The sequence below is a fragment of the Eublepharis macularius genome, chromosome 3 (assembly GCF_028583425.1).
Source record: "Eublepharis macularius isolate TG4126 chromosome 3, MPM_Emac_v1.0, whole genome shotgun sequence".
Lineage (NCBI taxonomy): Eukaryota > Metazoa > Chordata > Lepidosauria > Squamata > Eublepharidae > Eublepharis > Eublepharis macularius.
In genome coordinates, this window is record NC_072792.1 from 163720279 (window position 1) to 163781226 (window position 60948).

Genomic DNA, 60948 nt, shown 5'->3' on the forward strand with positions numbered 1-60948 from the left:
GGCACTTGCAATGGTAGATTGCACTTGAACGCTACGTCAGCAGCACCCTGGCAATGAAAAGAGGTGAGCCCAGAATTGTGGCCATTAATTACACCATTGGCATGAACTGCACAGGCAGCTTCCCAGCCAGGCACAAGCAAGGCAGGCTGGAACTGAGGGCTGGTTGAACTCCTCCGGCTGGAATTGAAGTGAGATTGTGGGGAGACAGACGAACTCTCCCGTGGGCCTTCTTCACACCAGCACACCCATGTGTTTAATGTGACCATCATCTGCATATGGAAGAGGTGGTAGAACAGAGGATCCAGCGGAGGTTCCTCCCTTGGATTGTCTGTATGCTAAAGACAGACACACAAAGCCAGTGTTTTGCAGCAAGAGCCAGTGTGGTGCAGCAGTGCAGGATTAGGATCTTGGGGATCCAGGTTCAAATCTCCACTCCGCCATGGAAGCTCGCTGGGTGGCCTTGGACCAGTCACACACCCTCAGCCTAACCTACCTGACAGGGTTGTTGTAATGGAGGAGAATGGTGTAAGCCACCTTGAGTCCCCATTGGGGAGAAAGGCAGGGTACCAGGGAAGTAAATAAAATTAAGTAAGTCCCTGCATGTAGGAAACCAGTACAAGAAGCAAAAGAGAAGCAATGAGAATTGCCTTGCTGCTGGTTTCCAGAGAGCTGTCGGTTTTGAAAGTGAAGGAACATCGTCCCCTTGGAGCAGGGCTCCCATTCTTCCTCTTGCTGCCATCCTCAGCCACCTCCTTCCCTTGCAGGGGACTGCTTTTGCGTGACCCACTTCCAAGTTGGCTGCATTCACTTGTGCTGAGTAATGCCCTATCAATCCACCTTCAATGTTCTTCACAACCTGGTAAAGGTCGCTGAGGTAGCTATGCTCCTACTGGGTAGTTCAAGGGTGCTAAAGATATCCTGTCAATTATTTATGGTTTAATTCTGAAAGGTTTTACCTATGTGTTCAACTTAGGGTTGCCAGCTCCATGTTGGGAAATTCCTGGAGATCTGGGGGGTGAAACCTGGAGAAAGTGGGGTTTACGGAGGGAAAGGACCTTGGCATGGCATAATTCCAGAGTCCACCCCCCAAAGTAGCCATTTTCTCCAGGTGAACTGATCTCTGTGGCCTGGAGAACAACTGTAATTCCCGGAGATCTCCAGCCACTACCTGGAGGCTGGCAACGCTAGTTAAACTTTATGCTACTTTTCAATTTTGCAGCTAGCGTACCTGTTTTCATTTAATCTGTTTTCATTGAATGTCCTAATTGTTGATCATGTTGTATTTTTGTTCTGTGAATGTCCTAGCTATTAATTATATTGCATTCACCTGCAGTATTTAATCCACCTTGGATCTCAGTGAGAAAGGAGGACTCTAAGGAAACAATAATCATAACAATAACTGGATTTTAGTGTGCAAAATGCCCACTTTATCATGTTGTAGTTTTGCTCTGTGAACGTCCTAGCTACTGTAGTCACTTGCAGCACGTAATCCGCCTTGGATCTATTTATCCGCCTTGGATAAATAATAACAATAACAGTAACTGGAGTTTAGTGTGCAAAATGTCCTGTTGATCACGTTGTAATTTTGCTCCGTGAACTAGCGATTATACTCTAGTTGCTAGTAGCATGTCATCCGCCTTGAATCTCAGTGAGAAAGGCGGACGGTCAATAAACAATAATAACAGTCTCTGGATTTTAGTGTGCAAAATGGTGAGCTCCACCGGCTGTCGCTCGCGCAAGCGCGTTGCAAGCGGGCTGCGCCGGCAACAGTCCGCACGTGTGAAAGCGGCAAGCGCTCCCGCCCCGCCCGCGTCTCTCTTTCAGCCCCGCCTTCTCTCCTCTCGGAGGGGAAAACAAGGCGGGGAGAAGCGCGCAGCCGCTTCCCGAGGCCGAGGGCCAATGGCGAGGCTCCGCACCGGACGCCCCTCCCTCGCCCTCCCCTCAGCAGCCTGACTCGGCTCCGTCACGTGGGAAGAGCGCCCCGGGCTCCTCGGGGGAGCTGAGCCACTTCCTCGCTGAGAATCGCGGCGGCGGTGGCGGCGGGTGATTTTGGCGGGGCTCCTCCCGCTTGCTGCGCTTTTCCTCTCTGCCTGCCGGGACGGTGTGGCTTGGCCAGGTCGGCCCTCCTTCAGCCATGAGGCTCCAGGCTGGGCTTTTGTACTCGGGGCTGCTGCTGGCGCTTCTGCCGTGCTGCTTTCTCGTGCGCTCGGGTAAGTCAGCTTGGGGCACACCCCTCGACCGCGCAGACGACAAGCAGAAAGTTTGGACTGCCATTCGCCTTCCCTTCCCATCGTCGTCTTAGGCTGTTGCTTTTGCGAATGGGTCACATCCACTGCAGCTAACTGCTTCTGGTGGGTGGTTTGTGTGGGTCTGCAGGACAGGAGTAGGGTTGCCAGCCTCCAGGTAGTGGCTGGAGATCTCCCGGAATTACAGCTGGTCTCCAGGCCACAGAGATCAGTTCACCTGGAGAAAATGGCTACTTTTGGGGGTGGACTCTATTGAATTATGCCATGCCAAGGTCTTTTCCCTCCCCAAATCCCACTTTCTCCAGGTTTCACTCCCCAGATCTCCTGGAATTTCCCAACTTGGAGCTGGCAAACCTAGAGAGGATGAAAGTTCGGGTCCAGTAGTGGCTTAAAAACCACACGAGATTTCCAGGCTATGAGCTTTGACTCCCAAAAGCTCATGCCCTGGAAATCTGGTGGTCTTTAAGCAAATAACTGATGCGTTGCCTGTGTGGCTACCATACGCCACCAGAAGTGGCTGGCCAAGTTTTGAGTCTTGCCCTGGGGAAGGGAGCTTGGATTCACAAAAGCTTATGCTGAAATACGTTTTGGAAATGTTCTAAAGGTGCCTCCTGGGCTCATGTTTAATTTTGGTTTTCAAGGGTGCTTTAAAACCCCTGGCTAATGTTGTGGTTCTGTTGTACACAAGAGAACAAGCACAAAATGTCTGAGATGCTCTTAATTTGAAATAATATTATTGTTCACATATCAATCTCAATATCCTTGTTATGCTATGTAATGGTTGTGTGAATGTGGTTTGGAACGAGTGTTTTTGAGGGCTGTTTCATTGCAAATAGATTGAGAGTAGACTGCGTGCACTGAGGTTTTTGTTCACTGCTGTGGTGTCTTTGATTTATTACCGTGTTTCTAAGCAGAATATCTGCAGCCCCCTTTTATTATTTTTAAGGGACTAAAATAAGACTAGAGAGTTGTTGCATTCTGGGCCTTAGAGGCCTCTTGGGAGAAAGCCTGATTTGGCAAACCCAGAGAGCAATCTCTGTAAAATCAAAGCACGGGCCAGATTATGTAAACAATGCTTGTCATCCTGAGACAAAAACATTTACTTGGAAGTAAGTCCTATTGCTTCATAGGGCCAACTCAGTCTATAATCTTAAATCCCACTGAACTCTAGCCTGGTTTCTTTAAACTTTTCCTGTTTAAGATCTCCCAATGAGACATGACATGAAAAAGATTGCCTTCTAGGTCAATACAGGGCCTCCAAGGCCTGCTAAGTTTTAATCAAGGTTCTGCTTTTGGGGGAAAGAATTATTATTTATTTGACATAACAACATGTATATGTCACTTGCACCGTCATATAAGGAAAAGGTCCCTGCCTGGAGTAGGTTACAGTCCAGTTTTTTAGGAAAGCTGAAAAAGGAAGTCCAGGATGATAAGAATATTAGCAGGTTCCACATACATGTGTTCAAGTTGATCTGTTTCTCTTTTTTTATCTTTCCTCAGGAATTTAGAGTAATATATATAGTTGTCCATTTTTATCCTTCATCAAAGCCTACAAGATAGGTTAGGCTGAGAGCGGAACTACAAGTGACAAAAGGCACAGATTGGACACTTGTCAGCTTCCCTCAAGTTTTGATGGGAAATGTAGGCAGCTTGGCGGAATGTTGGACAAGTGACAGTTGAAAAGTCCATTGGACAGCAGTCAGAGAGCCAAGCTGCAAGACTAGGATGTCTACATTTCCCATCAAAACTTGAGCGAAGCTGACAAGTGTCCAATCTGTGCCTTTTGTCACTTGTAGTTCCGCTCTGAGAGACAGTGACAGGCCCAAGGTCACCCACACTCTGTGGTAGCTGAATGGGGCTTTCAGCCCCAGATCTCTTCAGTCCTACCTCACCACGCAAACCACTGCACCATGCAGGCTCTTCTACTAGCCAAGCTACAAGTGACGCCTGACACAGGTTGGACACTTGTCAGCTTCCCTCAAGTTTTGATGGGAAATGTAGACCTCCTGGTCTTGCAGCTGTAATGGAGAGCCAAGCTGTAAAACCAGGACGCCTACATTTCCCATCAAAACTTGAGGGAAGCTGACAAGTGTCCAACCTGTGTAAGGCATCACTTGTAGCTTGGCTCTAAGTTCAGTCGGAGAGACAATAGATCTGTCTGTGTTGCAAAAGACAAGACAAGAAGCTGCTACCAGTGGTTGAAGGGGCCTCCTGGGAAGCATATGCAGCCCTTGTCACCCTATCTGACATCCTCAGACTGAAGTTATGTGCTCTGTGCCTCTCAAGTGTTTGTTACTGGAGGTAGCTGTTGTAAAACGTCTGTTAGACTGTTGGGCAGTCAAGGCCTTGGATTAAGCAGGGGCACCCTCGGCAATGCAAAAGTTGACTTTCTCTGTTCATGATGGGTTTTTTACTCAGATAGGAAGGCAGTGGTCTAAAAGTGCATCTGTAAAGAGATAGGGACCATAGACTTTACTAGTATGTGCGATGTGCTGTTTCTTTAAGTGCGATCCTACTGGATAGTTCCATGTTGTTTAATGTGTCAGTCTCTAGGAATTGCTAATGGTCTGTTTCAACATTCCTTCAGCTCAGTGTATTGGATTTCTGCTGGTTTAAAATCTTTGCACATTTGAATTTATAGAGGCTATTACATTGTTTATTGAGAGGTCCGTGAAATTGACTGTACTGACTCGCACTGTGTAATCTGCCTTCAGTGTAGGTGAGAAGGGTGGCCGATAAATGACACAAATAAAAATAAACAAATAAGATAAGACAGGGCAATAAATACCCTTTAAATTAAATGAATCCGAAGCTGTTTCAAGCTTTGTTATCTCTCCCTGAACTATAAATCTGCCTTTGTTACCTTTTGGGAAAAGGCCAGGCAAACTGTTAAAAGTTTATTGAAGAATGAACAGTTGAGGCTTTGTAAGCCAGGTAGCACCATCCCCCTTAAGATCGCTTCCGTAACAATTCTGGACTTACTTGGAACATTTTACATGGATGTACCGGAGCTGATTTATGGCCTTCTCTCAAGGGTCAACTAGATGCAGGGTAAACACATGGTTGTTGCCAAAAACAGCCCCCACAAGTTCTCTGCTTTCTGTAAAGTCTACACATCATTGGATATTGTACTATTATAAGCATTGATCTTCTGGGCTGTGCTTCAGAAGTAGAGCATCTGCTTGGCGTGCAGAAGGTCCCGTGTTCAATCCTTGGCACTTCCAGTTAAAAGGACAAATAGTAAGTGAGGTGAAGGATCTTTTATCCAGGTAGAGTAGAAGACTGATCTTGATAGAGTAGAAGACTGATCTTGATAGATCAATGGTCTGATTCTGAAGAAGGCAACTTCATGTGTACGGTAGCACAATATTCAGTATTCAGTAACATTGAGATACGGTCATGTCTAGTGAAACTTGCCTAGCATTGTGACGTACCGATATACAGTGTTGCCCACCAACCCACCTCCCTACTATTGGCAACGGGGTGGGAGAATGTAAACTACTACGATGTGATAAGAGGACAGCATTTTAGTAGGAAGACCGTGGGGCATGCAGCCACCATGAGGGGGGAGCAGGTCCCCATTCATCATATAACATCTACCCAAACATCAGTTGTTTCAAACAATATAGAGATTCTCAGCTTTTGTTCAGGAAAAGAGCGTGCAAGTCCTGGTAGCGGGTAAAAGATAAACCAAAGTTTAAATATGTTTAGACAGATTTAAAAATAGAATAAAGCCTCCAATGTCACTGCTAGTTTCCCATCCTTCTGACCTCCCATGCCAGTCCTAAACTTCCCATCTATTTTCTTGTTGTCCCAAGCCTCCTTCCCAAGCCCTGAGATCAAAATTGATCTGTCTTAACCAAAATACATACTTGCATTGTGGCCTTGCATTCTCTCAGGAAGTTATTAAGCCAACTTTTAAAAAAGATTATGTTGTAATTCTTTTTCTTGTTCTTGCATGCTAATGTGCACATCTCAGGGGAAATGCATATATAGCTTTTTTAAAAGAATAATGTTTTTTAAGCTCCAAAGATCTTTCTAGAGTGACAGAAACAGTGGAGGAGAAAGTTCCTGGACCATGGGGCATGCCAAGCTGCACTTGCCAAAAACTTTCCTTTTTTTTTTGCACATCTATTTATTTATTAAAATATTTATACCCTAAACAGTTAAGGCAACATTTTCTAGGGCATTTAATGGGGTGCATTCTTTTATTTGTTTATTTAGAATGTTTTTTGCCTGCCTTTCTACCCAAATAAGGACCCCAAGGCAGCAAATATCAAAATATTTTAACATTAAAACATCCAAAATAAAGTATATATATATATATAAAATAATTCAATTATAAGCATACAAACTCATTTACCAAAATCAGAGAGGGGGGCCAGTAACAGTTATTGGGGTATGCCAAGCAAAACAAATCAGTCTTCATCATTGGTGGAAGACAATAATGGAGACAGATGATTCTTCCTGAGGAGGGAGTTACAAAGTTTTGGTGCCACGACCAAGAAGGCCCTTTCTTGCATTGTCACACATTTAGCCTCAGATGGTGGGAGCCCATAAAGCAGGGCCACCAAACATGACCAGAGTGGATGGTTAGGTTTGTATGGGAGAAGGTGCTCCCTATGGTATGCTGTCCCCAAGCGGTATAGGGCTTTAAAGGTATATAGCAGAACCTCGAATTGGGCCTGGAAGCAAATTGGAAGCCAGTGTAAATGGAACAAGGCTGGAGTGATAAGGGTCCCTGTGAGCCACTCCAATCAACATTTTTGCCAACATCAGCATTATGTACTGACTGTAGCTTCTGGTCAGTCTTCAAGGGGAGCACCTTGTGGGGTGCCTTGCAGTAATCTAATCTAGATGTTTCCAGGGCATGCACCAGAGAGGCAAGATCTTTCCCACCTAGGAACGGCTTACCAGCAGTAACTGGGGAAAGGTGCCTCTGGCCACTGCTGCTGCCTGTTCATTGAACAGGAGGATAGCATCCAGGAGCTATGAACCTGGTCATTTAGAGGGATCGCAACACCATTCAGAACAGGGGCTATCCCAATTCCTGGCTCAGACCCTCCCCCCACCAGATTGAAACAGATCCAAACAATCCACTTAATTCAGGAATCCCTGAAGTTGCCCATTTTGTAGAGGGGTGGGATATTTAAAGTAATATTGTATTGCATATGTTTTAAATCTGAATTTGTAACCAGCTATGGGAAAGGCAGGGTATAAATATTTTAATAAATAACAGTTGTTATAAAAAATTTAAGCAGTGGGGCCAAATTTAACTTTAAAAGGCCTTTCCAAATAAAAAGTTTTTTTTTTATTCCACCAGAAGGAACTGTCCATAGTGTAAGGGTAAAGAAATCCCAAATAGCAGGGGCAACTGCTAATGAAGCGCTTGTGTTGGTTTCCACCAAGAAGTGAGCTTTGAATCATAAAAGCTTGTGCTGGAATACATTTTGTTAGTTGTTACAGTGTTGTTGAACTCTTGTTTTATGTTGCTGCAACAGACTAACATGGCTACTATTGTAGTAAATTAAAACTGCATCCTACACATTTTTTGGAACACTGTTGAACTAGTAAACTAAAGTTCAGTAAGGCTTCATGGGTCTTAGAGATTTGTTCTCTGCTTCTGGTCGTACTAAATTCAGGCTCTCTTCTCCCTTGTCCTAAAGAACTTTTCAAGAATGATTGTTCCTTGCTTTGTATTTTCCATCTTTAGAAAAAGAAATTGGTGACACATTTCCGATCTCTTGCTTCTTTCAGCAAAACCCATAGCTTTCACTTCCTGTGTAGATATGTTTTTATGCTCTTGTTATCTCTTCAACCCCTGGATGCTCTCAGAAATAAAATTAGCATCAGAGTGGATTTGATTTAGTTAGGAAAACTTGATTCAGTCGTGGTTTTCTATGCAGAAGTCTATTCTTACTGGTTGTTAGAATCTTAATACATATTCACAATTCAGAGATAGATGCAGGTTTCATTTTTAGAAGGTACATAATATAAATTTTTATGTAGTAATTTATTTTGAAACTTTTCAAGTTAGTTTTACAGCCATATCAGAAAATGTAGACACAAACACACTGTTTAAGAATTGCAAAATTAACGGTGCAGTCCTATGGAGAGTTACTCCAGTCTAAGCCTATTGAAGTCAATTGTCTTAGACTGGATTAACTCTATAGGATTGCACTGTAAGTATCTCTGATGTTATCTTCTAAACTGAATGCTAAGTCCTGTTGGATAGTTAAGAAAAGTTTCATGTAAGTGATCTTTACAGAAGCCTTTGGGACAACTTGGAATTGGGCCCCAGTCCATGAAATACTGGAACTCATTCACAAAACTTCCTTAAACATTACATGAATATAGTTTTTCATATATAGTTGTATGCAAATTTCAGACACGTGGGGAAAACATCTGTAGGCTTCCTGTGCATTACAACATAGTGGGGAGGCTTTTGAGTTCCATATAACCAGGGCTTTTTTTTCTGGGAAAAGAGGTGGTGGAACTCAGTGGGTTGCCCTCGGAGAAAATGGTCACACGGCTGGTGGCCCCGCCCCCTGATCTCCAGATAGAGGGGAGTTTAGATTGCCCTCCGTGCCATGGTGCAGAGGGCAATCTAGACTCCCCTCTGTCTGGAGATCAGGGGGCGGGGCCACCAGCCGTGTGACCATTTTCAAGAGGTTCCAGAACTCCATTCCACCACGTTCCAGCTGGGAAAAAAAGCCCTGCATAAAACTCTTTATAATGTTGGATGTTCACTAGAAAATAGGTGAGGCAGAAGAAAAGCCATTTCCAGGTCTGGTAGAAAAGCGCCTCATCTGCAATTTGTAGGGTCTTGAAATCAAATTCTAATTGGATTAAATGGTGCTGGGCACAAAACAGGTGCTGAGGCGAACCCAAAGCTACTGGGATAGAGAAGCAACAAAATGGCCACTCTCCTTTTGAGACAATGAAAGCCCTACTCTTAACCAGATTGCTCCATTGCATATTAGTGCTTCCGAGGCAATGGGAGGTTGCAGAACTGCAGCTGGCCCCATAGCAATACTAAGAATGTAAAAGGGCTCAGACCTGCTGAGCCTCTCTCCCTGTCCCATCACTCTTAATGTCAAAGGAGGTTACAAAATAGAACCTGTGTTGGCAAAAAAACACCCTGAGGGCCCTTTTTAATATTGAAGATTCCTTAGTGGAAGCCAGCGAAGCAGTGAGGGTGGAGTGGGGGGGGGGAGACAAATTTTCCAAATGCCAAACATGTTTCCCAAGAATCTTTGAGATATTTCTAAAGAGTGCACTAGAAATTGCGTTTAAGGCCCCACAATTTCCACGCGCCCTGCAGCAGCTGGCCACTAATCTCTCACCATGTCCCTGGGGTAAAAGCACACTATCGCAGCATGCTATTAAAGCAAGAAGGCATTGTGTCTATGCAATGCATTATAGAAAGGAGGAGGGCAAAGCTGTGTCTGTTGTAGTGCAGGGGAGGGGAAGGTCAGTCACATTCCCCAAGACAAACAAATAACTGGAGATGCTGTCCCAGCTTCACATTTAAAGCATGAATGCAGCAGTTTATTGGTCTGTTTGGGATATGGGGGGGGCAGCTGCAAAGAAAACTAGGTCTTTTGCATGTCTGATTAGAGTTGCTAGGGGTGGGGGGATCAATCAGCCAGGGCTTGAGCTTCAGAAATCAGAAGGTAAAAAGTTTTGTCGTAGCCTGGAGCTTCCCTGCTAATTGTTGTGGCTCAAGCCACTGTTAAAGGGAGAGATGATGGGAAAGTTAGCTCCTGTAGTCATTAACTGGCAGAGGGGGAGGCAGATTCACCAGGTGTAGCTGTCCTCAACAGGAAGTTTCTGAGATGGGGGAAGTCATGCCTGTTGAATGTCTGCTTGTCATTCAAAGTGTTAAAGGCGTAAACTCTAGTGAGGCTGTGAGTACGGAAGCTATGGACAAATTGGGGTTGGGGGGGGGGAGTTGCTTCTTTGGTAGAAGGCCAGCCAGCAAGCAGGGTTCAGGGACAACATTTATTTTAAAATCTGCCTTCTTGTGCAAGGGTTGTATATCTCTTTTTCTTATCTGCAGCGTTTCCTCTTTTCTTTGTCTGCTTTATCACATTGGCACAGAGTATGCCCACTCATCTTGGCAAACATCCAGTTTAGAAAAACCCGCAAAGGTACTATGTGCAGAAGATGCACACTGCTGGCCCCTTAATGCTAGAGAAGAGATGCAGACAGATCGCAAACATGGTCCCCTCTTGTTGGAAGCTGTTGGCTGTATTCAGAGGAGTAAACTGTAGTTTGTGTAAGGAACACGCACTGATTCTGCCTGATATCAGTAACAAATCCTGTTTGTCCTCATCTACCCCTCCCCCAATCTCTTAGCTGGAAGGACATCTTTACTCTGCAATCAACTGTGATTTGTGAGATCGGATGGCAAGGCACCACATTTAGTACAAGCCTTGGTTTACAAACAACTACAAATTCCAGTTTGAAATCCCAGTTTGGTGCCAATCAACAACTCTTGTTTTGTTTGACCATCAGCTTTTGGAAAGCTGGTGTGGTTTGAGTGTAGGGCTGGGATCTGGGAGGTCATGGGGTGACATGGGGGCCAATTATGTACTCTGCCTAACCTACCTCCAACGGGGGACGTAACAGAAGTATGGAGCACCATATATGTTGCCCTGCATTCCTTGGTGAAAGGGCAGGATAAAAATGTGCTTGATTGTTGTTATACCTCCCTCCTTGGGGTTTGATAGAACTACAGTTTATTATGATGTCGGAGTGCCTCTGTATTTAGATCAGAGATGAGTGACAGAAGCCACTTTCTTGATCGAAGCCTTGGAGAGAGCATCCAGCTATCAGTTACATGTTGTAGGTGGAGTTTGTAAGAATGACATTTGAGGGATCACTTGAACCTCTGATTCACAAAAGCTTATGCTGGAATAAATGATGTGAGTTGAAAATGCTACTGGACTTCTGTTTGATTTTGGTACACTAGATTAACATTGACTACCCCTTTGACGTTTGCAAAATCAGCCAGACACGTCCTCACTCGTGTAATGCAGATGAAGCAGAAAGATACGTTTGATGTTTCAATTCTGAGGGGACAAAGAGCCAGTCCTGAGCAAGTTTCTACCTGTGAGTAGGCGCCAACGACGTCAGTGGTATTGACCTGCTCCATCTGGGCTGTTTGGAATTCTGTTTCCTGGGAGATTATCATTCCATGTGTACACGGCATCCACTTGCGATGTGTAGGCAGAAGGGAGTGATTTTTGCTGTACATGAAACAAAGCTCCTGTACTATGGGAGAAGTGCTCCCTGGGGAATTATTTGCATGGTGACTATACAGGTTCTGTGCTTGTTTATTAACATTTCTATAGAGATGCTATATACATAGATATTTACAAAGGATGAAAGTTTGTGACTTTGAATAAAAAGATGCAAATATTTATCACAATGTGTGTGTCTGTTTCAGAGAACCAACAAAGCAGCCCGGGTAATGCCACTTCAAATGGAACAAGTAAGTCTCAGCTCAGCCCCTCTCCCAACTTTCTGTGATACCATGAAAACACTTGAATCAGCAGCTTCCAAATGTAAATATAAGCATTTTTCCCCCTCAGACAGCTCAAGGGGAGATCTGATTTCTTGTGGATCACATCACGTTTTAAAGACTCCTTCCTTTTTCCACTCTTTGTATCTGACGAAGGGAGCTTTGATTCTTGAAAGCTCATATCCAGGGCTGGTGCTACCATTGAGGCGGTGAGGCGGGGGCCGGAGGGGGTGCTGGGGGCGGAGGCGCGTGCCATGGAGCTGGCGTGCCTGGCCCACCCCTCCACCACCAGCCAGCCCCACACCGCCACACGCCCCCAGCTGAACGCAGCAGCCGCGAGCCAGGCATAGCAGGCAGCCAGGGCGGCGTGCAGAGTGCGGGCACCCTCCTTGCGCCACCCCAGCCACCCGCCGGCCAATGGCCCCAGCTTTGCTACGTGATGACATCATCATGTGATGACACCATCACGCAGTCGGGGCACGCGCACATGCACGCTGCATGTGTGTGCACAGGAGGGTGGCCGCAGGTGCCAGAAACCCTGGCACCGGGGGTGCTCATATCTTTGAAATCTAGTTGGTCTTTAAGGTGCTGTCGGACCCAGAAGGAGCTATTTAAAATAAGACAAGACATTCCTAAAGATACAAACTTTATAGACATTTTGAGGCCACAGGAAAAAAGGAATTCCCTTCTCCCAATTGGGGGGAAGTTTAAAGTGCAGGCAATATTTATTGGCTTATCCATCTTAAACTTATTTTTTACTTTAGGAATATAAAATGCATCATGTGTAACATAGTACATAAAATTATACTGTTTGGCATATTGATGAAACTTTAAAATATAAAGGTTTTCGTTTTCTACCGGCAAAGTTGTAAATATAACCTGTGCTGGCGGGGGGGGATGGGCTACAAACCTCTTCACCCTGTGGTACTTTAACATATGTATATTAATTTTTGCCATCTGATGAGTATGGAAAAAATAAAACTTGAAAATAGAAAACACAAATTTTGTAGTAAACAAAAGAAAGTGTCTTGTTTAACAGTTCCAATAGGGCTAGCAGCTTGCTTGGTTATAGAGCTAAACTTTACTCCTCTTCATGCCAATTGTCCAGAGGACCTGCCTTCAGCAGCTTACAAAATAAAAGATAACATTAAACATCATAAAAATTATTAAAACCCACCAATCAAACACAGCAGAGCATAAAACATGAAGCAGGCTAAAAACAAAGAATAAAATGATGATTAAAAGATCAACCCCTTAGTTAAAAGCATGGATAAACAGAAACATTTTGGCCTGACACCTAAAAGAAAGTAGTGTAGGTGCCAGGGTGGCCTCAAAAGGAAGGCCATTCCGCAGACAAGGTGCCACCACTAAAAAGCCCTGTCTCTGTTTGCCACCCTCCTCACCTCTGAAGGCAGGGTGAGGCAGATCTTAGCTGGTGCAGTGGACAATATGAGAGGAGGCAGTTCCCTGCCCCCAAGCCATTTTTGGGCTTTAGAGGTAAGAACCAGCATACTGAATTGTGCTCACCAACAAATATATTATCATAATACATATTATGGCATATTAACTGTGGAGAAAATTAATTATGTGATATATATGTGGTATATGGCTACAGCGCGCACAGGAATTACTATTCTCTAATGCTATCATTTTTCACATTTTTTAAAAAAAAACCCTTAATGCTACACATTCTGAAAGAGCAAACTCTTGTCTTAAAAACCATTTCACTCATTCCAGAAGAAAAAAAAATCGTTGGAGGTTTTTTTTTCTAGCACCTCTTAACATCTCTAGTTTTTCTACTGGAAAAATGGAAAATAAGTAAATGAGGGGAAACTCCCTCCTCCAATGTTTTACTTTTCCTACCAGGCTTTGTGACATCTCTAGGCATTGCACTTCTGACTCAGTCTTTTCACAGAGGGTGTCTGTATAGATATATGTATACACACCGTCCTCTCTCTTCAAAATTGTTGAACGTTCATATGCAGTTTAATTCCAATGTAATGGATGAATTAATTTATTTACCTTGAAATGTTCTTTCAAAATGCTGCAGATTTTGAAAATTAAGGTTGCCAAACTGCTGGGGAAATCAACGGGAATCATTTGAGGAACTTTTATAAGTTTGTCACTTGGGATGGTTGGTCCAAACTTACAGAGCTGCAGTTTCTGTGTCTGGATCTAGAACAAAGGCACGGAAGGCAACAACACTCTTGAGTGTTTCATCATGGATTAATTATCTGCTTGGAAGGAACCACAGCTGGGCATTCTGCCACATGCAAGTTCAAACAACATGAAGGGCAGGTTATCGTTTCTATGCTTTTTACGGGCAGAACAGAATTGTCTTAGAAAAATCAAGTGGTTGGGAGAAAAATAATCTTTTTCTTTTTACTTCTTTGTTTCAGGTCATACAGCCACAGCAGGTGAGTTTTCAGCTTTTAAATTCTCTATCCACGCTTCTCTAAGGCCTGCTTAATTTTGCTGATATTAATTATTTCATGTAAACTTATGCGATGTATTAGTAAAATGACTGTATTCACTGGGAATTTTGAGTTTCACCCCCTGAAAGAATACCCAAAGTAAAATATCGATGCTCTTATTTTTATCTCTGCCTAATTATCAGTACAACTGTAGCTGCCATCAGAAGCTTGAAACTTTCTCATTACCTCTTTCTTGGGTGCAGATCCCATGAATGTGGCCCCCTCTCCCCTACTCACGCATCACTGTGCTCATATGCAGGGCTCATTTTGAGGGGGAACGCCAGGAACGCAGTTCCAGCAGTTCCCCAAAGAGGTCACATGACAGGTGGCCCCGCCCACCTGACTCAGACATTTTGGGCCCGTTTCGGCCTGGATTGGGGCCGAAATGGCCCGGATTGGGCCTCTGATGGGTGGTGGATCACTCTCCCACTCAACAGCAGCCCAATCCTGACCATTTTGGTCCCTTTTACAGTTCCTTTTTGCCATTTTGGGCCCAATTTCGGCCCTGAATGGCCAGGATTGGGTCCAAAACAGCCAGGATAGGTGATGTGAGGGGTGTGTGGCATATGCAAATCAGTTATGCTAATGATACACTTCCGGTGATGTCAAGGGGCGTGGCATATGCTAATGAGTTCTGCTAATGAGTTCCTCTAGCTTTTTTTCTACGAAATGACCCCTGCTCATAAGCATTTTCATTGGGATGCAGAACTTGAACTCACGGAGCTACTATGTCAGGGCTTTCTTCCACCACAGTGTCCATGGGGTCAGCCACATGGAAAGGATCCCAAACTGGCCCATACTAACATAGTTCTAACGGTGTGACTCCTTGTGGGTTTAAAGTCTTTTTTTAAAAAGGGAACATTGAAGCACTACATAAAATAAAGCATATGGTGAGATTTCCCCCCTTTTAGGAGGTTTGCATATCAGCATTTAAAATCTATTCTGCACATGTGTTTTACTTGTTCGTATGTTTCATTCATGCTCGCAAAGGAACTGAATATACCAGTTGTTACTAGGTGAGTATACCGAGGGAAGAGCCCCATGATAGCTAAGCCTTAGCTAATGCTGTGGGTATTTTAAACTATACATTGGAAGTCATGAGGTGCTGTCTCATCTGAAAGGGGGGTGGATTGGATAAGACTCTCGGGGAGGGGAATGTCCACAGTTTCGTTTCTAAAGACACAACTCCCCGATTCTCAGTGTCCCAAGCGTAACTGTTTCCCCACCATTTCCTTTTTTAAAAAAACTTACTGCAAAAGATAGCAGATCTGTGTCGCTGCAGACTTTCTGTTTCTGTTCCCTCCTTTCTGTTGTATTTACTATAATCCCTGGTGCTACCATATAGTGAAAATTCCCCATGTTGTTCTCATTGCTGCAGAACTTCCACAAGAGATTTTTCCAGAGGAGTTAGCCGTGTTAGTCTGAAGCTGCAAAATAGTTAAGAGTCCAGTAGCACCTTTAAGACTAACCAACTTTATTGTTGCATAAGCTTTTGAGAACCACAGCTCTCTTTGTCAGATGCATCTACAATAAAGTTGGTTAGGCTTAAAGGTGCTACAAGAGATTTTTCTGTGCTCTTTCCTCCGTCAGCTATTTTTTTCTCTACTATGCCACTGGAGTTGTCTTTTTTAAAAAATCAGCAATCAATATAGCGTTAGAGCAAATACCCATTTTTTTAAAGGCCCCAAAGAACTCCGATGGCACACTGGGGGAAACGGCAGCTGTGTGGTGCTGAGGGCAGGAAGGTGACCCCAGTGTGGGTGGGACCTTGAGAAAAATGTGCGCTTGTCCATCCCAACAGCATATCGACATGCTTGGACTGCATTCCTCCCAAAAGGAAGGTAGCAAAGCTGGTTTGGGAAAGAGTCCGGGCTCATTTCAAGGGGGAACGCGCAGGAACGCAGTTCCAGTAGTTCCCCAAAGAGGTCACGTCAGGTGGCCCCACCCACCTGACTCACAGCCATTTTTGGCCTGTTTCAGCCTGGATTGGGGCCAAAATGGCCCAGATCGGGCCTCTGACAGGTGGTGGATCACTCTCCCACTCAGCAGCAGCCTGATCCTGGAAGAGAATCAATTAACCCAGGTTGCCTGAAGGGGGATATGATCTGACCTATTAGCAGGGCTCATTTCGAGGGGGAACGCACAGGAACGTAGTTCCGGCAATTCCCCAAAGAGGTCACATGTCAGGTGGCCCCGCCCACCTGACTCACAGCCATTTTCGGCCTGTTTCAGCCCAGATCGGGCCTCTGACGGGTGGCGAATCACTCTTCCACTCAGCAGCGGCCCGATCCTGACCATTTTGGCCCCCTCTTTGGCCATTTTCAGCCCCTTTTTGCCATTTTGGGCCCAATTTCAGCCCTGAATGGCCAGGAATGGGTCCAAAACACCCAGTATAGGTGATGTCAGGGGGTGTGGCATATGCAAATCAGTTATGCTAATGACAGACTTCTGGTGCTGGCAAGGGGCGTGGCATATGCTAATGAGTTGTGCTAATGAGTTCCTCCAGCTCTTTTTCTATGAAATGACCCCTGGAAAGAGTGCATTGAGGATGGGGAAAGGATGATCAGAGTACAGAACTCCACTCTGTGTTGATGCTCCAAAAAACCAGCACTCCAGTTTGGACATCAAAGCTGAGCAAGCCCTCCAACTACAAAGGAAGCCTTTGTTTAAAATAGTTTTATTTTCACTCTGAGAAATTCTATCTTGGTACAAGAAAAATGGGACAAGAATGTGAGACTGTTTCATGCATATTAAAATTCTTTCATGGAAGGGACTGAAGGGAAAATCCATAGCTCCGTTAAATCTAACGTCTCCAGTTGAAAAGCTTCTAGGTAACCAGTTCTAGGGTAAAACCTTTGCCGAAGATGTGGAAGGGCTGCTCTTGGGGAATGAATTGGATTGATCAAAGGCCCACGTTGGTGTATGACAGACACATACATTTATAGGAAAGATGGTTTTAAAAAGCCTGTGTGTCTGTTATCATAATAAGACATCCATGTTGGTTTCCAGCTTTGCTTTTGGAAGAATTCCTGTGCCATCAAGAGAGATCAAGATGGGTAGCTGTGTTAGTCTGTCTGTAGCAGTAGAAAAGAGCAATTGTCCAGCAGCACCTATAAGACTAACAAAATTTATGGTAGGGTATGAGCTTTCATGAGTGGTCCCATGGAGTGACGCCTGCACTTGGACCAAAGCACCTGCTCAGCCCTGCTGGGCCATGTCTCTGTCTCTTAGCTTGACTTACCAAACTCAATGGTTTATGAGGATACAAAGTGCAAACTATATACAGTACCATGCGCTCCTTGAAACAAAGGTAGGCTGACAGATACGACGTTGGATCCAAGTAACCTTTCTGTTGGTGAAAAAAGAAAGGATGGATCCCTTTGACACCCCCCCCCCCCCCAGGATCATGGGAACTAGACAGATGGGATAGGGGCTGTAGTGTAGAGATTCCCTGGTGGGAATCTCACTCTCCCAGTCTCTGCCCCCTGCTGCCAATCACCTGACTGGCTGTGGGGAAAGGCCCAGGGAACAGGAGGCAAAAACCCTCCTGGGCCTTAAGTGATATCATTGTGTTTGGCTGCAGGGATGCTCCCACACTTCACAGAGGCCCCTCTTTACAGAGGCTGGGAGAGGAAGGGGACTTGGCAACCCTAGCTGTAATAAGAAGGGGAATTGGATAAGACTTAGAGGAAGAGCTGGCTCAATCCACCCAGGTATGTGTATGCTGCCAAGTCACAACCAACTTATGGTGATCCCACTAAGGGGCTTTCAAGGCAGTTGAGAAGCACAGGTGGTTTGCCCTTGCCTTCCTCTGCAGAGTCTTCCTTGGTGTCTCCCATCCAGGTACCAACCCTGCTTAGCTTCTGAGATCTGATGAGATCAGGCTATACCATGCTGCCTTCCCTCCCAGATCCAACCCACGGCCAATAATAATACCTTTATTTCATACTTCCTGTAAGAAATTCAGTAGCCATTCAGTGTACTGAAAAGCATTCCCTTACCTTTCCACATATGAATGTCTTTGTAATCCAAAAAGAAACAAGTGCTACAAGGCACAGAGCTGGGGCCTAAAAGGTGTTTTTTCTCTATTTATAATTATTTATTATTATCAACTTGTGAGGTAAGGTGTCATTTCTAACCACACTCTCCTTCATAGGTGATTCACAAGGAAGTTGTAGATTTTTCAACTCTTGCAGTAAATTCTGAGGGCCCGAATCCCTATAGAAAAGCAAATTAGCAAATGTGTTGATAATCCACCTGATCCCATGTTATCCGCAGGGGTTCTTTTCTCAGAAGACTCTTCACAGGCAGCAAATCCATATTAATGCAATATTAATATTTTTAAAAGATTTCTTTTATACTGCCTGCAGGTGGATAGATCACTGCCTGTTCTTGCCTGGAGTGCTTTCACTTGTATCTTTTAATCTGCCTATTTTTAGCTCTTTTGTTCCGCCCCGCTGTGTCCCTTCCCCAAGCCTTTTCCGGAGCCTGTTTGCTGGGTCTCCTCCCAGAACTGTCAAATAGCCTGCCTTTTCTCTTTTTGCCCTGGCCTCTGAAGTTGTCTTGATCCTGCCAAAACCTCTCAGGCCCTTCTCAATCGGAAATGGCCCATGTCTCATTAAGGCTTATAGTCTGATTTACCTGTTTCCTTACAAATGAGAAAGTGTGTGGATCTGAATAACTGGAAATGTAGACAACGATTTTCCCAAGAAAGGATCACCATAACCAATATCCTGGCATTTATTTATTTGGCAGAGATATTTTTAAACTTTTTTTTATGGCATGTTCCACAGAGTGGCGAGTAAAATGATAAACAGAAAGATCCACCCAGTAATCAGAACCTGAACAGCCTGTAGTGTGATAAACCTCAAAAAAAGCCAACCATTAAAACAATATCACACATATACAAAAGTAGCCAGCATTTTAATCATTCTGAAGGACAAAGAGGTGAGTGAGAGTACGAAAATGCTCCCTAGCCAGAGGTTGCCATAAATTGGTTCCGCCACTGACAATGCGATCCAAAGAAGAGTTACTCCAGTCTAAGCCTATTGATTTCAATGGGCTTCAACAGGAGTAACTCTTCTTAGGATTGCACTGAGAGAAAGGCATGTCCATTGTTGCCTAAGTATTCTTCTGAGGAGAAGAAAATAGAAAGCCTAAGATAAGCAGGGCTCATTTTGAGGGGGAACGCTCGGGAACGCAGTTCTGGTAGTTCTCCCAAGAGGTCATGTGTCAGGTGGTCCTGCCCTCCTGATTTTTGGCCATTTTGGGCCTGTTTTGGCCTGGATTGGGGCCGGAACGGCTGGGATCGGGTCGGTGCCGGGCAGGGGAACACTCCCCCATTTGGCAGCAGCCGAATCCCGGCCACTTCAGGCCCGATCAAATCAATGATGCTAATGACAAACTTCTGGTGATGTCAAGGGGTGTGGCATATGCCAATGAGTGATGCTAATGTTCCTGCAGCTCTTTTTCTATGAAATGACCTGTGAAGATAAGTATCAGAGTACATAGGCATTCATATGGTCCTTGGTCCTTGAAGCACCCTGTTTCCCGAGCAGCAGTGGACTTTAAAGGGCAAAATTAACACATTGAATTGAATACAGAACCAGAGTCCTATTTCTCTCCCTTCCTCCTTCCAATTTAACAGCGGCATTCTGGATCACCTCTCATTTCTGAGCTCTTTTCAAAGGTGTATAGAGCTTATTTCAATGATCAAACCTTAGATGTTAAGAGCATGACAATTATCAGACGAGAAGACAGGGCAAAAAAAGGTGTAATTATAATAATTATAGTAAAGATTTCTATTTGTAGTAAGAAGTATGCTGCAACCTTCCCAATTCATTCTCAAAAGTCTTTTGTGACACTGGAATGAGAGGAAGTTCCCTTATCTCACTGGAAGAAGTTGATTTTTTTTTTTAAAAAACCTGAGTAAGCTAAAAATTTTCTTAATGTTGTTATTCACATAGAAGTCTTAGATACCTATTGTAAGAGTCATTCTTATTTGTTTGTTTTATATGTTACACTTTCATCCCACCTTTCCTCCAAGGAGCTCAGAGTGGCATGTGTGGTTCTTCTCCCGTCCACCATTTTATCCTCACAAGCGTATTGAGGGAGGCTAGGCTGAGGAAAAAATGACTGGCCCAAGGCCAGCCAGTGAGTTTCAGCATGAACAGTGATCTGAACTTGGATCTTTCTATGCTACGCTGCATAGCAAAATTCTCCAGTTTATGGTAGAACTCACCTTCTTCATAGGCTCTGTACAGGCATTTACATGGATTGTATACTTGTGTGGAACGATGTTCAGAACATTCTAGAACTATGAAGTGCTAACAACCTAGTGGGCTGCATTCAGCTTGGTGAATAACAAATCAGCAGGCATATATGACAGTAAGAGTAGAAATATGGGGGAAATGTGATTGTCGGCTTGTAGCGCTACAAAATTCTTGCAGACTCATTGATATGTCCCAGTAGTCCCCTCGTGTGAAGATTTGCCAGGAAGTATCAACATTCACCAAGGTACCGGTGTTTACAGTAACGCAGGCAGATGCTTTCATTCAAATTGCTCTGTGGCTTTTTAGCTACTTTTCAAAACACATCATTAAAGAATGCAGAGCTGATGGATATTATTAGTCTTCCAGAGTTGATACAATCAATCTCTTTTCATTGGCGAAAACTTCACTGCTGCAAAAAAGTCCGGGGAGGCATTTGTGTATTTTGTCTCCTCGGCAGAAGCTGAGCTTTCCTTGCCAAGCTAAGAACAAAGCATGGAATGCAGCTTCACAAGTTCTACTTGAGATCTGATGTTTTCTCATCTTTGTGGCTTGTTACACTAAATACACTGTTCCTCTTTAAGTGGCAATCAGCAATTTGAAAGACAAATAACGTGGGGGTGGATGGAAAAACAATGAACGCAACAATAGAAACAATGAGGAGTGAAGCCTCTTAGACTAAACATATTTACTCATGATCAAATGATAGCTATGCTAAATACCCAAATAATGCTTAGCAATAATATTACTTTACATGCATTTGAGACTGTTCAAAACTTTTAATATATATGATGTCACTAATCCTTACAAAACAAAGACATGTCAGTATTTTCATCCCTCTATGGCAGAAAGCTCTGAATGGGAGAAACAGGCTTGCCTGAGGTCTCCTGCTGAGATTCTGGCAGAAATAAAATCGGGTTCATGGTTGTAGCGACCAAGACCTTTGAACGAGGAAGTCCCTAGTTCATATCTTACTTCCGCTAAGCACTTGCTAGATGCCCTTAGAGACAGATCTGTTGGTTTCTGCTGCTCCTCTCCCGCACCTCACCCCCAACTAACACATGGACATAAATAAGGGGTTATGAAAGAATGAAACACAAATAGTAACATGTAATGAAGAGCCCCGTGGCACAGAGTGGTAAGCTGCAGTACTGCAGCCCGAGCTCTGCTCGCGACCTGTGTTCGATCCTGGCGGAAGCTGGGTTCAAGTAGCCAGCTCAAGGTTGACTCAGCCTTCCATCCTTCCGAGGTTGGTAAAATGAGTACCCAGTTTCCTGGGGGTAAAGTGTAGATGATTGGGGGAGGCAATGGCAAACCACCCTGTAAAAAGTCTGCCAAGAAAACGTCCCCCCATGGGTCAGCAATGTCTCAGTGCTTGCACAGGGGACTACCTTTACCTATTCAGTTGTGAAAACTATCCTGTGAGCTCAGTTTCTACTCCTGTGACAATTTTCAGTGGAGACGGTGCAGTCCTATTTCACTTTCAGAAGGATCCTTGGCAGAGGGGAACTGGGCTTGTTGGATGTTCTTCCTGGGGTGCACATCCTCCAAATTAGAGATGGGCACGAAACGGAACACAAACCAAAAAGAACCACAAACTGGCCCAGTTTGTGGTTCACAAACCAGCAGTTCGTGGAAGCTCATTTCCCACGAACTGGTCTACTGGTTTGTTTGGTTTGTGTTAAACCAATACGCCCCTTTCTGTGCCTCTGCAAAGCAGCACAGAAAGGGGCATTTAAACTCGTGGATCAGCTGCTTGTCGGGGAGATACCTGACAAGCAGCTGATCATTTAAAAAGCAGGACTTGGCTGCCCAGCCAGGAGTTCCCAGCCAGCCAGCCAGGACTCACCCGCAGTTTAAATGGCCAGAGCGGTGGGGAAATGGCCATTTAAACTGTGAGTGGGGCTTGGCTGGCCGGCTGGGAGTTCCCACCCAGCCAAGTCTGACCTGCTGTTTAAATGGCCATTTCCCCGCCACTTGGAGCAGCCATTTAAACAGTGCCGCTGTTTAAATGAACAGCTGCTTGTCGAGGATCTCCCCAACAAGCAGCTGATCCATGGGTTTAAATGCCCCTTTCCGTGCCGCTGCGAAGCATTAGTGCAGTGCTCTTGTGCAATCCCTGGCGCCCACTCACTTTGGCAATATTGTGAATGACGATAGAAGGAATCTCACACTGGATTTATCTTGCCAAGTGTCACTTCAAAGAGTTACAACAGTGTAGTATTGTGGTCCATCTAAATGATGTGTATTACTACTTGGGTAGGTGGAAGATCACAAGGGTGAGATAATTGTACACCCAAGGACAGCTGCAACTATTTCTGTGGTTGGATCACACCTATGTGTTACCCAAATGAGGGCATCTCCTTGTGAGCTGGAGGAATTAGCATTCAAGGAGGGTCAGCCAGAAGGGGTAACCAGGAAATCTCCACCTATGTATACCAGGTTTGTTCCCTTAGAGAAGTCTCAAATAAACATGCAGATATTCTACAGGAAAGGTTTATTTATTAATAGAGCAGTAAAAGGCAAACACACAGAAAATCACATACAGCATACAAACAGCTAAATAGAAAAATGGTGAGGAAATGGGAAAATAGTTTGGGGGAAAGGGTGATATTTACCAGTCTTGGAGGTAAAGGAGGAGGTCCACGGAAGAGCAGCAAAACAACCAGTGTTTCCATGGAGAGAAGGAGCCCAACAGAATAGGCACAAACACATACTGACCATATGAGTGGACAGCCTAGTTATAGTGCAAAACGTACCCTGGAGCAAAACTGACTTCTTGCTTCCAAAAACACTGCCTTAATGCCTTGTTCTGCCTCTTGTCTGGAGGCAGAACAATAAGTTGAGAAAGGTGTGATATGACTATGTTGGGGTGGACTATAGGTAAAAATATGGCTTGATGACCTGGTAAGTATCGGATAGGAAGGCTATCAGATGTGGTGAATAGCTTGATTAGGTAAGTGGGAGAGGGGAGATAGATGAAGTTGTTGATGGGATTAAGCAGGGAGTTTTCTCAGGAAGCTTTATTATCTTTGATACTCTTTGGGCATGGGAGCCATTCAGTCAGTCATTCCCCTATGACTCATGGCTTGGTAACTTTCCAGTCTCTATGTTGGCTGGCATCCTCTCTGCAGGAGGCTGAATATAGGCAGGCCCAAGCAGGGCCAACAGATTACCAGCAGCCGTAGCAGTGAGACCAAAGAGCCACCAAGGAGTGCGCTGGTGGCTTGGGCTCAGCTCAGTAGAGCTGTGATGCCGACAGGCCCTTCAGAGATGGGGCCACGGTGGAATGAGCATCAGGCAGGGCAGGCCACCTGTAGGGAGGGGAGGAGTAGCTCCTTGGCCAATGGTGGGCCAGGGAGAGGAGCCGGGCAGGCAGGTGATTGGCTACTTGCAGCCAAGCAGCTGTGCAGCGCCCTGGAGGTGGAGGTGGTGATGGAGGGGGAAATAAAAGAGGGGCTCTGGAGCAGGGCCAGATCTACGGTTGCCAGCACCCAGGGCAACCGAAGATTGGCCACTTGCACGCACGCATGCTCCCAGTGCTGCGTGATGATGTCACTTCCATGACATCATCATGCAGGGTAGCGCGTGCCACCCCACGGCAAGCCGGCTGGGAGGCCACCTGTGCCATTCGCCTGCCCCGCAGGACAGGGAGCGCGCAGCAAACTGGCTGCCCCCTGTCCTGCGGGGCAGGCGAAAGGCAGCGCGGGTGGCTGGGCGGCTGGCTTGCCACGCGCCACGCGCCACCTGTCCTGCCACCCACATGCTCCCAGGGTTGTCAGCTGTGCCCGGCGCCCCCTCTTTGGCAGCGCCGAGGGCAGACTACCCCCTCTCCCCCTATTGATCCGGCCCTGCTCTAGAGAACTGGGCTGGGGATGCTGAGGGGGTGTTGGCCAGTGAGAGAGAGAAGGCAACACCCCCCAGAAAGGTTGAGATGGACTGATGAAATAACCAGGCTCTGTCCACTCCTATTTCTGAGTCCCAACAGAGCCCCAGGTGGGGTGGAGGTGGCAAGTCAGAACAGAGGAGGGCTGGCAGGCAGCCCTGATGGGAGGGGCGTGGCCGAACTTTAAGCATGACCTTAAATGTTAATTTGAAGCAGCAGTATCTGATTATAACTGAGATAGGTGAGATTTTTGGAATCCAGAGCATGATGTTATAAGGTAACCAGCCTTGCTAAAAGAAACCCAATCCTTCACAGTAGAGTAATTTGCTCTTGTAAAATGTAAAGGAGGTGCATTAACTACCCTTAAATACTTACTAATTTGTTAATAGTAATCATGTTCTTTTCAATATAAAAGTTTTGCAATCCCTTTTTATTAGTACATATTGCAGTGTAACAAAACTTACTGTTTGTCATGTTTACAGCTCCGGTTAACCCAGCTATCAATATTACCACCACCACCATCCCAACTGGTACCAAAAATGTCACACTTTCAACTGCTGTGCCTTCTAACACCACCACCAGTGCCACTGTCAATGCAACAACTGCCACCACCGTAGCAAGCACCACCACTGTAAAAACCAGTGCTACGAAAACCTCACCCACTTTACCTACATCACCCAATGTGACCACAGCATCGAAGGCGCCGTCTTCCAATTCCACTACAGTAACGGGTAGGTGCTGAATTTTTGTTTCCTGTGGGATTCTAGCATCTGCATTGTGACACTTGAAAATTTCCTGTTCTGGTGTATTCTAGTGGCAGAGCTTTGGTGAAAGTCTAATCAGAACTGCAGTGATGGCCCCTTGAATTTCATGATGTTCTTAAAAATGGTGTTCTTTTTATTTTATTTTTAAAATGTATATCTTGCACCAAGACAGACCCTTATGGTGACTTACCATATTCCTACTACCCCCAAAAAAATTTACAGAGTACAACAAACAGCCAAGTACAAGAACAAAACCCAACATTGCATACATCAACCAGTTAAGATAAGACAATAATAGCTAACGTTACTGAAATCCGGCAAACGATACAAAACCGTGCCTAAATGAGAGCATTTTCATCAGACCCCTGAATGACCAAAATTAACATGATAGACCAGTTTAGGAAGTGAATTTCACAAAGGGAACCAACGCTGAGATGGTCCTGTTGTTTGTAGCTATATGCCTAATGACAGAAGACTCCTATGGCACCTGCCTTCTACCTATCCTAAATCTCCCTTCCCAGGTTTCAGGGCTTCCCAAGCAGTAAAGGGCAGTTACAACATACCACCTGTCTAACTTCGATTATCAGGCAGAGAGCCCTGACCCAAATACACACAGGACACTGTCTCTCCTCTCTGAGCCTCCACCAGACAGGCAGTTCATTTCCTCTATCTATTTCCTCTCACAGCCCAGGGCTACTGGGGAAAGGGAATTTGGTGTTTACTTTATATATGCTGCCACCATTTACTTTAGATTAACTATATTGCCCCATTTGTCATGACCGCAGTGTCTGAGGTTTGTGTGTGTGCTTTAATTCCCCTCAGCCAACAACTCCAAGCCAGCGAGGAAAACAGAAACAAAACAGAACTTTTATTTACAAGACAGAACATAGGACTGAATGTTTTCAAAACTTGTATAGTTTGTGGCTAAACAGGAAATGATGACTATGTAACAGAACAGATTTACAGCCTGCTATCTTTCTGCTGCCTCCCTTAGCAGCATCCAAACCCCCTTCTTTTCACTCTCGCCAACGGACTCCAGCAGTCACTGGCCCAGCATTCTGCCTGCCCTCATTGGTTGTTTTTAAGAGAGGCAGAGCTGGAGCCAGTCCTGACCATCACAACTCCTTTAGCATAGAGCCCATGAACAAGGTACATACGAAGTATTCCTTATGGTATCCTGATTCCACCGTTTAGGGCTTTGAAGGTCAAAATAAATGCTTGTGCTGGAAACCAATTGGCAGACAATATAGACCTTTTAAGTATTGGTGTTACAGGTTCTATGTGGGCTGCTCCAGTAAGCAATCTGGCAAAATCTGAATGTCCTAGTTCTCCCTGGGGTGATAAACTTATGTCTGAGCTATACTATATTTGTGTCTAGGCTATACCACTCTTCAGACTGGTGGCTGGGGCTCTCATGACTGAATGTAAAAAAAATTAACTGCAAAAGGAAGATGCAGATTTAGAAGGAAGCTACCAGCCCAAGCTGTCTCAAAGAAAATGAGGTAGTTAACCTGGAGAAAAGGAAGTTTAATGAAAAAAAATAATCCAAAAAGAAATTTACACAAGCTCTTTTCATTCAACTTTAGTTCCATTACTGAGTATTGGAAATAAGAAGTTCCCTGAAGAAATTGCCAAGAAAGAAGCATTAAATGTGATACAGACCCAAATATATTTAAGTATATTTTGGGTCTTTTACATAATTTGAATTCTGTTGTCATTGTGTGTACAAGATGTTGTCATTACATTTGTACTTTACTAATTTTTAAAAATCACTGTGTAATGAAAACTAGTTGTGTACAATGGTTTCACTAGTTCTTTAATCAGAGGCCCTTGAGGGAAAAGGAACCCAAAAATGATGTTCGATTGGGAGAACACAGGGAAAACCATAAAACTGCAAGTGGAAATATGCATTGTTTAAAGCTGATTTGTTTTCTTTTTTAGTCACTCCTAAAGCGGCGTCAACTTTTTCCAGAACTTCAGGGTTTGATGTAGGAAGTTTCATAGGTGGCATCGTGTTGACCCTGGGACTTCTCATCATTGGCTACATTGGATGCAGGACTTACCATGCAAAAAGGGGTGTCCAGTACCGAACCATGTATGTTTTGTTTATTTATTTAAAATATACTGCTTTTTCCTAAACAAAATGTAGATTTACAGAGAACCCAAAGAAAGAAATGAAACAAAGGTGTTACCAACAGCAAAGTACAAAAGGTTCCACCTAATGGCATAATGTTCAAGGACTTCTTAGGGCGAGATTCCTGCTGCCCATACTTTGCTTTTTATGGTACCGTTTTGTCCACCTCTTAGGTTTAGCCCCAAACCAGCAGTGCTGCAAGCTGCCATTTTGTCAAGCCCTTTGTTGAGACCCTGGTGACATTGTGCCAATGTCTGAAGCTCTAGTAGACCCCAAAAGACTCATCAGGTACCCTGTCAGTGCCAGGAAGGTATTCTTCCTGCCATTTTCACAGGGCACAGTCCTACAGATGACTACGTTAAATATGCCCTTGGCTGGAGTCGTGATCCTCAGGCCTTCTATAGAAGCAAACATAGAAACCGGTTGTTAGTGGACAAATGCCTCTGTTTGCTTTCATCTCAACCGCGGTTTGCTTTCCGTGATGCACGAGACCAGCGCAACCTTGCCAGGACAGGAACACTGTGTTGTTCAAGCCTTTGTAGTCACTCCTAATCTTTACAGCTCACTTGTCTGACGGAAGGAACTCTCTTTGATTTGCGGGGCCTCCATAGCTATCAGGCCAGCGGGACCACATCCCCTTCTTTTGAACTATTTTAGCTGCTTGTATTCACAGCTTCACTCCCTATTCATGGGCAGCAAACCTCTGACCTCCTCCCATCATTAAACACCCTCCTTAACAAATAAGCAGGTAGACCTTCAAAGAGTTGGTTCTGTCTTGCAATCGCTCTTAGTTTAGCCTTTCCTGTTGAAGGCACACCGCTGCATTCCATGCTTGCTGTCACTTGTTCCTCCTCGCTTGAAGGCTGCAATACCCGGGTCTGCTTTTTGCTCCCCCTCCCCAAGCAGTTTTAGTAAAAGGAGGAGAAAGGAATTACTGGGTAGTAAATTCTGCTCGCATTTCCCCGTGTCTCAGCCAGACCAGCTGCTATTTCATCTGTGCATTTGTTCTTTGCAGTTGCGGACTCCCCTGTGGCAATTTATGCGGGGAATGTTTTGAGCAAGCTGCATTAACCTTGGGCTGGGCCTCGTCTTGACAAGTGTTCTGCAGCTCTCTTGCTTTGGGCCACAATAGGATTTTTATCAAGCTGTGTTCTGCCATTGATACATATGCCCTTAGCATATTTATTGTCTCCCACAGCTGGCTCTCTCATTAAAAAAAATTAATATTTTAAAAATCTATATGTGTTCTCTACTCCTGTTTTCATATTTACTACCAATATGTTCATACCTACCATCCTTAGGAAGGGTAGCATGAAAGAAGGGCCTGTTTGTTATAGGGGTCCGTAGTAATAGTGTCTGATGCAGAGGAAAGCTTCCCTCTCCCCCTTCTTTAAGAATGGACTGTGGCTCAGTAGCAGAGCTTTGCATGTTGAAAATCACAGGTTCAGTCCAGTTAAAGGATCTCTTTATTTGCCTTGGAGATCTGCCGTCAGTCAGCATAAGCAGTTCTGAGACAGATGGACCTTTGGCCTGACTCAGTACAAAGTGGCTTCATATGGCCTAGGTTCCTGTCCTGGAATTCAGTGGGAGGCACTGAGAACCAAGCTTTTTGATGTAAAACTCTGCCCTGATATTAGTTCCTCTGTCACACTAGAGAGTGACCGATAGATAAGAGGCCAACAAACTGGCTTGTAAACATATGAGTAGCCAGTAGCCCATGAATGGAGCATTTGCTCTGATGCTTACCAGGGTCACAGCACCTCTGGCTGCCATTGGCTTAACTGTTCTGATATCAGAGAAGTCTTAGAGAGCCTTGACTTAGTCAGCTGAGTATTAAGGAGAATTTGGAAGACCTTGAATTCTAAGGTAAATCATCAGCTTTGTATGTAGAGCCTACTACACAATACTGACTTTTGAGTGACATCTTGTGGGCAAAAGTTGGTTGAGCACTTTCCAGTGAAGATGGATGGAATTTAGTGGTGGTAGCCTTCCTCTTTTCCAAAGGTCCAGTATCTCTTTTGTTGAAAGTCTTGGGGTGAGCATGTTTCCCAACTCTTTGTGCAAAGGATGGCAGTCTAAGAATCAGCAGTGCTGATTCTGTGGACATGGGCAGATCATGAGGGAGAGAGCAGAATGGGTTTCATCATAGTTCTCGTGGCCTTCTTACATGCCCAGGGTAATGCCAATCGCCTCCTTGGAGTCAGGTAGCAATTTTCCACAGGCCAGTTTGGCTAGGGATCCTGGAGGCATTTTGCCATCTTCTGGGCATGGATCGGGGGTCACTGGGGCAGTTGGGGGGTTGTTGTGAATTTCCTGCATTATGCAGGGGGTTGGACTAGATGACCCTATAGATCCAACCCTATGATTCTGAGTTAGTAGTATGTAAGGGAACAGAAGAGGAAGACAAAGGAAGATCAGAAGTTTAAATGTTTGACATATCAATGAGAATTTGGGGGTGGCGAGGTGATATAAAAATACACGAAGATAAGTTCCTTTTTCTGAAAACTTTGATGCAACACTAGTTTCACTTTCGTTTTCTTTCACTGAAGAAGCTATCAGCCCAGCTCTTCCATATCCTCTGTGAAACCATCTCCCAACTAAAAGAAACTCCTCTTCTTTCCATTACCCTCCTTTGCTATGCCATGACCATAGGCATCCGTACTGTACCACATCCTAAAGGGATTATTCGTTATTCTATCAATGTCAGGGCAGAAACAAATGCTAGAATCATGTTACTGAATCAGACCAAAAGTCCATTGTGTCCAGCCATCTGTGCTATCCTAAACAGAGTTACTTCAGTCTAAGCCCATTGAAATCAATTGGCTAAGACTGGCGTAACTCTTAGGATTGCGCTGATATGTCTCCAGTGGTAGGAACCAGGTGGGCATACGATCACAGCTTTTAAAATTAGGCTGAGCGATGAAACTTGCAACCATATTTTGGGCTGTTGAAATAAACCCTTCCTTTACCATGAACAAAATGCTCACCATTGAAAGGAACCAGATGGGTTTTTTCAGCCATATGCTTGATGAAGTCAGCCTTTAATATTGCTTACTGTGCATTAATTTACTGTCTTCTTTTTTCAGTGATGAACATGATGCCATCATTTAAAGATTATGCTCCAAAGATACATCTGAAACAACCACTCCTACTCTTATGTTTAGAAATAATTCCCCACCCCCAGAAAACATGCCTTAATGGAAAAAGTTGATCACAGCCTACACGGGAGTCCGTAATTCTTGTGTCGCGGTGCACGCTCGTCAGATTCTAAAGGATAATGAATACTTCAAAGCACTGAAGAGTTCCAAGCGATAACTTCGTGGTTGGCATCAGATTATTGATCACCTTTGGAAGAAACTGTTGTGCACAAAAAATCAAAGACATCAGCTCCCATAGTAGAACATAGATGGTGGCATCAAAATTGTGATTGCGCTTACTATAATACCACCTTGTAAGTCACATGGGACTTCTGTACCGTAAACAGTCCAAACAATGTTAGATAAATAACAAAAGCTTCTGTTTTCAAAGGCCACCGGTGAACCCAAAACCAACATTTTCAGTTTGTTTGTATTAGATTTGTGGAATGTCGTTTTTGTTGTTGGGGGAGGGGGGGTGTATGTGTGCTTTTTTGTTAATGATCTGGGAAGTTTCAAGATTTTGTTTGTTGGATTTTAAAGAAAATATTTGTCTGCTTTCTAAAGCCAAGAAGCAGATTCAAGGATATATATGTGTGTGTGCTGACGTTGAGGGAGGGGGGTATTTTTTTTTAAATTTTGCATGGGATAGGAAAAAATTTTGAGTAATGCATTGTTCTTGAAAATGGTACAGTTATGTATGTACCGGTCCTTACTAAGTTGAGATATGTTTTGAAACATAAACGGTTGTTTTAGCCTCGAAGGTGGATTCGTGTGAACATTTATAATTTGATAAGGTGAACAAGTCATGTCATTGTTTCAGTGCTTCACATGCTTCAACATACAAAGCCCCTCCTTATTCTGAGTCAGACCATTGGGCAATCCAGCCCAGTATTGTTGGCTGTGACTGGCAGTGGCTCTCCCAGTCCTCTGCTAGTCTGCATGGAAAATACTAACCTCAGTGAACCTAGGTTCTGATGTAGGATGAGCAGCTTCTTGTGCATGGTATTCAAAGCATGTATTCTGTCCCTGAGCTATATTGTCTCTGCTCAGGAGATTCTTTGAGGAGGACTGACTTTCCATTTTAAGGCATATTGAAACAATGGCTCCATTGGTTCACCGGGTGGTAAAATCTATGCAGATCAACATGGTGTCATCACAGCTCGTGACTTGGCTCTTTCCTCAGTATAATATGCACGATGGTGTGACGATTGCATCCTCTGTATCATACTTGCGTGTGTTAAACTATGTAAGGTTTGTAAAAGAGAACATTTGAGATTGAGCTGAATGTTTCCATTGAAGGTTGTTTGAAATTGCTTCTAAAAACATGAGGTGGAAACAGATTATAGATTTGTTTTTGTTTTTTTTTAAGAGATTTCAGAATTATTTGGGAAGGGCTTCCCTTACCTTGGTGTGCAGGGATTGGATTGTCTCGCTGTCACCTTTGAACAAACAAGTTAATGACGAAGACCTGCAAAACCAATTTGCTAGAGGTGAAAGTGGAATGAACCTTCACAGCATTCCCGCTTCCAAAGAGCTTTAAACTCTGAAATAATTTTTAAAAACTATCATCTGTCTCCAGCCTTGATGTGTTTCTGCTGAGGAGCTTTATGTTCACAGAACAAGACAAAAGTTACTGCATTGCATATATTCTTTCTTTTTAAAAGTCTCCAGGGCTTTTCTCCCTTCTCTAAAATGTCTGCCTGCTAGCCTGTCATCCAAACACATAAAATTATCAGGAAGATTTCCTGTCTCTCTCACACAGCATCACAATATGAGTTTCACAAAAGGGTATTTCTTCGTTCTGGCCTAGTGCGTTAGTGTGACTGGACAGGGAACCATGGAGTTCATTTCCTAAGTTATCTTGAGAACTGAGGCCAACATGGATTTTAAAACACTTTTGCAGTCATTCATGTAACTGGGAGGTGGGTGAGCACTGCTGACATATGTTCTCCCCCCCTCCCCAGTCTCTCCAATCATTGTAAAACAGCCCGCCCCCCCCCGCCGGACACACACACCTTTTAAATCCCTTTTTCCAGGGAGATGCAGAGGGCTACCAAGCTTGACTGGCCCTAAAGCTCCCTGTGTATGGTGGACATGAGGTGGTACAGTCCTTGATTTGACAGTCTAAGCTAGGACAGTTCCATTGTAGAGAAAGTACATGTGGACTGGCTTTTCAGAATACCTTCAGCAGGGGATTACAGCCTATGGGATCTGCTAAAGGGCTTCAATACAGCCAGCTTTTTCATACCCCTTCTGTACTCCAAAAGGGACCCGCTCTTCTCTTTTTCTCCAGGTTTTTAGCTCTTACACAAAATATAAGAAGCTAAAAAAAAAAAAAGCTTTTAATCGCTAGGAGCCAGTGCACAATATTAACACCTGTCAAAATGATCAGGTAGTAGGTGACGTAAAAATATCTCTTGCTTGAGACCCTGTAGAGTTGCTGCCAGGTTGAGTAGACAGTATTACACTCAATGGACCAATTGGCTGCTTCAGCATACAGCAGCCTGCCAAGGAGTGGATACTTTGGCACCCATTTGTCACAGAAAGCATGTCTAGGTTCTCTAGGGGAGGGAATCTGCCACTATAGGGACTATAAGCTGTACATCAACCCCTAAATCAAGTCTGGGTGACTCTGTAATGGTTGGTGAAGTATTATTTCAGGGAAAATGCAAATAATTTAGAAATCATTCACTCAGGGCACATCCACACCACAAACTTAACTGATTTTAACAGCTGTTCCCTCTGCCCAACAACCCTTTGCAAAAAGACATGAGAAGTAGATACAGAGATCTCTTACGTGTTTTCAGCACCCTGTAAAACTGCAGTTTCCAGGGTTACTTGAGAGAAGCTGTAACAGTTGAAGTGGTTTAAAACTGAAAAAAGTTTGTCCTACAGATAGGGCTTCGGTCTCATGGGAAGTTTTATAAGAATTCTGTTTTTTCAGTCTCTTGGGGGTGGTTTTGTAAGAATCCTCCTAAATACCTATTATGCAAGTATGATTTCTGTTAGAATGACTCAGTCTGATCATTTAACAAAGAAGTTGGGGCTTGAATTTTCATCTGTTTTTCTTTTTAAAGAAAAAATACGAACATTCAAACTATTTTAAGGGATTTACCATTAACAAGCAACGCTTTTTTTTTTGGAACCAAATAGTTTGCCAGCTTGTGAACTAGCAGTTTATTCAACAAAAATGTGACCACTTGTCTGTCTGTTTTCAAATTTTGCAGTGGCTAGAATTACACAGCAGTCAGTAAGTGACAGTCAACTGCTGAGTTTTGGGGGGAAATATGTATTTGCCACCTACCTAAAATCAATATGTAATTGATTTTAACTTCATTTTGCTCATCCCCTTTACTTGCAAAAATAAACAAAGTTGATGAAAATGTTGTCTGTCAATCAGAAAGTTTAACCATCTTTCAGGATACATGGAAGTGTGATGTTACTTATACCACTTGGTGGGTGTGCATATTATTCAACAGGCCTCAAATAAGAGACAAGCTCTTACAAGTCCTGGCAAAGTCACTAGCCTGTGTCCTTCCATTCAGGCACCTGAAGCTTTAAATGACTTTGTCAAACAGAAAAACCACAAATTAGAGGAAGGATTCTAAGGTAGGCTATTGCCCACCAAAAGGTCATCTTGTTCTATAATTTTTGCACAAAATAAAAACTGAAAATAAAAACAGGACAAGTGGCCAGGTTTGTATCTGTACGAGTTGATTTCACACATTTCCTAATGACCAACTTTATTCCATATTAAAATACACAATTTAGGGTGCTGACTTTTAAAAATTTCTCAAATCCCTCAAAACCAGCACAGGAAACGGGAGATCACCTTTGTTTTCTGTCTTCCGAGTCTGCTTCAAACTCTTACACGAAAGGTTGCTTAGCAATCAATTCTGGACAACAATCTCATAGCCTCATTTTGTTACTGGTTGCTGAAGCTTTGCCAAGAGACTTATTTTCAGAGCTTTGACTTGTGAGTTTGAATGAGATGCATTTATAAATGAGCATATAATCGAGAATCTGCTGTTTCCAAGGAATGTTACATCAGTGAGTGATTTTATTCCATACATTCTATATCTGGGTATCTCTTATTTTTCTCAGAGCGTATCTCAAATAAGTTTTATGTCCTGTGTGGAGAGGACTTTAGACTTTTAAGCCTTGCTTACACATCATTTGAAAAAAACAGGAGGCTTCTAATTCTTGCATTCTTTCAGCTTCCAGTTCATTTCATGCCAAGACTCAAAATTCTGCTGCACACAAACTATTACAAGCAGAAAGTGTTATAAATATTTATGTGCATTTTAAAATCTGGTAAAAAAAACCCTGTTCTGCTTGCACACAGTTCGGGTTTTGTTTTGAAGATGTGCCCAGCCCAATTGAACAAAATTCTTTGCAAATGTATATATCCTTTGCATCTGATGAAGGGAGCTTTGACTCTCGAAAGCTCATACCTTGGAAATCTAGTTGGTCTTTTAAGGTGCTATTGGACTGGGATCTTGTTCTTTGACTGCAGACCAACACGGCTACCCACATGAAACTATTATACCCTTTGTGTTACCAGTATTATCATAGAACTCCCATAAAGCACAAACTTTGCATTCCCAATCTTGCTTTAAACTGTTGTGAGATGGTTAACATGGCTGGATAAGCATGAATGATCTCATACATGTTGTTCATACCTTATAACCCATAAACCCATACTTGAAATTATGTGTCCTGAAATCAATATGGTTTGAGGAATGAGTGCGCTGGCCCTGTTCCTGTGATTTGTTAGCTCCTGAGTCCTGAGCATAAAGTGTACATGTATACAAGGAGTGTGCATGTAAGCACCAGCACCATGATCAGAAGCCCTGCTTTTTTTAATGATCTGATCATTTCTAAATTTCCCTAGGCAATTCAATTGCATCTAAGGTTTGGTTTGTTGGTAGTAACATATTGTACGCCTAGGGCATATTTGGGCACAAGACAACACTAATAATCAACTATCAAGGATTTACCTGGAAAGGTGAAGAGGGTACGAGGCCCCAAAGTTCGGCCATGACACACAAGTTCTGAACTGCAGCGAAAGGCCAAGTCCTAAGATAGTCATACCATTAGATACTGACCCTGATCCAATGGAGTATTTCTGCAGACTGAACATGATTAGTGTGGGATACAGCAGGGCAAAGAAGTGAGAAAGTTGTCCTCTGGGGATAGATGTCCTTCTGTCCATGGAGATGCTCTGTTGCATCCAAGCCCTTCTCTAAGTTTTGATGTGATCTGGTTTCCAGGATGACCTTTGTATGTACACTGACTAAAATTGTGGGGGATGCAAAGAATGAGCTTGCTCACTTGGCCCACGCTTCTAAAAGAACCAGCTAGCAGAGCCATCAACTAACTAAAAGGTCACAAGCTAATTTACAGAGATTTTGGGTTTGCTGCAAAGAATGTGTTAACCAAACAAGATGACAAAACCGGGAAAGGGGTGTATGAAGCTCATTACAAGGGAGAAGAAAATCAACACTGTGGGAGACAGCGAAGGCTGAATGATTTAGATTATAAACTTGAGATGGGGCCTTGTTTAGGAGCTGTGAGCTTTTAAAAACTTCTGTTTGATGTTTAAGAAATAAATATTTGAAGAACAGCAAAAATTCCATCCTGGTTGCTTTACTAAACTCCAGGCTGTGTATCACCATAGCCCTCCTTATTCACTAGCATTTGCTGGCCCTGGGGCCTCTCACCTTTGACCCCCCCCACACACACACACACACCAGTGTGAGGCATCCTGTATATCCCTGGAGCAATTCTTATTGTGATGTTTTAAAGCAACTGTCCACACATAAGATCAGGATTCCAATACAGCTTACTGACCTTCCTCCAGAGAATTCCCACACATGCTCTAAATAGCTAAGATGCATTCCATAGACTTTTAAGTCTTTAGTTAAGGTTATTCTATATGAATGAAAGTGCCTGATATCCAGACAGACCATTAGTCCACCAAGCTTGATATGGGCTAATGTGCCAGGTACATTAGTGATGGGTAGTGAAATGTGTGGCCCCAAAACCTGCTACTTGTAATCCTTTAGCTTCTGAATGCAAAGCATGAGGCCCTGCCATTGAGCTACATTCCTTCCTTCCTCGTAGGTGTAAGCAGAAAAGAGCACTGAATAAATTAAAGCTACTTTTCTACAAACACAAGTGTCAATGTTTGGCCCCAAAAGCTCAAGTTGCCAGATCTAACTCAAAAGTAGCTTCTTTACGACTACGTAAGAGATGAATGAGGCTGAGCATACTGCTTCAATTTACTCATTCAGGAAGGCACCATAGAGAAATAACCTGCACAGAAATGATTCTGATCTTTCCTTTTGTACCTCCTCTTAGCAGCTTGTATATGAATCTTCTCCCATTTTAAGACCTTCCGAGGAACTTCCATTCCAAATCGTATCACTTCCAAATCTGGAGGTGAGTCAACCAAGGCTGCCTTTATCGTACCTGTGAGGAGTAAGTCTCTCTCTTTATAGAGGCCCATTGGGCAACCTCACACTCAAAATTTTTATCACCATTTACAGACCTTTGAGTTCTGGTCTTATCTTTTAATCTTTGGCAGTTTGGGATTCTTGATTTCTGATTTTTAATCAAATAAAAACTAGAATGTGGGGGACCAGGTATGTATTAGGGGGGATCCTAGTATGTATTGTTCTTTTGATCTCATCAATTTTTCATTTTTGAGCTGTTTGAAGTGACTTTGGCCAACTTGTTTTCAAAAAGCTGTTACGGAAATGCTACCTACAAAACGACTACAAGTCAAGCAACCTCGATCTGTAAATGGATACTCAAAAGTAAGCTGCACAGAGTTCAGTGAGACTTACTTCCAAGCAGATACACACAGGATTGCTGTTTTAATGCTGGAAAAAAACAGATGATGCGACTCAGTAAAATACTGCCAGTACTAAACTGAATCCTCTCTAGATGGCAGCACTGAATCCAACTATAGCACGATACTAACAGAAAACTTCCAACATGTTCCACGTATTCAGTTTCCATTGGAACATCCGCTTTTTGTCCACAGTAATGAGTAGAATGTTCTTGAGTTCTTCATATGAAAAGTTTCAGAAATCTCATTAGACCACAATAGAAGTGCTTCCACTGCCAGGGCAATTTAAGGGTTTCATACCATAAGCGACAGAAAGAGAAAGAAGAGTTCTCTGTAAGTAAAAACATATGGATGAAAGCGATTATATGGGTGAAAGTTCGTATTTCACACAACCACAGAGTATGAGAATATCTGTGGCTTTCTACAAAACATGGCTGGGTATGAGCACAATTGGACCGCAAAGAGTAATACAGAACAATCATTTAGTTGTGCCATCTATGGGACTGTGCAGTTTGAAGTAAAAGTAACTTCGCACAGAATGACCTCAACCAGGTGGTCATGAACTTCTTTCGAGGGTTCTGAGACAGGTGTCAGCTCTTCCTGTTTCCATTGGCCCTCGCCTCCAGTCTCCCTCGCAATAGCCATTGATCATTCCACTTTTTAATTTTTTTTCCCGATGGACTGGACCACTACCCAATGCTACAGCCCAGTGGGTTGATTTCCCAGCTGCTTGAGGGTGGATGAAAAACTCCTGCAACCTGATGCAGACTTGATGTAGATGCAGAGAAAAGGAAAACTGCTTAAATGCTGACCTCAATTCTAAAATTACTCTTCCTGCAAATTCTACACTTAAGTTAATGGCGATGGAGACCCTATTTTTGGCTTTGTATGTGCAGCAGGCTTGCAAATCTATGGAACAGGATGAAGTGCACTGATTTTTCAGTGAGAGAATTTTGCCTCTCCTGCAAACCCTCCCCCTCCCTGCTCTCTCATTCTGCCAGGATCATGGTTCTGATCTGGGAAAGGATTGGAGGGAAGAACTGAGAGACTGAGAATTTGTAGCCTGCTGGCAACAGAATCTGCTGCAAACTGCGTCTAGGAACTCTCCACTACTACCTTCCTTGCAGATATTTCTTATCCTTCTTACCCAAACTACGGGTGTCTACATCATAGTTTGCAAGCCATGTGACACAACACATGAAGTTATCCTTCACTACATTTGTACCTTACCTTTCCTCTAATGTGCTTAAGACAGCATACATGGGAGTTACTTTCCATTTTCCTCATGGCAATCCTGAAAGATGGGTTAGGCTGAGAGAAAGTGACTAGTCCAGGATCAGACAGCTGGGCAAGGACTGATAGAACCCCCGTCTCAGTATTATATATTGCTGGAAATATCAATTGAAATGTTTCCAATTGGAGTATCAGGCTGTTTCTAAGTAAACAAGCTTAGGTTTAAGATCTAAAGCTCCACCATGTTAAGTGATTATGATACAAAGAATAAGTAAAAATCAGTTGATTTTTACAGCTCCTAGAAAGCAAGTATCTGAAACAAAAGTACAAGCCTACATCCACTCTAGAGACATTAAGAATAATGTTTGCAATCTAACATGCATGAAGTAGATTTACAAACAAGCAGGCATTTGTTCTTGATATCCAGCTGCTCAAAACACAATTCTCTCCTAGATAACATGTGAACTGAGAGATTGTAACAAAGCAGGTTCCAAAAGGCATCTTTTCTTTAGACTCTGTAATGATATATATGTAAAAATAAAATTCCAGAAGCTTTGCTGTAACGATAAATAAGTTTATTATACATATATACTGAAAATGTTAGCCCTTTTTAAAAAAAAAATAGTATCTCACATAAACAAATATTTGCAAAATTAGTTACTCAAGAGCAGTTTAATAAAAAGAATCCAAATATGAACAGAAACTCAGAACAGTTGCTTAGATGCTTCGGTTGCATTAAACTTTATGACAAGGTTTCCTTTGTACAGGTATTTTGGACAAGAGTGCCCACTGGAGGTCAGCTGCTTGATAAATCTCTAAGAGATTCATAATAACTACCAGTCACTTTTAAACAAACTAGGCCTACTGTTGCCATCATAAATTAAATTTGCCTCCAAATTGGTCTAGAGGCAACAGGTTGGCACACCTGCATGAGCAATTCAGGCAGTCCCTTGGAGTGCCAAGGACGAAGCGTCTGATCCCAAAGGTCTGCCCTCTGATTTCTTGCAATGTGACACAGTGATTCTGACCCTCTTCTGCACTTCTTGGACTGAGTATTGCAACCAGCACAGCGTCTTAGGCTAACATCGCATGTCCAGCAAAAGTACAACAAAAAATCTGAACAGATTGCATCTTTTAGCCCTTCATGAAAGAAATGTCCGAACTGTACCCTTGATTGTACCCCTGCATATAGGGCATTTCCTAAGGGATGGTGCACACTCTTTACACACCACTAAATGACCACAAGGGATGAAGACAATGGACACTTCCTTGTCCATGCAGACTTTGCATGTTCTCTCTTCCTGTAATCGTCTCAACTGTTCTTCCATGGGCAGGCCTGCAGAGGAAGAATCAACTTATTATATGTGAAGCAGAGAGACATACCAACACACACACACACAAAAATGCACCACATTTTTAAAAAGAACAACAAATAGGATCAATCATCTTCATTCCTCAAAACACACATACACATCATTCCCCAGTACTAAGATGAGTAAAGGAGTAATTTCCCTGTTAGAGAAATACCCAAACTTCATTTTTATGTGGAGATTACACATCAGGGAACAGAGAGGAATGTGGTCGCTCAGGAACAGCAGTGGGAAGAGGGAACTGCTGGAAATTACCCCCCCTCTTCAGTGAGCAGAAAATTTAGTCTGGCTCCAACACAGAGAATGGAACCCTGCTGCTGAATTTCAAACTAAGTGCCGAGTAAGAATGTTTTTAATTCCAGAAAGAGTACCGTCATCTCTTTCTCTTTTATACACAAGCAATACTTTCCTCACCAAAATACTACTCAGGTCTAAATTAATGAATTAGTTACCTGAAGCATCTTCGGTTGGAATGTATGTCACATTCTTCTCCACTTCAAAAAAAAAAAAGACAAAGCCTTCTGTTAGTCAAAAATGAAATCAACTGCTTCAACCAGTCCCAAGCATTAAGGCTTCTTTCAGCAATCTGCCGTTATGCTAATTAAACTGTATCCCAGATAAACAGGAAGGGGGGGGGGATTATAACACTCACGAGTATGCTTCTCCTATCCACAACAGTTAGCCCAATAAAAGCCGTAACTGCTGTCTATTCCAATAGCCCCAAACTGCCAACTCCTCCATGAAGGGGGAGTTAGAAGCCATTCAGCACACTCTTCCAGCAAACTCACCAAACAAATCTTTATATAACACAGGATCACATTCCTGTAGACTGCTTCTGAATATGCTTGCAGCTGCGTTTCCTTTCACCAAGATGGTATCAATCAATTCTCTCACTTGCAGGGATGTCTGTGTTTTCTGTTTAATAACATCTTTTTCGAGTTCGGTTATGACTTTAGAAGCCAGTAACTTTTCCAGAATAGGAAGCACACACGTTAAACGCTGAAACAATGCCATCCGGTACTTTCGAATTAAGGACAGATCATCTGAAAGGCAACAGTGAAAGGATAAATTGGGTTACAAACCTCTCTGCTCATTTCTTAAGTCTCTCTGCTCAAGTACAGAAATAAATGGGAGGAGGGGGGAGGGGTAGAACATGAAAGCCGCCATACTTCCTTCCTTACCATACCCAAACTTAGTTTGCTGTGTTAAGAACATGTAAATCTATCAGCATGAAATGACACTATTTTTCCCAAGATATGTGCACATTACTGGTTTTCAATGTATAAGGAGTTTTATTCAATAATCTTTGTTCTATTGAGTTACCAAATACAGCTAATGTCCAGGACAGAGCTAAAGCTGTTACAATTTAAGGCAATTGACAGTGCAATCCTAAACAGAGTAATTCCACTCCAAACCCATTGAAATCAATGGGCTTAGACTCGGGTCACTGTTTAGGATTGCACTGTGTGCCTTAGTTTTAGCCAACTGGGAAAATGGGTGAGAGGGGAATGAAACAGACATTATCAGATGATGTATTTTATCTTTAGAGCAAACACTTGGAAAATAAATACTAGAATGTGATGCTGCAAGGAAGAGACAAAACAGTCCTGCCCTCCGATCCTTATTCCTGACTGATGGGTCACTGCCAGCAAGCATTCATACTGCTGAAATGTTTTTATTCTGTTTAACTAGAACTTTGGAACAGTAAATATTTAACTATTAGGTTTAAGTGCCCCAATATTTCCAAATCACATCTAAGATTAGCTGAACTCAATGGGATTTACTTGTAAGTAAATCTGCATTAGACTGGGCTGCATATATCTTGCGAGGGGAAACATGGTGAGTGCATGTCAGCAATTTAAAAATAAAAATAAATAAAAAAAATCTGGTCAGTTATTCCCTAATTACTATCACCTTAGAATACAGTCCAGCTATTTAAACTGGGATTTCAATTAATATGACAGGCTTGGATCAATAAATTATGTCTATTTGTATTATACAGTATATTTGATTTGAATAAAGATGCTTATTGGGGGGGGGGGTGTCTCTCTGATTTAGGTATTTTTGAGAGTACAGTGTCATGTATGCAGACTGCCATTATAGAGGTATGGGCATAAAAAGTTGAAAGAAAAAACAAAGAAAGGTCAATTATCCATGTAAGTCTGAGTATTCATGGAATCTTGGTGGTCATTTTGAATTATTCTTAAATCCTTGCTTGCCAATGGCCACATATGGAATAGGAACACTGGTTGAACGGTGCCCAGATACCATCTTCCCTGTTGTAACAGATTTGAACACTAAAGCAGATAATAAAAATGCCACATCTTCTGGTTAACAAAGGGACTTTCCATGTGCAAAAATACTGTATTTCTAACCACTTTCCCAGATTATTTATAGGAGCTTACAAAGCATATTTTAAAAAATAATATAAGAAAGCTAAAATTAAACCAAAATGTGGTTTAATGTGTTGCTTTTCTAGCAAATGAAATTACAAAGCAGTAGAACTGCACAATAGCAGATTAAAATCTGTCAAACAGCAGTTAGTAGGATCAGATCAGTTTGGTTAAAAAAAAAAAGCAAGCCTAACCAGAAGTTACATTTGGTGCTTCCAACAGAAGTAAAGGAAGGGTGCTGGGCAAACCCAATTGGCAAGCAAGTTCCACAGATACCACCAAGACCTTCCTCCAGCCATCACCACCTTGTCTCACTAAGAAGGAGATACTGCGAGTGGGCCCCAAAAGGAGTGCATAATGGACTGTAAGAGTCATGCCAGAGAAGATGGACTTGCTATATTTGCTTTCATAATCTCCAATCTGTGGTTTTATATTACAGAAATGAAAATTTCTGGATTATTTATAACTCCTGGGAATCCCACAGAATAGAATCTCAGAACAGAAGTGGAATCTCTTAAAAGAGGAGCCAAGATTTTCATGAACTCAGTTAACAGCCTGCAGATTTGTCTGAGCTTTTAACTCTTGGTACAATTGTTTACCATACTGGTAAGGAGAGATGGGGTTAATATAGGACAGGCACAATCACCTGTGTTCTTAGTACCTGATGTCACTTCCTCCAGTTGTATTTCCTTTTCCTCTTCCTTGCTTTCATCTGCTGCTGCAACAAGATCGGACACAAGGTCGTATACTGTCTTGTAATTCTCTCCTGTCATTAAGATTTTACTCTGAATGGTCTGCTTGATAAGTCTTCTGCTGAATCCCATCTCCAAGGCAGCTTCCACCACAGGGTTTTTCATCATGACTGCATCTTCGGAAGGGTCCTCTCCAGGTTCAAAATGAATGACTACTCAAAGATAAAAATTCACAACAGCCAGTTATTCAGACTTCACATCTGTGTGAATTTGGCAGAATAATTTTAAACTGTCATAAAATCAGGACAGTGCCATATTGTGGTGTCCCGCAAGGATCAGTATTGGAATAGGTGTTATAGGTGCCCAAGTCTGTGGATTACACCACAACTGTTTAGAAACCAGGGAAGATTGTGAAAAGCTGCAACAACGTGGCAAATGAAAGACAAATGAGATTTTGAGTACAGGCTTTCGAGAATCAAAGCTCCCTTCTTCAGATATGGGGAGGAGTGGTAATCCCCAAGTCTGTCAGAAGGCAACTAAGATGATCAAGGGACTGGAGCACCTTTCTTACAAGGAAAGGCTAAAGACTTTTAGAGAAAAAAGACACCGGAGGACATGATAGACATTTAAAAAATTATAAATAAGATAAAGACAGAACTCCCCCGCCCCTCTTCCATTATACTAAAAAAGCAGAGCTATCCAATGAAATTGGTGGGCAACCGACTGAGCATGGACAAAGGGGAAGTATTTCTTTGCTTAATTAAAATGTGGAATTCACTGCCAGTGTAATAGGAGTAGTGATGGCCACTGGCCCAGATCGCTTTAAATGAGACAGGAGGATTCATGGAGGAGAGGCCCATCAATGACTACGAGCCACGATGACGAGAAGGAGCCCTCCGCATTCAGAGGCAGTAAACTTCTGAATTTAAGTGCAAGGAAACAACACTGGCCTCTTTGCCCCACTTGTTGTCCTTCCATAGCAACTGGTTGGCCTCTGTGAGACCGGATGCTGCACTCGATGGACCACTAGTCTGATCAAGAAACTTGTTTTATCGTGTCTTTGAAAACTTTATACTTTATTTTCTTAGAAAGGATTCCTCTGGTCAAGCAATTGGGTTTTATATGACTAGACTAGTCACACATGGCAATTGTACGATAAGGCACAGAGACAGGTCTGACTTCCTATGTTAGGGGCAATATTAAAAATTGTACATTTACACACAGTGGAGTGTACATTTAATGCAAACTTTGCTTTGTCTCAGAAAAACATTAAGATAATTTTCATTAAATTTGAGAAAACTGGACTGGAAATACCAAAATGCTTCATGACATTCTAACAAGAGTATTTTGATATACAAAGGCTCTATATAACCCTTAATGTACACTGGCAAAATACTTACCTGGTGGATCAGTGTTTTCAAACACAGGTATGTCTGAAGTAGACAAGAGCTACAAAATATAAAAAGAATGGTGTTTTTTAAAAAATGACATTTTTAGTTTATTAATACTATGTACAGACTTACCAAATTTGCTAAAAGTTTAAATCTTCATCTTAAACATCTATGCATGCTTGGCATGAAACCCCAGAACAAAATCCCTGTTTAAGATACTGGCTTGGACTCACTGGGGAATTTATACAGATTTGGAGGAGGGCATTTTTTTCTGATTTCTCCATCCCACTGCAGATGTCTGACTCCATATCCTACTGCTGTTCCCAGGGGTCCCGTGTTCCCGAGGAGCAGCACTGGGGTGAGTATTTGGGCTGGAAAGTGAAGGGGAGGGAGGGAGGAGAGATGCAAGGTAGTTGCCCTCTCTTGACAGAACTCCCCTCTGTCTGCAGAAATCCTCAGGTGGAAAAAATTCATTGTGCTGGTGAAACTGTTATAAAACCTGATCCTATCTCTGTTCAGCTCTAAGCACTGTTTGCCAGAACAACAAACATTCAGATCTGGCACCAACATTCACCATCTGGCACCAGATTTTGTCATCCCTGCTTGCTGGCAAAGGGAATACCAACTGTCAGTAAGTTACAAGAGGGCCCGGAAACTCTTCCCATTTGTAATCAGAAGGGAGGGGCAGACCTTGAGGTCTGCTTATTTTTGGTGCTACTTTAGCATAATCTTAGATGCCATAAATCTTCAACTCCAGAATGTGTCACTCTAAGCTACAAGGAGGTGAATGTCAACATGGCCTGTTCGTGCAATGCCACAGCCTGAACACTCATCAATGGTAAGGAACATTTTAAAACACAGAAGCACGATACTGTTTAAGAAATCATCATCAGATTGCTCTGCAAGGACATTTACTCATATGACTTGGGCAATTCTCCCACTTGCCTTACGATAAACAAGATCCAGCTTCCACTGAGTCGCCAACAGTGTCAGATGCTCTCTGGATGATCACTCTGCCCTTCGACCTTTTAATGATGACTGTTTCATTCTACAGCCAAAACTCTATTGGGATTCTACAGACTCTTGGCTGGTCTGGCACACAGACCACTTAGAGCTGTATAGAAGAGACATTAAAAACAAAGCATCTGAATACCTGTTCAAGGAGGCGAGGGTATCTTTCTTGAACCTGGCTGACAAACTCTTGCCCTTTCACATGAAGCAGGTAATCACACCTAGGAGATAAAGGGTATTAAGGGTCAATATCAGTATATGAAATAAACGTTCCACCTTCTCAGATATCTGTAAGGCAGAGAGAAGACTCAAATGCATCATAGCAGTTACCACCACCACCACCACCACGCATAATCTTACAGCAACTAAATGTTGCCCTGCTAGTTCCAACTTACTGGGAGAAACTTTCTAAAAGCATTTAATAGTGTCACAAGGCACAAAGTACCAAATTAGGTTGCCTATACAAATCTTGACTGGAACCTAGCTCCAGGTCAAGGATGAAACATTTGTACTTCATTTAATACTTTAGATTTATTGCCATAATTAAGGTGTGTGCTTAAGCATTAGTCTAAAACAGGTACATTTCTCTGCATTAGTTTTATCTGCTAAATAAATTGCGTACAGAGGTAATTATGACTTGCAGTGTTGTTGTTTTTTAAGGCAGAATGCCAACTTGTAGGTGTACACGTGGCCAACTTCTGTTAACTATCTGTACTAGAGCCAAGGAACACACTTCTGCATGACCCAGATGCAGCAGAACCAAAAGATTCGTCGCTTTTCTGAATTCTGTGCATAGCAAATTATTAGAAGTAGTTCTACATCAATAGTAATCCACATCAAAAAAACAAGACTTTGTAATTTATATGCAGGCTTTCAGAGCTCTTTTTTCCATTTAGTAGGTTAGAATACTCATCAGCATAAAAAAAAAATCAACATCCTAGCCTTCAGGATGCGAGTCCAAGCCAGCAGGTTAAAAGCATCCTGTTAGAATGTTTCACCGGATCCTGGCTCAGTACCAACTCGTAGGTGCAATCAAGCCTTTCAGAATCCAGTGTTCTTCTGTAAGATTAAAATAATGATCTCTTATAAGGTAGTTGACAGGATTATTAAGGACAGTCAGTTACTGGGTATATTTGTGCTACTCAGTATTATTACTGCTTCACAGAACATGTCATTAAAGCAGCAGTCTTCCCAAGATTTATTCTGGGTTGGTTCTCTTACAGTGCACGCTAACACTTTCCTGGAAGTAAGGCCTACTTAACAGACTAGAGCAGAATTCTGAGTAGACCTGTTTAGAATTGCTCTCTCACAGTATCAGAAGTCCAATTTTAGAGTAGCTGACCAAAATTCAACTACTGGTAATTCCATACACCCCAAGGGGGAAGGTGGGGCTCAAAAGCCCTCTAAACATCACTTTAGAAGCTAAGTTTGCAAACCCAGATAAGCACACACCATCTTTTAATTCACAGTGCTAATAAGATCCAGGTTCTCTCTGTCTTATTGTTGCTTGGTTATTATGAGGAGATAAGCAGAGCATGCTATTCCTCCCATTCTTTAGCCTCTCCAACGGCTGCCCATTAGTTACTGGGTTCAGTTTAAAGTATTGGCTATCACATACAAAGACCCCTCGTGACAGCTTTGCTCAAATCAGTAGGGCCTTCTCCAGCTGCCACCCTGCAAATGGACAAAATCAAAAACTGCCTATACTCATGCATTTTCTGTTGCGGCCATCCACCTTATAAAATGGCCTCTCTGCTGAGGTTGGGAAGGCGTTGTCCCTCCTGGCTTTCCACAAACTATGCAAAACTGAATTATTCAATGGGGCTTTTCTATAAAAGGAACAGGGCTGAACAATTCAAAACGGTTAAGAAACATTAAAGGGAGAGGGAATGTGGTCTATACAATTGTGTACACTATCTACCGTCTGTTGCTATAAGTATGATCCTTATATATAAATTCTGCTTTGCTTAACATGTAACATTAATGCTCATGCTTTGTTTCAGCTCCAGTTTCAGATTTCTGTTTGGTTCCTCATTTCTAAATCTTATTGCATTGTTTATTGGATGTCCCATCTCGTTGATTGTATTGACTTGTACCTGTAATCTGCTTTGAGCCTCAGTGAAGAAGGCAAACCATAAATAACTAAAATAAAAATTAAGATTTTTTAAATAAGTACCTTGGAAACCATTTAGCATGCTCCACCCATGGATCATCCCCAGACTCCCAACATCTGAGTCCACCATCACAGCAGAAACATTTGACATCATCATTGCAACCTTGAAATTAAAAAGGTACAAAAAGCAATTTCAAAAAGGCACTCATAGAAGTCATTGATTACATTTCAGAATTTGCCAAGTCATTGAAAAGATTAAGTTCTATCTTACCTACGTAATAGAAGCCAGCTTCTGCAAGCTGCTGTGGTCGAACCGGAATTGTAACTGGCCAGCTGGTGAAAGTGCAGACGCGGGCACTGTGGGTCTGCATCCTCAGGTTAGAAACTGAGAAACTGTGCAGGTCTCCAAGCAGATTTTTCACAAAAGGGCAGTTGGGAAAGTGTCTCCGATGTTCGGACATGGCGTTATCCTCTGGATCCCAGTTGCCCAACTGGCCACCACAGGCAAAGCATGCTACCCTGTCTGCAGGACCCACATAATAAAATCCAGCTTTGGCCAAGTCAGATGGTGCCAGAAATGTCAGGGGCCATGCCTGGAACGTGCGTAGCCTGGCTTCTTCTAACTTCATGGCACGATGGAAAGAGCTGGGTCTGAAATGGGACAAATCTTCCACAGCCCTGGATGTTACTGGATCCTGTGGGAAGCTTGAGTAATGCCTGCTAAAATAGCCAACTTGATTTAAACTTGGTATTTTTGTTTCGACATCCATTTTGGCGCCCATTGAAGAAATTGGAGGTGAAAAGGCAGAACGAAATGATGAACCAAGACTGTTTGCTGAAGCCAGACTCTGAACAAAGCTGCAGCTTGGATAGAGTTGTTTGTGTTTGTCCAAGGCGTTGTCCCCTTTTTTCCAGTTATCCAACATCAAGCCACAGCTATAACATTTCACTTTGTCTTTCAGACCGGTGTAATAGAAACCAGCACGGGCAAGACTCCTTTCAGACACTGGAACATTCAAGGGGAAAGTCGAAAAGGTAGAGATCCTGTAGAGTTCACAAGATAAGTCATACTTGAGGTCGCTTTCGTTGCTCCTGCTCTTCAGTTTAGACAGGAATGGGCTGCTTTCCATTATATTCATAATGAAATGTGATAGGAGGGGAGGAGTCTGAAGCCTAGGAGGTAGTGTTATGCAACCTTCCAGGCCATGATAAAAAAAGAACCTGAAAGTGAAAGATTACATGCAATGTCCTTCTTTTAAAAAAAAAAGTACATTTACAAGTACTTTCTGTACTGTAAATTCTAGAAACTTATTTCCTTGTTCCTTATCCCAGTTCCTCATCAGAAATATATTCATCATTCATACCGGGGATGGGGGGGAGACGGTAAGAAATCTCAAAATCATACAGTGGCAGTAAAGAAATTAATGCTGCGATCCTAAGCATGACTACTTAGACATAAGTTTCACTGAAAGTTATGGATATACAACTAAACCAGTTTAGGATCTGAGTGGGAGACTGACAGTGCCTTGTCACCCTTCTAAGCCCATTAAAGTCAACAGGTTTAGCAGGGTGTAATTCTGTTTAGGACTGTACTGAGTTCCAATGCTTTTAATTTATATTAAAGGGCTGAAATATCTCAGAACTTTTTAGTTTGTCTTTTTCCTAAAAAGGCCACAGGACAGGCCACGATGTTTAAAAAAATACATTAAAACAACTAAATCATGCACATAAAGATTAAAATAACTGCAGATGACCCCAAAACCTTTATCTATTGGATGTCCCATCTAAACAACTCAGTCTTATATTGCTGTCAAAATTCTAATAAACGGAGGGCTTTCTTGACCTGCACAGAAAAGGCTATTCCACCCCACATAAGCCACTGCCAATATCAATTTAAATCAGGCCTCAGGTAGCAGGTATTTAGGAAAAGACCTTTCCCTGCCCAAATCTCTGGACACTCTCTACTGCACATTGTAGGCAATACTGGGCAGTATCGTGCCTTAGGCTAGGGGAAGTTCCTCCGGTCAAAGAAGCCATCCTGTTCGAAGAAGAGCCACTTCAGCTGGAGGAAGGCTCCTGACTTTGCTCAGTGAATCATTTGAAGCAGGCCATCAGGCTAGATGGACCAGTGGTCCAACTTGCTTAAGGCAGCTCCTATATGTTTTTAAAAGTTGACTTTATGCATATATTTTCATATTTCTCCCTAAGGCATGCAAAATCGTTTGTTCCTTGATGTCAACTTTTCTCATTTTAGTTATTCCCCCCCCCCCAAGCAGAATCTTGCTGCCTATCATCAAAGCCTTTCAATAAACCTTAGAAACAACTAGGGCAAGAATGGTCTCTGCAATCTTATACAAACTTGCTCTGGGTATCAGCAAGCTCTAAATAGCCTTTCATGAGTCTGTATACTGCCAGTTAAGTCTTACTTAGCACAATTTTAACCAGGCTGTTTTAGTATTATTGGATTACTGCATTTAATATGAGGCTTTGGACAGGGAAATCCCCATCTTATATAACCATTAACTAAAATATTATAGTAGGTCATGTTTATTAAGTAGCAGCTTTCCTGAACATCAGTGGGGGGAGGATATGTTTTTATGCATAAAACTACCTCCTAGGCTTCAGACTCCCTTTCCGGGGGTTAGGCAGCCATTTTGCAATGTGTGGTTCACCAGGAGAAACTGTAAATATCAGGTGTGACAAACACAATCCTTTTTCAGGTTACCAAGACCTGTATGAAGAGAGAAAGATGTGTGAGCTTCCTACAAGATGACAGACGTAGTACATTGTGTACACGCAACTATTTGTCAAAATTGAGAGTACACCCAATTTAGAGGACTATGAAGGGTAATACATTTAAACTTCAATCCAGGCTGTTATATTTGTGGTAGAAACAAAAACACTTATTTACACATCTAGTTACTAGGAACTTAAAACATCTGTGTCAGATGTACAGCACAATGGTAAGCATGTTGACTCAAAAGTCTGTCCCCCACTTTCAATGGGACTTATTCCTTCTTAGGCGCCTATTGTGCCAACAGTAAAAACAACGAGGCATCAATATCTGATGTCACTGAAGACATATCTGAGCAGGTCCAATTTGTAAAGATCTAAATAAGGCAAGCCTCCCTTACTTTTTTTTTTTTTAAAAAAACAGCTCTGTGGTGCAGAGTGGTAAACTGCAGCACTGCAGCCCAAGCTCTGCTCACTACCTGAGTTCGATCCTGACAGAAGCCGGGTTCAGATATCCGGCTCAAGATTGACTCAGCCTTCCATTCTTCTGAGGTCGGTAAAATGAGTACCCAGTTTCGATACAATTATGAGGGTTGAATATTCAAGCCATTTATTTCAGCACATTTTCAGATAAAACATTCAGTATTTTAAAATCCCAGTTTTTTCATTCTTATAGAACACCTGAAAATGACAATTTTTCTACCCACAGATGTCTCTTTCAGTAAGAACACAGAACCATAAAGTTGGAAGGGTCTTACGGACCATCTAGTCCAACCCCCCTACTCCTAACATGAAGAAGTTTTTCCTAATGTCCAGCCTGTAGTTTAAACCTACTGTTTCAAGTCCTATCCTCTGCTGCCAACAGGAATAGCTCCCTCCCCTAAGTGACAGCCTTTCAAATACTTAAAGAGAGCAATCATGTCTCCCCTCAATCTCTTCTCCAAACTGAACATGCATGCATCCCAAAAGGTACAGTCACATGTCTCTTCACATAGGGAAGAATGGTTGCCTTTTTAAAACCTCTGGTTCCTATATTTAGAGGAAACTATCACAACCTTTCAAAAAAAAGCTCCTCTGAGATATTAGGATATAGAAAAGTAACAAATGGGGGTTGAACTAGAGGAGCTGCTCAAACATCTGTGACTGGTTTTTCTTTTAATTGCTAGATAGTAGATGGAGGGGAACCGCAGCCCCTTCTCCCCTCACAGCTTACCTAACTTCACAAGGCCCCCTTGTTCAATTGAGAGGAACATACAAAGTACCTATATTTTCCCAGAGGCAAGTTTCAGTTCCAAGCCTCTTCGGAAAGGAGCAAGAGGCACTGAGGGAAGGTTAAACTACATCTCAGCATAGTCCCAATCTGAACAGAAGACCCCTGCAACTGCTATATTATAACTGGATATTCAAGTATGCCCTCTAATTTGGATTCAGTGGCCAAATAAGCCACAGGTGAAAAGATCTCTAACTCAGCTGGGAAGCCCCGAACAAAATACATCTCAGACACCGCCCATGAGGAAAGCACTGGAATGTCTGGTCTCAGCAGGCTTCCACAGAAATAGCTCATCGGACAGTATCACTCCCACATGCCCTCTGTGCTTAGCTAAGCATTTTAACACCGTGATGCACTTTTAGCTGTCTGTAGAGATATAACCTCTGAACTTCTGTAGTGGCTGACATATCAAAGAATATGTAACAAAAGCGATCAGCATTTTAAAAATACTTGGCATTTTGGGTCAAAAGCAGGCAGCTCTCTGGCATGCAATAGCATATAAATGTGCTGAAATAAAGGTACTATTTTTGTCCTTTAAAGCTGCGGTAATCTAAAGAAACCTTACCCCACACCCATCCTTAAAAGGGAAGATGCTGAGGGAAGGTGGAAGGAAACATTACCATGAGCAATGAACAGAACGTCAAGTGATCTACAAGGAATCATGTGTGCAATCCTTGCTCAAAGTGGATTAACACTGGTGGTGGTGGAGAGTGCTCTCAAATCAGAATCAATTTATGGCAACCTCTGGTGGGGTTTTCATGGCAAGAGGTGGTTTGCCACTACCTGCCTCCACAACCCTGGTCCTTGTTGGAGGTCTCCCATCCAATTACTAACCAAGGCTGACCCTGCTTAGTTTCTGAGATCTGATGAGATCAGGCTCACCTGGGCCATCCAGATCAGGGCGGATTAACAGTACAGTAACATTATACATCACAGAACTGAGTTGTGGAATCACAGAATTTAAATAAAATGGTGACAGTGGCCAGAAACACAGTCTCTGTCGTTCTACTTATTAAAATAGGCTGGATAAAAATCAAGTTTAGTTATAAAAGGGGGTGGGTGGAAAAGGGGACCATAGTATATGTTTATAGAAGTACAGAAAGCAGAATAGTAGAGGAGTGTGGAGGGGAGAAAGAAGACGGTTGCCTTGCCTCATAATGCTAGAACTTGAACACCCAATGGAAATTACTAGAAAAGGTTCAGAATAGACTGAAAAAGTACTTTACAGAATACTTGGTTAACTTATGAAGCTCCTTGTACAAGATCCAGAGAGAGCCTCTGGTTGAGATAGCTTCTTTTTAAAAAAAAACAAGATTACACAACTTCTTGGAGGAAGCTACTAGCCATGATATGCTAACACAACCAGTTACCTTCCTGATGTGGCTTCTCAGAAGCAAGCAGCTGGCCGCAAATGAAAACAGAATGCTAAACTAGGCAATTTCACAGAAAACCCCATATACAGGCCATGAGTTCTGGGAAGCTTATCAGTGATGCCTAACCAATTTATCTCAAAGACAGCTTAGTCCCACTACCCGTCTCCTCCCTGCAATGACCACTGCAGGGGGAAAAGTAGGTATACTTTAGGATGAGTTCACATGGGACAAGGGAGAGGCCCTGTAAGCATGGACATTGCCCCACACAAACTGATGTGCCCCCTGGAACATGGCCCCTGATCTTTAGCAAGAGCTTGGGAATCTGCAGCAGCCACACAAAGGTACGTCACACTTCATCTGCTGAACTACATGTGACGACAACTGGGCTCTCTATCTACAGTCTCTCTCCCAAGGTCACTTTATCTTCCACTGTTCTCCAAAATCAAAAGAGATCCCTACTGGGAGACAAGCTTCTCGGGAAGAGCTCACAGGGAGGTTAGTAACAGGTCAGGGGAAGAAGGTTTAGTATTCAAAGAGTTGTAACCAGCTCTTTACAGAAATGATTTGGCAAAGTACATTTTAGTAGAACAAAGAACATGATACAGAAATTAAAAGACATTATTATAAGGCTGGCCACATCAATATGCAGCATAAGGATTCTGCTTTGAGAGAGAGAAATTAATCAGGCAACACTAGCCTGGATACTGGAGTCATTGTAAATATTTAATATCCTGGATTCTGTCATTCCACTTTAAACAGTAAAGACTACAGTGCAACAGTGGTCATTCCATTCCAGACATTATTCAATTTTTCACACTGGGATTAATATACCGTTATTAATTCTAAATAATGCTTTTCACTATTCTGATTATAACCACAAATTCATAATCTCAATGTATTAAGGGATGCCTAATGCTCATTAGAGAAGAACTGAAGAGAGGCATGTAGGACCTTTAAAACACCGGCTTCAGTAAGAAAGTTTTCAAGTTCCTAATATGGGACATTTTGGCTGGCCCCAATAAAACGTTTTATACTACTTTTGGATTTTGGTATCAGATAGGTAGCCAGGGAGGTCTGTAGTAGAACAGCAGGATTTGAGTCCAGTGATACCATAGAGACGTGAAATCCTTGTTGGTCTCTAAGCCAGCACTGGACTCAAATCCATGGACTTTGCTGTTTTAGAGTTTGAACATGAGCAACAAAACTCTTACTGCACATACTGATCATGATCAATCCATATGTTACCAGCCAAGAAACATTTTTACTAGCTTGCCTCCAGGAGCACATATCCACAGGAGACTGAAAAGACTGTAAAAAAAAATCTGTCATGAGGCACTTTCCACAAATAACTAGGGAAGTCTGTATTGACATACCTGTGCTATCCCAATATCTTCCCTGTGCCTCTCAACACCTAAGCAAGTGTGGAAAAGATTGCAGCGTTACATGACAATCCTTGGCTGCTTCCACATGGAAAATTTGATCTGCATTCCCTGCCACCTCCAAACTGCAGCATGTGCTTGTAGGGGGGAGTATTATTTCCGCAGCTGCATCACCACACAGTCATTCACCTTCTGGGTTTTCCACTGGCTCTGCTGCATAGTTTCACAAACCTGACTTAATACAATATTTCCACATCTGGTGTACTCCCTCTCAACCACCAGCAAGCTTTTTATCAGTGCCTTTTTTAAAGAAATCAGAAGTAGGCACATAATGTTATGATATAACCATTTGCCTACTGCTCCGTTTTTAAAAACCCTGAAAGCACTCTAGCAGTTGGACGGGGGAGAACAGGTCCAAAAGGAAAACACAGAAAACATTCTCCTGTGAAGGCTCCAAGCTGCTGTCCACCTCATTTTTTTTAGTGAGATGGAACAGGGCCCTCTCCATGGTGGCACCTTTACTGCAAAACTCCCAACAGATTTTCCCAGAACACCAGTACATTAAGAGCTTTTTATTCACTCAGGCTTTTGACTGTGATCTGTCTTTCTAAGCATTTTGTCTGCATTGGCTTTAAATCATTAAAAATATTAGTTAGACTGCTTCTCTATGCATTAATTACTGATCTTATACAGAAGCCACCTCAGAAACGTTTAGTAGAGAGGGTATAATTTTTTTTAAAACCTCAGTAGTTTGTGATGGTAGATGTTGTGATGTTAAGACTCAGAGAATGAGCTGTGATCCAGGAGTTCTCATCTCCACCTCAGTGTTCAACATCCACCTCATTCATGAAGTCACTAGGTGGATATAGGATGTTTATTTAGAATATTTCTAGCCCCCGTCCATAAAACTTGCCCAAAGCAGCTAAGGGAAATAAATAAATGAAGGCAAACTAGTCTCTCTAAGATCTGGGAGACCCCAATTTAAAACCCCACTTGGTCATGAAGCTTCTGGCCAGTCACACATTCTTAATCCAACTACCTCACAGGGCTGAAGGAGAATCATATACACCCAATCGTGAGTTCCCTGGACAGCCAACAGGATTAAAATGCACTAGATGAAGGGGAGGTCCCATGGATTAGAGTCAGAGCACTTTGCTTTGTGAACAGAAGGTCCAAGAATCAATATCCAGTTAAAAGGAGCAGGAATTAGATTAGATTAATAATACTGGCATACCTAACAGAGCTGTAAGGATTCCTACAAGAACAATACATTTGAAGCACTTGGGACAATTCAGGTAGATAGCAGTGTTGGGTCTGCAGAGGAACCGCAGGATTTGAGTCTAGTGACACCTTAGAGACCAACAAGATTTTCAGGGTGTAAGCTTTCAAGACTCAGAGCTCCCTTCTTCAGATTCCTATCTGAAGCTTAAAACCTGAAAATCCTGTTGGTCTGAAAGGTGCCACTGAATGCAAACACTGAACACTGTAAGAGCTATATAGTGGCAGAAAGTGCTGTCAAGTCATTGCTAACGTACACTGACCCCTGCTGGGTTTTCAAGGTGAGAGACTAACAGAGGTGGTTTGCCATTGCCTGCCACTGCAACCCTGGTCTTCCTTGGAGGTCTCCCATCCCATTACTAGCCAACTCCGACCCTGCTTAGCTTCTGAGATCTGATCAGATCTGGCTGGTCAGTGCAAGTGCCATTATCAGCAGTGATTATTATCACTATTGTTATTAGCATTATGTCACTATTCAGATGAAAATTCAAATCCCTTCAAAGACTTTAAAAGAGGGCTGCTTGGGAAATTCCTGGAGGTTCGCAGGTGGCGCCTAGGGAGGAACCTTAGCGGGGTATAATGCCACAGAATCCACCCTTCAGAGCTGCCATTTCCTCCAGGGGAACTGGTCTCCGTAGTCTGGTGATCAGTTATAATTTTGGGAGAGTTCCAGACCCCCTGCCGGGCGGCTGGCAACCCACCTTAAAAGGATACGGCCTCACGGGTCTCAGAAACAGGGTTCAACCCTGGGGGGGGGAATAAGCAGTTAAAAGTAAATCCCTTTAATAGAGCTACGCCTCGCCACGGTGGGCCAACGCCCGGCCCTGACAAAGCCACACGCCTCGATGGGGAAGGGGGGGAAAGAACAGAACGGCACCGCCCTCCTCCTCCCGGAGTTGCCCGGCAACAGCCAACCCCGCCCACTGCCCCACCGCCCCACCACCCCACCGCGCAGCGCAGCGCGCGCCCTCGCTCGCTCTCACTTACCAACGGCAGCGGAGCCTCAACTCCCGGCCAGGCGCGAGCGCCGCATTCGGTCTCCCCTATATACTACAGACCGCCGGGGAAGGCCTGGGCGTCGAAGGCAGAGGGGAAGCCCCGAGGAGAAGCCCCGCCTCCTTTCCCCAACGGAAATCCCCTCCCACAAGCTGCGCCTCCCCTCTTTTCCGCGAATGGTCGCTGTCAAAAAGCGGCAGAGGGAGGGTAGAAGAGGGAGAAAGAAGTTCCTGTCTGTGTGGCGTTGGCGCATGCGCAGTTTTTGGTTATCTCAGAGAAAAAAAATACCGTTGCGTGGAGTCGCCTCCCGCTTGACGAGAAGTTGCGTTGCCGTAGAGCAGAAGTCGGTTAGCCGGCGCTCCCGTCTCGCTTAAATGACTGGTTTTTGACTCACGACGTGATGCATCAAAGGGGGATTTTCCCCCCTCTTCCTTTTTAAAAAGTTGATTTAAAAAAAAAGATTTTAAATGACTTGACCTACGCTGGTTAGTAGACGTGTTTCGTTTCTGAATGACCCCCACCCCCACCCCACCAGCCTTCGGCAAATTGCCCATGAGGGAAATCGAAGGTCGGTGTCGTGGTGCGCGGGGAGGGGGGAGCCTTTGGTGTCCAGGTCTTACTGCTTGTTCCAACTTTATTTCAGATTTCATTTGTTTGTTTACTATTTGCATGTATTTTTATTTGCAGTTATTATTTGTATTTATTTGCAGGTTATTATTATTTGCATTAATTGTCATTTTTGCAGTTATTATTTATTTGTAGTTATCGTTTATTAATTTATGTTTCATCCGCTCCTTTCACAGCCAGCTGGGGTGAGCTGAGGCTTGGCTCTGATTTTTTTCCCTCGGTGCCAAAGCTTTGTTACCGACCTTTCAAATTGTCTCTACTATGAAGTTCCTCCTCCCCTTCTCTAACTTCATTGACATTGTTTGTAGTAAACCTTTCTCGATGCAACTTAAGGCGGATCTCGCAGTGTAAGCCGTTGCTGTCAGTAGGATGAGCTGATCGCAACTTTTCTCATATTTCGGTTTAAGGTTTAAAATGCAATCGCATGGCACACAAGCAAATCTCTTTCCCTTCCCCGACTTTTTCCCAGGTAAGGGCCCTTGAGATTGCAAATTTGCAGCCCTGTCTTAGGTTTACTTACTCAATGGGAGCTATTTCCTTGTAAGCAGAGGATTTTTACCTACCTTTACCTACAGGATCTCAAACTGCAGCCCTAACCCTAATAATTGCATAGGATTGTACTGTTACATATTTTGAGATGAGTTTAGCTACAGCTGTTACAGAAAAGTAACCTGTATTTTACTGTTGGAAGTGGCCAGGTCTGTGAAAGTTCTAGTTACTGCCTTGCTGCTGGATTTCTTCCAGGAAAAGGCTTGACACTGAAGCAAAGGAGGAATAATATTGTCACAGTTCAGCTCCTCCAGGCATAGAGGGTAGTCTGTTCTGGTGGGGAGTTAAACATTTGAACCACACAGCTGTCTTCCTGGGGAGAAGGGGTTTATGTTGGCACATTGCACTTTTTACCTGGGGTTATCTGCACTTCCTGTCATGGTGGACAAGGAGAGAGGACTAATTATTTGCCTGGCTGAAACAGCTAGATTGTACAGCCACATGCACAAACACACCTGGCTAGGGAAGGATTTGTGTATGTGTAGTATTTATATCTCTATGCATATAGCACCGCCACTGTTGAATACCTGAGACACTCATTCATGCACATGATCACCAGAAATCCTGTAATGAAGGCCAATGTTTCCTCCCTGTTACAGACAAGTGGGTGAGTGCAGCTGGATAATGACTTATAATAAAGTTCCTATTGATTCTGTGACAATGTTTCCAAGTGGATGAGATGTTTCCCTTCCAGGAATTTCCCAACAGAAGTAATTTTTTTATTTATTTAATGGAAAAAGAAACAATTACTCAGAGTGAATATACAATGAAAGATTTTACTATACAATAATGGGCAGGGTTCTGGAATTCAATTGATCTGTCATACAGAAATCGATGCTTAATTTTTCTTCCTTTTAAATTGGTGTAGATTAGTCATGGTCCCTTTTCAATAGAATATGGTTGAACCCTGAACTATATATATATATAAAAATATAAATTAAGACTTTTAATAAGTGAAGCTGCCTGGGAAGAACATTAGGTACTTTTTGTCTAGGGGAAACCCAGCAAAACTATTTCCCCTTCATATGACCCTTTTACACAAGGGGAATTCCAATCCTCTGAATTATTTCCTGTTTGTCATGCCATGTTGTCAGGCTGCTAGATGAAAAGAAACAGAAAAAAATAGGCTGTGTGCCATATGAATATAATTTACCACCAACTCATTTTAGTAAGAATTTGTCAGAGCCCTTTTGGCTTTAGCCAGTTTCTTTCTTCATATCTTGCTTGCTTGTTTTCATACATGACAATAAAAAGCATACTTAAGCTTGCTTGTGCTGCCTGTGCCATCTATGAATATTATTGCTTGAGTACAGATATTTTAAAATGTGCATTCTAATTAATTTAAGTTTTACATTTGCACTTTAGACATATTTAAACATTACATGTGGAAAAAAACAATTAGGGCTCCATGGAGCTTCATAAATACCCATCACATAGAAAATGGCCAGAATAATTTTGGTTGGAGTAATATTAATGATTTTTCTTTTATTCATAGGTCGACCTTGACTGGAACTAAGTAGGCTTTACTGGGAAAGTATGATCAGTGATGCTGTAGTGATTAGTGTTAGATTAGGACCTGGGACAACCAGGTTCAACTTGCCATTGTGCCATGGAAGTTTGCGAGGTGGCCTTGGGTCTGTCACAATCTCTTAGCCTAACGTAGCTCACAAGCTGGTAGTTGTAGTGATAGGGAGGAAGAAGGGAGAATGAACTGAAGAGCTGCTTTGGCTCCCCATTTGTGAGAAAAGCAAAATATAAATAAAATAAGGGATATAAATAAAATGTTGGCAGATGCACTGGGATAGCTCATGCTCACATTCTTTTTGAGAGTGAAAGAATTGTGCTTGGATTTGGATATGTGACCATTCAAGCTTTAGGAAGAACTAAATCCTGCATAAGTGTTTCCTATTAAGAGATTCCTTGTTCAAAGTGATTAGAATTTGGCTATGAAATTTTCTGCCACAAATCCCAGTTCAGTGAGGTAACCAAGATTGCCTTCAGCATGCCTCCTCTAAGGCACTGCACCTCCTTATTAAGAAATATTTCAAGGGCCTGTGAACTCCAGCCAATCAGATAACATAGCTGTGAGTTCACCTGGATTTCCTTTCTCTAAGCTTAGGGAAAAGGGAATCTCCCTGTTTTCATTCAAGGTTCTAGCCCTAAAACTAGAATCTGATTCCAAAATGAGTTTTTTACCTTTCCAAGATTGTCAGTGACTTGTGAGCACAATAGTATTTTTGGCGTATGATGCATGCCTCCACCGCTAATCTCCTTGGGTTTACGTTTTGAACTATTGGCTGCCCAGGCATTTGGGACTTCTGCATGAGGAACTGAGTCTTCTTCTGTAGCCTGCTTAAATAGCCATAAGCTCTGCTCTGCCTCATAGGCCTCACCTCTCAGGTAATAAATGCTGCATGGTGTTTGTGGAGAATTTGCACACTGCACACTGAGACGCAAATATCAAGCATACATTAATATTGTTGGATATTAATGTATGCTTGGTATTATCATTACTGCTTGTGCATATTAATTATTCCTTTCAATAAAGTAGCTCTACTTTCATCCTATTCAGTAGTATTTCTTCCAAGGTTGTGAAAGTAGCATCATATTTTGTGTGTGTGTGTGTGTGTGTGTGTGTGTGAGTGAGTGAGTGTGAGTGAGTGAGTGTGAGTGAGTGTGTGTGTGAGAGAGAGAGATATTACGGTGTAAAATTTAAGCTCTTGGGTGCATTTGAACCCAATGGGAATGTGGGCATTATGGACATTTTGTCTTCCCAACCACACACAGTGATGGAGAGAAGCTCACATTTGAGCTCTGTAATCTTATGCTGTAACATGTAAAATAATGTGCTGGGGATTATCTCAATAACTCAGCTCCTTGTTGTATACGGATTACACAATTCAGGCAGCCCTTTTTAATGAAAATTTGATTTTTAGCCAAAAACTTGTCAGCCAGGTAAAATTACTGGCTTTTTAAACTCTGTTCCTCAATCTTGTGCCAACCAAGTTTGAGAACAATTAATTAAATCTAGAACAGGTGCAGGGAAAAGCAACTGGGTTAACTGCTGGAGAGAGAGAGGGTGCAATGCTATGGAAACATTCCGGGGGGGGGGGGGTAAGCCCCATTGAATAAAACGTGGCATACTTCTGAGCAAACCTTTTTAGGATTGTTAGCAAAATTTACAAGGAGTAGTCCCTTGTTCAAATACTCTGCACTGATACTAACTCACTAGGTGATCTTTCAAC

The 60948-nt window shown here is 42.8% G+C and overlaps 2 protein-coding genes across 2 annotated transcripts; one reads left to right on the plus strand and one right to left on the minus strand.

The window, feature by feature from the left end:
* The first annotated feature begins 1953 nt into the window (after positions 1-1953).
* Positions 1954-33506, plus strand: TMEM123 (transmembrane protein 123). The gene is made up of 6 exons (XM_054973728.1): positions 1954-2210; positions 11701-11745; positions 14175-14192; positions 24887-25135; positions 27110-27263; positions 30389-33506. Exons 1-6 carry the CDS (start codon positions 2135-2137, stop codon positions 30411-30413), a joined length of 567 nt encoding a protein of 188 aa, XP_054829703.1. The 5' UTR covers positions 1954-2134; the 3' UTR covers positions 30414-33506.
* Positions 33507-39081: 5575 nt separating this feature from the next.
* LOC129325802 (inhibitor of apoptosis protein-like) lies at positions 39082-56606 on the minus strand. The gene is made up of 9 exons (XM_054973709.1): positions 56519-56606; positions 47770-50229; positions 47562-47661; positions 45528-45606; positions 44384-44432; positions 42953-43195; positions 40687-40941; positions 40351-40392; positions 39082-39864 (listed from the first exon to the last, which is right to left on the minus strand). Exons 2-9 carry the CDS (start codon positions 48635-48637, stop codon positions 39671-39673), a joined length of 1830 nt encoding a protein of 609 aa, XP_054829684.1. The 5' UTR covers positions 48638-50229; positions 56519-56606; the 3' UTR covers positions 39082-39670.
* Between the last annotated feature and the right edge of the window lie 4342 nt (positions 56607-60948).

What these genes read in the sequence shown, in the direction of transcription:
- LOC129325802 (XM_054973709.1), bottom strand. Translation starts at nt 48,637, where the DNA reads ATGAATATAATGGAAAGCAGCCCATTCCTGTCTAAACTGAAGAGCAGG. An exon ending in CATGCTAAATGGTTTCCAAG is followed by an intron (nt 45,607 to 47,561) that starts GTACTTATTTAA and finishes TTTATCTCCTAG; the next exon opens with GTGTGATTACCTGCTTCATG. An exon ending in ACTGGAGGAAGTGACATCAG is followed by an intron (nt 40,942 to 42,952) that starts GTACTAAGAACA and finishes GTTGCCTTTCAG; the next exon opens with ATGATCTGTCCTTAATTCGA.
- TMEM123 (XM_054973728.1), top strand. Translation starts at nt 2,135, where the DNA reads ATGAGGCTCCAGGCTGGGCTTTTGTACTCGGGGCTGCTGCTGGCGCTT. An exon ending in CAATTCCACTACAGTAACGG is followed by an intron (nt 25,136 to 27,109) that starts GTAGGTGCTGAA and finishes TTTCTTTTTTAG; the next exon opens with TCACTCCTAAAGCGGCGTCA. An exon ending in GGTGTCCAGTACCGAACCAT is followed by an intron (nt 27,264 to 30,388) that starts GTATGTTTTGTT and finishes TTCTTTTTTCAG; the next exon opens with TGATGAACATGATGCCATCA.